Below are 60948 nucleotides of genomic sequence, written 5' to 3'. Positions count from 1 at the left end.
CAGTGCAGCTTTTGAGACTATTGATCATAGTATTCTCCTTCACAGATTAGAAAATGTAGTAGGAATTAAGGAAACGGCCCTCTTAAGGCTCCTATTTGACTGATCGTTATCAGTTTGTAGATTTAGATGGTGACCATTCCTCATGTTCTCAAGTTGAGTTTGGTGTTCCACAGGGTTCTGTTTTAGGCCCACTGCTTTTTTCCCTTTACATGCTTCCTCTGGGCAACATAATTTGTAAACATGGTATTAGTTTTGACACACAAGTATACGTTTCAGCAAAACCAGATGAGAAAAAACAGTTTACTAAAGTTGAGCAATGTGTGCAGGACATAAGAGATTGGATGTTAATTAATTTTTTTTTTGCTTAATCCTGATAAGACAGAAGTTCTAGTCACAGGACCACAAGCAGCTAAAAGTAAGCTAACTGATCACACTGTGATTTCAAATGGCCTTTCTGTTTCATCAAGTGCAACAGTAAAAGACCTCGGTGTGATTATAGATTCCAGCCTTTAATTTGAAGCTCATGTAGATAATATTACCAGGATAGCATTTTTTCACTTTAGAAATATTGCCAAGATAAGAAATATATTGTCACCAAATGATGCAGAAAAACTAGTCATGCGTTTATCACGTCTAGGTTGGATTATTGTAACGCCTTACTGTCTGGTTGTTCAACAAGGTGCTTAAACAAGCTTTAATTAGTCCAGAATGCAGCAGCAAAAGTCCTCACTCGAACTAGAAGATACGAGCACATTACTCCTATCTTATCCACATTGCATTGGCTTCCTGAGAAATTTCGCATCGATTTTAAAATACTACTATGGACGTATAAAGCATTAAATGGTCTCGTACCGCAGTATCTGAGTGAACTGCTAGTGTCTTATAATCTGCCACGCCTACTTCGATCAAAGGAGGCAGGCTGCTTTTCAGTACCGTGTATTATGAAAACTACAGCTGGGGGCAGAGCTTTTTCTTACAAAACCCCAAAGTTATGGAATAGTCTTCCAAATAGTGTTCGGGACTCAGACTCAGTCTTAGTGTTTAAGTCTAGGCTAAAAACCTATTTATTTAGCCAAGCATTTTTGTAAATAGATTAGCTTTAGGTAAAGGAGCAGGGGAGAGCTGGGTTACTCATGGACGTAGAGTATTATGGTGAACAGGTATGTTTAGATGCTGTCCTCCCCACTCTCATTAATCACTCAGGTTTGTTGACGGTGAGGTGATTGGTTGCTTTACATCTCAGGGAGCCCTCATGTCTGTGTTTCCTTCTGGCTCTTCCTTTTTAGTTATGCTGTCATAGTTAGTCTTGCCAGAGTCCCTGCTTGCACTCTGCACTAAATATACATTCACCTTATACATTGTTCGATTGTGACCATACCTAATTGCCATCTCTCCATCTCTTTTGCTCTCTCCTTTTCTGCTCTCTCCTCTCCCCCTCCCTCTCTCCTTGTTCCTCTACCTATCTCTTTGTCAAGCTATACATGTCACTCCTGAGCTGCCAGTGATCCAGACCTCCTCTGCCCTCTGGACCTGTCTAACTCGTCCTGGAGTCCTGCTTCTGGTTGGAGATCTCATCACATGGATGCCCCGTGTGGTCTGCCTGGGATGCGTGTGGTGACTGGGGATGGCTGCACTTTTCCATGAAGGTGGTCCTGTCCTCGACTGATGCAGACATTTGTTCTCTGAGGGCCTGTGACTTTAGTTGCTCAATTGTTCAGGACTGTAATTTCTTACAGTCTACCTGAACCTCCAGGAACAAACTGTACTTTAATCTTACACATCTCCTATTATACTGAACTTCCAGTCTCGCATAATATTATGCACATTAATCCCTGCTATCTGTTTTCACCCAGATGAGGATGGGTTCCCTGTTGAGTCTGGTTCCCCTCAAGGTTTCTTCCTATTACCATCTCAGGGAGCTTTTCCTTGCCTATGTCGCCGTCTTCCTCAGCTTGCTCATCAGGGACAATCATATCATTTTGATTCATACACATTTATATTTCATACAAACTTAATTTTTTTGATTGTATAAAGCTGCTTTGTGACAATGTAAATAGTTAAAAGCGCTATACAAATAAAATTGAATTAAACTAAACTCTGCAGGAAAATGCATCTCGCCAGCCAGAGTTAAGAACCTCTGGCATAATGTTACACTCTCAGAGAAAGGTACAAAACTGTAATTTGGGTAGTAGCCTAAGGCACAAATGCTAAAAGGTACCAATATGTACACTTAACATAATAACAGAGAAATGCATTTTTTTTCTAGAGAGTGACTGATTAAAAGCAAAATGTTTAATGCCTTGAGCATTGTCTCGCAGTAGAGTATAAGTTATGCGAAAATGTACATATATTTTTTGTCTACATAATAAAAAACAATTGTAATAATAACAATAAGCTTAAATGCAATAATACAGACGCAATGTCAAGTGAAATTGAATCAACAGATTTTCACAGTACTTAATGCAAAACTTACCTCTGAATTTATTTGCTTTGTCTTCAGTGACATTTATTCCAGCTTCTTTTAATTTTTGAAGATCCTCCGTCGACAGCATCAGCAGTGAGTCAGCCATGATGTCGAATAATCGTCGTGCACAATCTCGACTTCTTCGCGCGCATAAAATCCCATTGGACGACAAAAATTTAAAGAAGAGTGGCTGCGAAAAATGCGTAGTTGAACTTTGAGGCAAAGTACTTTACCATGTAATGTTAAATAAACGTTACATACATTGATTTTGCTAAGAAAGATTAGTACATGTATTTGTTTAACTCTAAAAGCAAAACTTAAAATCGCTTTTATATCAGTTTAAAATTACAATTAAAAATGCAGCCACCCTTTAATGCATGTGCTTTATGTTTAAAAGTTATTCTTGATGATCTGCATAATCAAAATGTCATGTGCTTGTGTACTGTTCAGAACTACTCAGTGAAGATGTGGGCTCTTAAATATATTTGGTTATTTTACGCATCTCTTCCAAATAACCAACAACTCATGAAAATGATTATCTTCTCTGTTTAATCTATTTGGGGTGACCGTTTTATACACTTATAAGGCCTACTCCTTTTGTCACACAAGTGATTGTACCTTTGTTTGGGGATTAAATGATCCAATAATGGACCCTCTGACAGTTGGAAATATATTTGTACCCTTTTCACCCCTAAATGGTACATATGAGTATCCTAAGGTGCGACTATGACCCATTGAGGGTACAACTTCACAATTTCTACCCGAAGTGTCACAAACGCACCCCAACCGTACCCTTTTTTCTGACAGTGTATTGTTCCTATCACAACGGTTTAATTGATGTTTTATGTATATCATACATATTGCCAAACACTATAGCACCGGCTATTAGAAGCTGAAATTATTCATTTTTAATACAGCCAATTAATTATTTAATTTTAGGATCTGAAAAGCAATGCTTCCTAAAAATAAAAGTACAAGTATGAAAGAGCAGCTACAGGCATCATTTTAATATGGTTCCTTCTTTATCCTTAAAACTCACCAATGTTAAAAGGTATTTAACTTAACAGCAGTAAAGTCTGTTGGCTAAAAACTTAGGCAGCGCTCATTCCTCTTTGTCCAGCCATGTCTAAACCAACCGGTCAAATAATTAATACAACTTGAATTTTTTTAAAGCCTTAAACAATTTGATTCTTAAAAGAAGAGATGCCTAATGCATCTGGTTCATGGCCTTTTAAAGCATCCAAAAACCCATGGAATTGAACATTTATTTATTCATTATTAAATTATAACTTTAAAATGATGGACATTTTAGATTTCCACAGAAAACGAATAAAATAAATCTTCATTAGACTTGCACATTCATGTTATCAATAGAATCAACTTCATTTGGTTTTAACATACTTAAAAATATTATTTGGTCAGGCAGATATCCAGAAGAATCAGCATATTTGTGGAGTATGAGTACTTTTGTACTTAAACTACATTTTAGAACATGCCCTTATTACTTCTACTTTAGTAAAAAAACAAAGTTGGCCTCCACTTGTAGTGGAGTACATTAAAGATTTTTTTTCCCTTGTTCTTCATCATTCGAAAAACGATACCCTAAGTAACTGTTAAGGTTAGTTATCCTTTCTTATGGAGTCATGTAAATCCTCATAAACTGCATCTCTGTGCCTTGATTTAATGTCTACATTGGCTGATATTTTATTTGTACATGACTTGACATTAATCAATATACAGTATAATTGAAAATTTTTACTTATGTTACATGTCAAAATTGCCCAATATACAATAAATAACAAAAAATGTGTGGGCGTCTGACAACCATCCCTAGGCTGCAGCAGTCAGTGTTATTTCAAAGGCTTTCAGAGGGGTTGAGGACAAGGTTCTGTTCCACCAAACTAGTCAATGTCTTCTACAATAAAATTGGCAACCGATGACTCTGCTTTGTGCACAGGTATATTGTCATGCTGAAACAGGTTAATTACTCTTAATTCTATTTAAGGAATTAAAAATTGAAGGGAAAAATATGTATATACACAAATATTTTAATTGCTATACACTTTATTTAAATAAATGAACAATACCTATACAGTGGTATATATACATAAAATATCTTCACTTTAAGAACAAAATTTTTTTTAAAAGCCATTCAAAATTTTATTTATATTGCATCAGTGGAAAGCAAGGTAAGTTTACTTGTTTTTTACTTGTGTAAGAATGTTATGATGCCTGGCAGCAAGAATAAAAGAGGGCCATGATCAGTTTTTTTAAAGCAGCCGGTTTCAAGAAGAATCATAAATTAAGGTTAAGTGAGGTTTAATGTCTATTTATTTCATACTTTACTTCATTGACATTTTAATGACATTTTAATGTATATTTTGTGTATATACAGTGAAACCTCGGATTGTGAGTAAAGCAGTTTGCGAGTGTTTCACAAGACAAGCAAAGATTTTAAATAAATTTTGAGTTGGAAAACGAACAAATCTTGGTTTACGAGTACCGAGTACCATGTATCACGCATGTGCTTCGTTGTATGTGCCACTTAATCACAACTGAGCGTTTTTTCTTTCTTGTGCACCGTGGAATTGTGGGTAATCGTCTCCCCTGCTGGGTCTTAGTGCTCCCACTGGCATAATCAACATCTGTGCACACATGTACTGTTTACTATAACACTGTGACCACGTTGTGTAAATCATTTTATTTTGTCTGAATGCGTGTGTGTACAGTGCATGTAAAGCACTTATTGGCTTAAAGTCTTATTAGATATGTTAAAGATCCATTTTCTTTCTCTGCTTAAGGCTCAGCCTGCTCTTTCTGTCTGATTCTTTTCAAAGGTAAAGTGCAGGTTAATTTGTTTTATTTTTACTTTACAGCAGTGATTCCATTAGTGTGCTGCTCAGTCGAGTGTCATTAGAGAGATTTCTTATTTATGTTTTCGATAAAACAGTGTTTCTGTTGTGTGCGCCCGCAAGTGTGAAAAGAGCGGAGGAAGGGTAACTGTGTAAGACAAGAAGTCGGAGAGGGTAATGGGCCCCGTACTTTAGCCTCACACACACACACACACACACACACACACACACACACACACACACACACACACACAGACACACACACACACAGCGCCTGCGCACACAAAAGGAAACACTTATCTGTCGGGATTTATTTTTAATAATTAAGGTAAAGTGCAGGTTGATTTTTTTTTTTTTACTTTATATTTTGTGTTAATTATTTTTATGTTTTAATTTTTTTGGACTGTGGAACAAATAATTTGAGTTTCCATCATTTCTTATGGAAAAATAAAATGTTGGTTATATGTATATGAATTTCCCACACTATTTAAATATCAACTGAAAATTCATCCACATTTGCGGTCTGTGGAGACACTGAATCTGCGATCTGAGTCATGTAGCGCCTTATACTCTGCACTTTTTTAAATGGTGTCTGAAGAAGGAGCCCGGCGAGGGGCTTCCTGAACTTTTCACCCACAAAAACATAAAGGAAAGGGTTGAGGCAGCTGTGCAAGTATGCCACAGCTTCAGTGACTTGCAGCATTAGCTGGATACTTTTGCTAAGCTCACACTTTGAAGGCAAAATTTCTTGCAATTCCAGCACTTTGAGGAGTGCTGCGATGTTGTATGGTATCCAGCAGCAGAAGAAGACCACCATGACCACAACTACAAGATGAATAGATAGTTTTTTGGAATTACGTATTGTCTTCAGCTTCCGGATGACCATCGTGTAGCAAAATCCCACAATGCCTAGTGGAATCAGCATGCCCAAAACATTCATTTTAATAAAAGCTGCACTTTTCACATCATTGTGATTTTCATCTTTTGGATATGCGTTGCAAATTTTTTTTCCATCATATAATTCAACTCCAATATAGCGTAGCTCAGGAAATGATGCTGCAACAGCTATAATCCAGATCACCACACTAGCTAAAATCCCATATGTTTTTGTTCGGATTCTCAAGGCGAACACAGCATGGACGATAGCCAAGTATCTGTCGATGCTCATCAGCACAATAAAGAAAATACCAGCATAAAATCCAATGTAGTACACACTGAGGACCAGAGTGCACATGGCGTTACCGAATATCCAGGTATCTCTGGCATAGTGAGCCAGGAAGGGGAGAGTGAAGATCAGTAGAAGGTCAGCAATGGCCAGGTTCAGGAGACATACATCAGTCATGCTTTTCAGCTGAACGCCTCTCAGTATCACCCACAACACCAGCATGTTGCCAGGGAAACCCACCACGAAGAACAGAGAGTAGAGCACTGGGAGGAACCGGCTTGCATGGGCTTCGTAATTACATGGTCCAATATAATCTGCTGTGGTACTGAAAACAGTAAAAAAAAGTTATGAAAAGAGAGAACTTTGTACTTTAGAATTACGATATACTGTACATTAATAACTACAAACTAAAGCATTGTTTGACGTGTGAGAGTTACACAATGAGTTTGGAGTTTGAGTCAAACATGTTGTGTTTTCTATATCAGTCTCAAATTCATGTTAGGGCTGAAAGTCTACCTAAAACCAACATCATTCTTTCAAGGATATTATTAAATATATAAACATTGCAGTATTTATTAATTAAGAGTACCATCCTCTCTTTAACAAAGAGATAATTGAGGCTGTCGTCTGTTATCTGTTAAAAAAATCAATCTTAGCTGTAAACCACACAAAGATAATCTGACTTTAAATACTAAGAAATTGTCTGACATAATTATTCACTACCTTTTGGAATTAAGCCAGGAACACTAAATACAACTGATGAAATTTATTTTTTGAATAACTGCTTCAGCAAACTGTAATTTATGTTTACATTATATTGTAATTTTACATGTTATCTGGAGAGATAACAAGCAGATAACAATAGCTGACATTTAATTATGCCAAAATGACATTTTCATGAAATAAAGGTCAATTTGTTCATTTAAAGCCAATAAATAACAAAAGAATGTCAGAGTAATAAGAACTGCATTTTTAGACAGAAGCAAATTTAATCTTTCTACCACATCTCTTTTAACACTTTCATCATCATCATCTTACAACAGGAAGTATGTATACTTTTTAAAACGTTTTATTTTAATGGGGATCTGCTGTACATAACAGTGGTTATTCATAGTTAATTTAGCTGTGTATAAACTTTTTAAAGAGATTTTATAGAATTTACAATAAGGCTTAAGGTAAAATGAAAGGAGTTAATATGGCTTTTCCTAAAGAAAACAAAGCAATAAACAATAAAGTTATTTTTTATATATATAATAAAATGATTCACGGAAAGATCCCGCTGTAAAGTTAACTCTGTTGGTTAAGCTTGTTTACTTCATTAAAACTCTTGTGATATTAGATAAAAATATATGCAACTACACATTTATATCCATACTTACATTATTTTATACCTGATTATTTGCCTTGTGTTAAAAGTATATGACCTTGTTTTGGCCATTTTTGACTGCCTTTTAAAATTTTAGTGTAATATCTACTCACTTGAAAGTTGTTTTATCCAAGGAATCACTGATGGTGTTCAGCGTTGTTGTCATTTCGCATCAAACACTAAACAGTCCACTTTGGGGTAAAAACACAGAAAAAGGTGAAGAATGTAATACATCTTGTAGGCTGGGTACAACTGTTACAACATTGATCACATCTGCTTGTTAAATGTCGGCTCAAAAAGAAAGAGGTGAGGAACAAGTAAAAAAAAAAAACTACTTAAATAGAGTATGTGCTTTAAATACACAGCTGTACTCAACAGTGTGTACACGCCTACTTATTCAACTGATCTTTTCTTTATTCTTACTATTTTTACATCATATGACCAAACTAAAAACTTTAAAACTATATAATAAGACATGGAATTATGTAATAAGCAAGATGTTTTCTAAATGTTTAAGATTCTTTAAAGTATCCATCTTTGATTATGAGGTCACCTGGCATAATTTTCCAATAGAGTTCCTATATTTTTAGATTAGATTAGATTAAACTTTATTGTCACTGGCAAAGTACATGTACAGAGCCGATGTGCAGTTAATATTTAACCAGGAGTGCACAAGTGGCCTATTTACAAAAATAACAATGTATTATAAAAACTGAAGATGCATCAAGTAATAGAGTTATGGTATATATAGCGATATATATATATGTACCGTATAACTGTGCAAAATTGTGCAGTGAATGTGCTTTAGTAAACAGAAGGTGCATTAGGTAATAAAGATGTGATATATATGTTTATAATGGTGAACAGTATAATACAGAATAATACTGTACACCAGTACGACTGTATGTTGCTCACTTGTTGGCTATAAATAGTGTGCTAAGCCAACATTAAGCTTTAACATTGTGTTAAATGGTGGCTACTTTGAAGAATGTGTTGTATTGTTAATTTCTATATTTCATTGTGTCCAAAATTTCACTGGTGCTGCGCTATGAGTGTGAGCTGTGGAGAAGAATCAAATAATACATAGGCATCATCATTCATGCATACAGCATTTAACAAAAATCTATAACACACAGTAATTAACACTCACATTGCAGAAAATAAATTATTCAAACAATAAGCATAGTTATCTAAGCCAACACCGCCACCCTACTGTATACTTACAAAATTCAATAAAAAACTTGTCCCTTGTGGTTTGAAGTCAAAACTGAAATGAAAAGCTGCTGTTCAACATTTCGTGTTTTCACACTTTAGTTTCTCTTCCCTGTGTGACGTTTGTGACTTGGTTAATTTGCCAAGCTAGTTGGCTAACACTTGCATGCAAGTACTGTGGGTGTGATTATGTTTAAATGTAATGACCTCACTGCCTTCTGAGAAAAGGGAAAAACGCTTTCAAAAAAAGAACATTTGGGTTTTTCAGATGAGGGGAAGAAATGATCAATGAAAAAAAAAAGCAACATGGCTTAGTGTAACTGGGACAAAAGTCAGATTCTTTAATATGTGATTTAATACACATTATCCCTCAAATTTTATTTAATACTTAAGTTAATACTACTACTATTACTTATAATAATAATAATAATAATAATAATAATAATACAATGTGCGATGTGGTTTCTTTGTTGCTTGGTAACAACCACATTTTCTTTTTGTTTTACAACACTTTTTGAGTTATTTCAAAATAGAACATAAACAAAAAGAGAAGCTAGTAGATGAGGGACTGTTTAAAGCTTTTACAGTGTATTGGCATGGGGACTGATATTTCACAACATTAACTGTTAAATAGTACAGTACAAGCCATAAAAACCGAAGTACTTAAGTATATCACTGTATTACGTAGAAACAGCAAATTACTATATGTAGAAGGCATGATTTTACTGTAAAATATAAAATGATGTAAGATAAATGGAAGTATACCATAAGGCAGAGCAGGGCCTAACCTTCCTGTGGCTCTAAGGGAAAATTCTGTTAATGGAATCTGCTAATAATAATAATAATAATACGTATTTGCTTATAATCTCTTACTTGTTCTGTAAGTCAATTTCTACTTACACCCCAGTGCTCCCAGTTACATTAACAGGATTTCTTTTAATTGTTTCTGCACACTCTCATGAGCTTTGCTTTTGATTGTTTTTGTTCTATTGTAATACTGTGCAGCACAATGCTGTGATATTCCACAGCATATTCAAGCAGTAAACTTTCAAAATAAACCTTAAGCAAGTATTTAAGGTCTAACAATAACAATAATAATTATTAATATAGATAATGTGTATTAAATCAAAGTAGAGAATCTGAAATTCTCCTAGTGACACTAATTCATTTTTTAGCATTATATTTTATTCACAGATATTACCCTTTATCTAAAAGTTTCAGGGTTTTTCTTTCTTTCTTTCTCTCTTTTTTTCAGAAGGCACTGAGGTCAGTAGATGGAAAGATTAGTGCCATCTGTGTTTCTGCATATGAGTATATTAGACAACTAACTGGCCAAATTGCAAACGTACAGATCTCCACAGAACCCTGCATTTGTTATTAAAATGCAGAAGTGGAAAAACAAGAGCGTCAACACAAGAGAGTTGTTGTTTTTGTTGTTGTGAACTAAAGGAATAAAGTCAGTACCCAAAAACTTTAATTTACTAATTCCATTTTGAATATTTCATTTGAACATTGTATTAAATTATTAAACATTTTGAATGTTAATTTATTTAAAACATGCCTCATTTAAAACAAGTTTTAGAAAGAGAAGGAATAAATGAAAAAGCAATTATATTTGACTTCCTTTTTTGCTGGTCTGAAAAAAAAAATGCTGTGGCATCTCTCTTTCTCTCTCTCTCTCTCTCTCTCTCTCTCTCTCTCTCTGTATCTCTATGTCTAAGCTTTTTTGGTATTTTAGTTGACTTATTTTTAAGCATTCAAATCAAAACTGTTAAAAACATAACATAATTAAACATAATTTAGTTTAATAAATGCAGGATGTTTCCAAAGTCAATTGATAATAATACTAAATAATGGTGATCTTTATACTGACCAATTTATAAGTGATTATAAGTTTTACCAAAATCGAGGAGCCCTCAATAGTATAACTTTAATCTTATACTAAAAACAGTTGTGTTCATGTCTGAGTAAAATCGTGTTATAAAAAGGTTTTGTTATTTAGACCAGAAAAGTGAATTCAAGCGTTAATGTAGAGCCCTGCTTTATAAGAATAGGTACAGACAATATGAATGTGAGAGCACTTCACATAGCCATTCATAACTTTAAAATAAGACAATAATTAGCTTACCTAGCCTGTCTCTCATTTAAGGTTTAGTCATGTAGCATAGTAGACATAAAAAAAAAGATGACTAACAGCATCAAAGTATCTTACTGCATATTTGTAAGTATTACAATTAAATATCATCTTCTTTGTCTTTCAGCTGTTCCCTGTCAGTGAATCATCTGCCTCCATCTAACCCCATCCTCTGCATCCTCTTCTCTCACACCAACTAACTTCATGTCCTCTCTCACTGCATCCATAAATCTCGTCTTTGGTCTTCCTCTAAACCTCCTGTGTGGCAGTTTCAACCTCAGCATCCTTCTAACAATATATTCACAAGCTCTTCTCTAAATTACAAATAAATAGACGAATTATATATAATTAATTTATACTAGACTCAGCTATAACATTTACACATATTTACACATATCTGTTTGCATTTGAGGTGGTAGAATGTTGCAGTTTATTAAATCCTACAGGTGGTGTGCTCTAAACTATTCACAAATTGATATAAACAAATTTTGCAAATAATTTGCCTAACTCTAAAAAAATTAATACAAAAAAATATTGTATTGGGATATGTAATTGATTAAATCATGATACTTACAGAATCACAATGGAAATCGAATCAGCACCTATGCTTTGTGTTATATATACAGTACTTCCACTTTTAAAGTGGATTTTGATCTTGAACGTCTTGGATACTGTATGTAGCAGATTAGTAACTTTAGTTAAAGACAAGTATAATCCAGATAATCCTAATTACAGTCCAGTTATGTACTATAAACTTTTTTTAATGGTACTCTATATATGCATTTTCTAGTGAAGGATAATATGCAGTACATATACATCATATATGCATTTTTAAGTGAAAGCTTACTAAAGGTGAAGCCTCCACTACAAAACAACAACAAAAAAAAAACAACAGCAATTGTTAACTAAAAGCAGATGAAATAGATATATCACATGTGCAGATACAGGCTCCTACATGCAACTCCTCAAAGGTACATGAGGTGTAATACAGTATAATAAAAATTAATGAGAAATATATAATTTATGCACATTACATGTTTCTCAATTATTTAGATAGCAACTGAGAGTTTGTCGACATTTCCAGTGTGTGGTTCCACTGAGCCTGCAACCGGGGTCATGTAGCTCTTTAGACACTGTGCATGGACAGATGGTGTCTGGAGGAGGAGCCTGGCGAGGAGCCTCCTGAACTTTTCACCCACAAACACGTAGAGGAACGGATTGAGGCAGCTATGTGAGTACGCCACAGCTTCAGTGACTTGTAGCATGAGCTGGATCCTTTTGCTGAGCTCACACTTTGGAGGCAGGATGCGCTTTATTTCCAGTGCTTTGAGAAGTGCTGCAATGTTGTACGGTATCCAGCAGCAGAAAAAGACCAACATGACCACAATAACAAGACGAATGGCCAGTTTCTTCAAATTACGCAGCGTTTGAAGCTTTCTGAGCACCATCATGTAGCAAAATCCTACAATACTCAGTGGAAATAGCATGCCCAAAACATTCATTTTAATGAAAGCTGCACTTCTCACATCATTGTGATTTCCATTTTTTGGATAAGCGCTACAGACAACTTCAGTCCCATAAGTTTCAATTCCAAGATCCAGTAGCTCAGGAAATGATGCTGCAACAGCTAACATCCAGACTACCACGCTAGCTAAAATCCCAAAAGCCTTCGTTCGGATTCTCAAGGCAAACACAGAATGGACAATAGCCAAGTATCTGTCGATGCTCATGAGCACAATAAAGAAAATACCAGCATAAAATCCAATGTAGTACACACCGAGAACCAGAGTGCACATGGCGTTACCGAATACCCAGGTATCTCTGGCATAGTGAGCCAGGAAGGGGAGAGTGAAGATTAGTAGGAGGTCAGCGATGGCCAGGTTCAGTAGAGACACATCAGTCATGCTTTTCAGCTGAGCACCTCCCAGGATCACCCACAACACCAGCATGTTGCCAGGGAAACCCACCACAAAGAACAGAGAGTAGAGCACTGGGAGGAACTGGCTTGCATGGTCTCCGTATTCACATGGTTCAACTAAATTTAAATAATCATATTCAGGCGTGCTGAAAACAGTAAAGAGAGAGTTATTGAACAAGATTATGTAACGCTGCTTTGTAACAAATGCTATACAAATAAAAATTAGTCTCTTAGATGATATTTGCATCGGTGAATCCCAAATGTCTTATATAAAGACATGATATTCTTTACTAAGTACATTGTCTGTTTTTAAAACGTGCAAGCATAGTGATGGAAACTGTCAGGAAATTACACAAGGGAATGTACACAACAGTTGAGTCCTTGTGACCTTGATTATCTGGTGGCTGTATGAGGTGTAACTGGTTGTATATTTGCGGAAAAAAAAAAAAAGGCTTGGGAGCCTTATTGTAGTACCAGTGATTAATGTGATCGTTATAACAAGGCCGGTGTATGCAGCAATATATTGTCAATATATAAGATTGCTATAAGGTATGTGATTTTCTAATCCTGATTTCTGGCTTTTGTTATAAAGGTCAGCATTTGTGTTTAAATGTTTCCTGTTGAAAACTTCAATCTTAGCTGCTTGTATTAAAAAACAACTGGCAGCTTTTCACAACGCAATGAGCAGAGAGCATTTTGTATTGTTATTACTAAATATGAGATTGTTGGATTGACTTGTAAGTTTGGTTAATGCAGCTTTGTAACTATTATTTTGCTTAACTGTTATTTAAGTGATTCATTGTGAAAGCTGTACAATTTATACATAGTGCTTCATGACAGTGTTTTTAGATTTATTACTGATTTGAACTACTGAACTATAACGAACTATTACAAAGGTGTTAACAATATGATAACAACCTCATATTGTTTGGCTAATAGATAGACACCAACCTATAGACATTGGAAGAGTGGAGCATATGTCCCATAGTTCCGCCTGCACTACTGTATCTCTCACATGCAAAGGTATTCTGCATCAGCACAAGGCTCAGTCTGTTTGTGCTCTTCAAGTGAAAAAAAAATTTTTCCCCCCAAAGTCTGGTTGATATTAACAGCAGGAAGGCATCAATTACACGCAGAAGCTGCGTATATGCATAGTGAGGGCAATAACAGTATTATCCAAATAGGGAAATACATGTCAGTATTTACACCGACATTAAAATATTTAGATCGAGTTTAATTATCTATCAATTTTAATATTCATAAGAACACTCTAAGGGTAATAAACATGATTAAGAAAAATTTACACAAGCAAGAGGGAGAGATTCAAAATCATACATACTGTATAGCACAAGCCCACTTTATATTTGGGATCTTTAATTTTCCCTTTCTTTTCTTCTCCCATACTTTTGTATCGATTATGATTTTTCTTAGGCTGTACTTCCTCCATTCATAAGGGCCCAAGCATGATGACATCAGCATTATGATGACATGACTATAAAATCATTGCCATCGCTCTGATAATGCTGTTTTAATAGTGCCGTCATAAAAGTGCGAGGGCTGTCTTATTTTTCTAAGGAATTTTTTTCTTTTCTTATCATCCGGGCCCTTTTAGGGGTCTTAATATGCTTAAAAATAAGAAATTGGAATCTGTATGGAAGTATATTAGTGCCAAAATTCCTCAAAGCAAAATAGCAGGTTTAATTACATGAACGAAAAAAAAATTGCTGCAATAAAAAAATAAAATTTTTCTGCATTGCAATTTGGTCTGAATTGAAAAAAAAACCTTAGAGCATTTACACTGTTTGAAATTTTTGCCACTGAAATTTATTGTTGTATATTTCAAGTGAAAATGTAATTCAAGCATTTAAAATTCAATGCAAAAATATATGTTACTAAATTGCAGTTTAAAAATATTTTCAAGTGGTAAAAATACAATCTTTATTATTTTTCAATCTTACAAATTAAGTTTGTCAAAATTCGGGTAACAAAATTCAGGTCGCTAAAATTCAGGTTTTTACATCCGGGATATCACAGGAGGAGCAGTGGAGAGCCGATTGCTGCTGTCCGTGCTGCAGTGTACTTTAAAGTGTGCTTCTCGCTCCCTGTGCAGTCTACTTCTCAGAAACTACTTACCCACCGGAACGCAGCACTCTTAACTAACAGGCTGGGTTGCCAGTTGCACAATAAAACGGTTATATTGACCGTAATAAAGTGAGTAATTGCGTTCTTCGCAATCTGAGGTTTTACTGTATAGTAACTACTGTGTGGTAATTGGTTGCTTTAACACATTTTCAACGTTTAGCTAATTTAATTAACTTTAAGATATTTAGCATATACGTAACAGAAACAGTAGCCTGCGTTCATGATTATACAATCTGAGAGAATTCTAAGAAGCTTTGTGAATACAGGCCCTGATGCTTAAGAATCAAGACCAAGGTGTTACTGAGGTGTTGAGATTGGGAGGTGACAAATTTTTTTTACACATGCTCCAATATTCCTTACGACACTAAAAACGCGAACGAACAGGGCAGAATTCACAATTAGCCCAAAAGAAGCTGTAAGGAGCCATTACCATTAGCTCTCCAGAGGTGGTAAGGAATTTGCATCGGTGTAGCAAATTTATCTTAGTGGAATGTAGTCATAAGGCTTATGCATTGCTTAAAAATATGCGGTGATGATCTGATGTAGATACTGTTCAAATAAACTGTTTATTTATTTTTCTTTTTTCATAAAAAAAGTTATGCATGCTTGCAAATGAATGCTGTAAATTCAACATTATGTGTAGAAGTCAACGCAAGCTTATTTACTTTATTAATGTCTTGTGACTTTATATAATGGAATGCAACTAGACATTCATATCCTACATGTATATTATTCAATAATTAATATTTATTTGCCTTGTGATAACAGTTATTGTGGAGGGAAACTATTTTTCCCAAGTACATTTGACTCATTTAATATTTAGATTCTAATAAGTTCTCACCTGAGTGTTGTTCCTTTCCAGAGACCACTGGTAGCGTTCATGGTTGCCATTCAATGTCAAAAATATTAACCTGGGTTTAAAGAGAAAATGTAAAAAAAAAAAAATCTTAAATGCTGATTAAAACACATGACGTGACTCTGAACAAAAAAAATTAGGTTATCTATCTGTACCTATCTGGACCAGTCAGATGTTTAAAACATTATGCCCAATATTGTGTAGGTTCCCCTTGTGCCAACAAAATGGATTTGTCTCTGAGGCGTGACTTCACAAGACCTCTGAAGGTGTGGTGTTATATTAGGGCACCAGGAAATTAGAAGCTGATGCTTTAAGTGTTGTAATGTGGGATCTCCATAATCAAATTGATATCTGGAAAATTTGGAGGCCAGATCAACAACCTTAAACAACCTTCAACAAGATGTAAGTTCTGAGTGTTCTAATACTTTTCTATCAAAGCCATCATTAATTTTTTTCAGCAATTTTTACTACATTGGATTTTCTGTGGGATTAGAAGAGAGTCCAGCCTTTGTGCGGTGAGCCTTGGGTGTCCATGATCGTGTCACCAGTTTATTGTTATATAATTAAAAATCAATGAAAGTAGCCACTATTTAGAGGGAAAACAATTACCCCTGCTGTACTCTGCCAGCTTGCCTTCTTTCCTTAGTTTATTCTGGTGACACCTTTTCCTCAGGTAAGCTCTACACATGCACCTTGCCATTTACATTATGTACAAGAAAATGTGAATTATTACACCAGGCTACCTTCTTCCATTGCTCTGTGGTCAAATTCTAATGCTCATGTGCATACTGTAGGCGCTTTTGGCGATGGACATGGGTCAACATGGGCACCCACTCAGCCCCTTACACAACAAACTGTGATACATTGTGTGTTCTAATATGTTTCCATCAGAACGAGCTTTAACTTTTTCAGCAACATAAGCAAGAGAACTGCAAGGGTCAGCCTCGCGTGCAATCAATAATAAGTTTACTACAGATGCATCAATGAGCATTGGTCACCCATGACCTTGTTGCAGGTTTACTAGTTCCCTTTCAAAGGCTACACTCGATGCTGCGTGAAAACGCTATAGAAAAATCTTTCTGTGTTGCTGGTTGTAAAGCATGTGTGTATCAAACACGCCAAATTTTGGCATATATATAACCTCGGTCAGGTGATGTCATCTGATGAAGCGCACCTGCAGGTTATAAATAGGAGTGAACCGGAAACATTCCTCAGATCTATTTATCTTCAGGACCACATTGTAATTGCGTGTAATGTATGCAAGCGAATAAAAAAATATTAACTTACCGATATGGAGTTTGTTATGAGATCCGTACCTCCGCTCTTTCGGAGTGCAATTTACACACCATGTAAACCAGCTAAATAAAGAAGTGTTTAACTCACCGATATGGCTGAGCTTCAAGCAAGATGTGTCTCCTCGTTTGATAAATCCATCCCGGAAGGGCGATCTCCACACTTAAGACCAATCCCAATTCTACCCCTTACCCCTACACTTAGCCCTACCCCTCCGTTTGACGCGTCCACGTGTAGGGGTAGGGGTGTTTCATTTTTCTTTTGGGTGGAGGGGTAGGGGGAAGGGGAAGGGCCAAATAGCCCTCCAAACGAAGATTTTTCAGGACCTCGATGGGCATCAAGGATAAGGATCGTGCATTTTTCCTTGATGCCCTCATCTCGCCGTCCGGCCTGTTTGGCAATGCCGTTAACTCGGTCGCCACAACCTAACCTAACATGAGGCGAAGTTATATGAACAAGGAAATTCCTTCCCCACCGTGCTCAACCGCATCTGACTCTCGCGAGGCGTGAAGCACACAAGGAGAGTGTTTTGAGCCGGGCACCCCCTCGTAAAGATTGGGGTGTGGCGCAATCCGCCTCAAAGAAGTCAGATCGGCATACTGTCTTCTTCACAAAGAAGTCCTGAGATCCATGTGCCCAGGACCATGGGGGTGGCCCCCCAATGGGAAGAGGCACCTAGAGTTCCTTTCGAGAATGAAGTGTTCTCCCTGGCACCCCCAGGAGGTCGGTGTTCATGCTCTGCCACCACGGGTGTTTCGGGCAACACAAGTCTCCAATAAAGTGTTAGCTCTTCAGTTTTTCCCTGCCATGTTTCAGGATGCCGAACATCTAACAGGGTTAGAGTTCCTGACGTTCGCTTTCGGGGGCGAAGCTTACCAGTATCGGGTCCTTTCATTTGGTCTAGCTCTCTCACCTGCACGACTGGCTGGCCCAGTCTCAGTAGCTAGCGCTTCGACATCAGGATGTCATCCTAGCTCATCTTTGTTTCTTAGGATCGAGACCCAACGCCACAAAAAGTATGCTCTTTCCTGTTCAGAAGACAACTTATTTAGGTGTCACATGGAATTCGATCATAAGGCGGGGACAGCTGTCTCCCGCTCGTGTCAAATCCATTCTCAACACCTTCAAGGAAATCAAGCTAGACGAGAAAGTGACTGTTCATCATTTTCAGAGATCTTTAGCTCTCACGGCAGCTGCCTCCACGGTAATACCTTTAGGCCTTCTGCACGAGAGCATCTCAGTTTTGTCTAATAACCAGGGGATTTCATTTGAGGGCCAATCCCCAATAAGGGTTACGCGCCAGGGGCTTCGTACCCTTTCTATGTGGCCTTTATGCGTTTCCTCCGATAGCTCTGCTCTGCTCCCGCGAGTCCTGGCGAGCGTCCGTCAACAGCATTTGCGCCTTTTATTGTGTGATTGAGTGTGGTTCTCGGACCTAATATCTCTCCTCGACGGCTCACCATGGGTGATTCCAGTGAGGAGGGATCTTCTGTCTCAGGCGCAGGGGACAATATTTCATCCCTGGCCCGAGCTTTGGAACCTTCACATTTGACCCCTGAACGGGACCAACTAAGTCAAGCTGGTCTTTCAGCCAACATAATTGACCCTATTCTAAGTGCTAGGGCTCCCCCCCACTAGGGGAGCGTATACTCTCAAATGGAATTATTTAAAAGTTGGTGCATGACGAGGCAGGTAGACCCAGTCCACTGCCGAATTGTTTCAGTGCTGGAGTTTCTGCAGGAAAAGTTGCCCTCGGGCTTGTGCCCTAGTACTCTCAGGATGTACGTAGCTGCTATTCCAGCCTGCCACGTTCTGATTGATGGGGTTACTGTGGGAAAACACCCTTTAGTTGCCGGTTCATTCGTGGAGCTAAATGGTTGAGGCCACCCACTAGAGCCACGGTCCCTTTGTGGGATTTATCTATCGTGCTCAAAGATCTAATAGGTTCTAATCTTTCGAACCACTAGAGTCAGCGCCTGTCAGGTTTGTGACTCTTAAGAAGTTTTTTTTTTTTGATGGCCATTACCTTTCATCCACACCCGAACTATCTTCCGAAAGTTCCATTCTCAACCATACACCCTGTTGTTCTTGAAGCCTTCTGTCCTCCACCTGTTACAGCTTCGGAGCAGGAAAAACTACACTTACTGTGTTCAGTACGTGCTCTTCAGGTTTACGTCCACCGCCACTACACAGACCTTGTCACACTGGGTGAGAAATGCTATTGCCCTTTCCTATGAGGCGCGTGGGCTCACTTCGCCTCTAGGAATTAGGGCTCATTCAACCAGGGGGATCACCTCATCTATCGTGCTGGCAAGAGGTATTTCCCTGCAGCAAGTGTGACTGGATGTCCTTCAGACAAAATTGTTCTGAAGAATGTTTCCAGTTCACTCCTCCTTATAACCTGCAGGTGCGCTTCATCAGATGATGTCACCTGACCGAGGTTATATATGCCAAAATTTGGTGTGTTTGATACAGACATGCTTCACAACTTGCAACACAGAAAGATGTTCCCATAGCGTTTTCATGTAGCATCTCGTTCCCGCCTTTTCAGGGAACAGGGTTACAACAAACCTGAGACATTTTTCTCTTTGGACCCCTTTTGTGAGTTCCAGACCACTGCAGACCGGGAACATCCCACAAGAGATGCAGGTTGGCATTGACCTAGGCATTTAGCCATCACAATTTAGCCCTTTAAAGAGTTGCTTAAATCCTTATGCTTGCCCATTTTTCTGCTTCTAATTCAACTTCAGGTACAAAATGTTTACCTGCTGGATAATATTTTTTATTTACCACATTTTTGCTCATGGCACAATTCCATGCATGCTATTTAAAAATTTGCGTTCAATTTCCGTTGAAGTTCAGTCGCCACTCATTGTTAAAATAAAGAAATGGCTAAGAAACAGATCGGAAGAGCAAAAATAAGGAAAACATTATTAAGAGATGGTTCCGTTTTAAAATTTTTTTTTTTAAAAAAGTCTTTTTTATTGACATTTTTCTTTCCACAGAAATAGCCTTACCATTGATTACTGAATCTTTACTGGCTTTTGCCACAAACTAGTTTGCTAGCTCGGCTTGCAAAAAAAAAAAAAAAAAACAGAAAACAATTTTGAGGCGCTTACATTGTCTCTTTTTATGATCAGTTTATAAAACGTGAACATATTTAGAGGAAAACCTCAACTTGCCAACAAATATGGCCTGGCATGGGAAAAGCCCATATGTAGTAAAGTCAGGTGAGAACCATGTATAGGCATCTGGTTACCTTAAAACTGTTTCTTATAAAATATAAAGTAAAGTCTAACTTGGTTATTTACACCTCTTGTTTTTTGCCATGGAATGTCTGCTGTTTTTGGGAGTACAGCTGGGGCATTCAGTGTTTCCAATTATCTTAAATGGAAAGTACAGTAAATAACACTGGAAAAGTTACTAGATTACACTAAATACAAAATCGAATTTTTTTTTCGAAAACAAAAATAAAAAAATTGGCATATATAACCTCGGTCAGGTGATGTCATCTGATGAAGCGCACCTGCAGGTTATAAATAGGAGTGAAGCCGAAACATTCCTCAGATCAGTTTTGTCTGAAAGGACGTCCAGTTACGCAAGCAGTGCGGCATTGGAGCGCAGCATCCTGTGAACAGGGTTACAACAAAGTAACCCGAGATGTTCCCTTTCAAAAGCTACACTCGATGCTGTGTGAAAAGGCTATGGGAACGAGAATACCAATGCCGCCGCACTGCAAGCGTCTGGACCCCCAATATTGTGTAGCGTGTGCGCACAAAGGCCAAGGAGCTAGCTCTGGGAGGCTGACTCGAGGACCTGTGAGCCCGGAGTAGCATAAACATCCAGAATATAAAATCTGACAAATGTGTGCGGAGAGGATCAACCTGCCGGATCACACACTGGCTGCAGGGGGACACCTCTTGCTAGCGCAATAGATGAGGCAATCCTCCTGGTCGAATGAGCCCTGATTCCTAAAGGCGAAGGGAGACCACCCGCCTCATAGGCTAGGGCAATAGCATCTCTCACCCAATGTGACAATATTTGTGTAGTGGCGGCTGCCCCCCGGTTGCGGTCCCCGTAACATAACCGAGACTGGGTTGCCGACAGTCCCGACTCATGAGCATTTCCCGAAGGCTTGTTCATATAACTTCGCCTCACGAACCTAGTGGCGACTGAGTTAACGGCGATGCCAAACAGGCTGAAAGGTGAGATGGAGGCATCAAGGAGGATGCACGATCCTTATCCTTAATGCCCTTGAGATTCAGCCACATGTGCCTCTTTGTCGAGTCGATGGCACAAAAACACGGGATAAATACAGCTTACTTTATGAAAGGGTTAACTCATCATGGAGGTTTCTAAGAAAAGGGAGAGAACATCATTGAGGCTCCGCCCGTGGCCACCCGACAGAAACCTGTCGTTTAATGTTGAGTGCTTGGAGGCTATTTACATCTCCACGGAAGCAAGAGAGGAATGCACAGCGGCTCGAAGCTTCTCTTAAGGAATGCGAGCCGTTGCGAAGCACTTAATCGAAATAGTAAGTGTGGAGATCGCCCTCCGATATGGATTTATCACACACGGAGGGACATCTCATTTTTAACCCTGCCATATCGGTGAGTTAAACACTTTCTTATTTTTGCAGGTTTACAGTGGTTAATCAATCGGACTGTAGGTCCTACCGTCGCCGCGCTCGGCGGTACCGTTTGGCTTTGTGCGTTTGCTGGCTTTTACCGTTGAGTGGCGCTATATAACTACAGACTGACGCCTCATGCCTTAGTTCATTCTCTGCTGGATTAATGAGACACGGAGTTTTAGAACTGCACGTAGTAGCGGATAAAATCAAGTAAAACATTGTAGTTAAACAAATTTATAATCACAGAACTAAAATGACGATACAAATGTAGAATTTAAATTAAATTAAATCTTATTAGGATCAAATTTAAACAAAATAAATGTTAACACAGTGAGCCTTTAAATTTTATCACGTGTAATTAGAAAAGACGCGTGTAGGGTTTTGTGTCGTCTTATATCTTGTGTTCTTTAAATTTATAGTAGATTTATTAACTAAAATAAATGACCATAAAAATTATAACATTGTCAGGACGTTCTACTGCATCAGCTGATGTTGGTCATTCAGCCCCGCTTGTGTTTGTGCGTTATTATAAGAATGAAATGCAGTAGACTGTTATGATCTGTAACGGATTCGACCCATGTTGCACGGGCGGCACCATAAAGCACGGACACAAGGCGAGGTCTTACGGGAAAAGGGTAATTTATTTAGGTAAAATGGGGAAGGAAAGTGTTGAAGGAGGGAGAATGGAAAGAATGGGATAAAGGTTGTGCATGTGCAGTTCCGGGGGCTGTGCCACACTGGCATGCGGGCACACAGCTGACGATAAGTGTTGGTGCGAGTGGCAGAACTGAGCACGCGGAGGCAGCGCTCCTGCACGCTCCCTCGTGACGGCGCTTCTCCCGCTGTCGATGGCCGGCGCGAGTTCTCGCTGACGCAAAAACCTAACCACACTTTTCCTCTTCGGCAGCGGGGCTGCGAGGGCGGGCACGGTGCGGGAGTGAAGATGCCGCGGGAGCTCGCGCAGCTCTTTCTCGCGCTGTCCTCAGCGCGGAGATCAAAGGGCGGAATTCTAATGTCCTTGTTTAAAGTCCCCGGGGCGCGTCACATCTCCCCACTGACATGCTTCTTTCATATTCTCCATTACATCACGTACTTCCCAGACCTCAGACAAACCTCCGCGCCTTGCTTTTATAATGCGGAGCAAGCCCGAGATCATATTAACGTTAATTATCGCCAGCCGGCACAAATAGGCGGCTCACGTCCCTTTGCTGCCTATTCAGGGAGCCTACGGAGTGAGGGAGTAGTTATAGTAGATTTGGGCGTACACCCATCACACGCGCACGCCGTGGCAGATCATCATAATTGTCCTAAACTTGTATTTCATAAGGTTTTCCGAGCGGTGGTACAGCGCAACGGGGGTCATTATTTACTATTAAACATTAAACGAATTTACAAAACTTAATGCGTGCGATTAAGCGCTGATTCTACGTAGGAAAGTAAAGAAGAGGATCCTGATGCTCAACATTCCGGAGACCAAACCCCATTTAAATTAAATTAACAAATATTGCATGTAAATAACACTAGCCCACGTTTAAAACAGCATTTTATTTAGATTATAAAAAAAATAATCCTGCATCTGTTTTAGGTGTTCCAGCTGCCACTGTTCTAGAATTTAAATCAAATCTTATTAGGATCAAATTTAAGCACAATAAATGTTAACACAGTGAGCCTTTTGATTCTATCACTTGTAATTAGAAAAAAAGCGTGTATGGATTTGTGTCACCTTATTTCTTGTGTTCTTTAAATTTATAGTAGATTTATTAACTGAAATAAATTACCATAAAATTAAAACAGTGTTAGGACGTTCTACTGCGTCAGCTGATGTCGGTCTTTCAGCCCCGCTTGTGTTTTTGCGTTATTATAAAAATTAAATGCAGTAGACTGTTATGATTTGTAACGGGTTCGACCCATGTTACTCAAACAACTCAGTTCAGGTGTAAGTAAATGTCTGTGCTGTTTGGGGGAGGGACGTGCTAATGATTTGGTCGGCTCTGTGTGTGTGTGTGTGTGAGAGAGAGGGGTGTCGCGGTCGTTTTCAGTGAAACAAAGGCTCAGCTGAAAAATGTTAGGCACATCAGTCACTTAACCCCCAATAAAAGGTATTTGAGTGTTATGATAGTTGTAATATAACAGATGCGCACTGAATACTAAACCAGGCACGGAGATTAATGAACCAAGATAGCCCCCATACCCGTTTAAAAAATAAATAAATAAATAAATACCAAATAATATTATTGTGTATAGACTGATTAAAAACAATGCAATTTATGCTATCATAAGGAAAATAACAAGTTCTTCCATTCCAATGATTAAAAAAGGTAACAATGTCAACTTTAGAATCTAGAATCCAGGAGATTAAAATTACACAAATTGAAATCACTGAAAGTCTCCAGAAGAGCCTCAGATTCAAGTGGTTTTTAAAGTGTGGAGAGGTCCATTACAGTTTCTCTGAATGTATAGGTGAGAACAGCCGATTCACACCTGGGGAGGGTGAATCATTTGTATTTGAATGTTGTCTGGCATTGTAAAGCACTATAGTGACACTAAAAGAACAACCCAGGATTAATAGGAATTCTTATACTGCATAAACATTATTTAGCACAAAAAAAATTCCTCGCGCTCTGGAAAACTATGCGTGCGGTTGAGCGCTGGTTAGACTATAGGAAATTAAATCGGAGGGTTTTTATTTAGACTATTAAAAAAATAACCTGCGTCTATTTTTAGGCGTGCCAGCTGCCACTTTTTAGTTAGAAGTTTTCAATACAAAGCTTATAATGCCCACATGACATGACGGAATAAGGCACGGCTGGTGATGATTGGGGTTTGTTGGGTTACAGTGGATTTTACTACGCGGTGTGAGTGCAATGGCCATCCGTCTGCTCGCGCTGACTCTGCTCTCCGCGGATGGCCCCCTCCCACCTCTCGCTCCTTTGAAGTCCCCGGGCGCGTTCCATTTGCCCTGCTTGCATGCCGCACTTCCGCGTTGTTGCACGCGCGCTGCATACACAGCGCGTAGTAAAATCCACTGTAGCCCAACAAACCCCGAGTATTTTATAGCGCGGGGTGCAAGCCCGGGCAACCATAGTAACGATAGCTCACCAGTCATGTGTAATTCTGCGGTCCCGCTGCTTCGCATGTCTGAAGGGGAGGCCGCCTAACTAGTGAGCGAGGAGCGATATTGATTTGGGCGCACGCCGTGACAGGCTGAAAAAACTGCTGTCAGATTAATGTGCAAAAACTATATAATAAAACTATATAAGACTACATGCCTTTATAAGACTTAACTTTTATTTAAGCGCACTCACAATAACGAAAAAACGTTGTGATTTTGTAAGTGTTGTGATTTTGTAAGTGTTGTAAGCTGTGCTGCTCTGTATTGTTTTTGGTGAACTTGAGCGCGTCAGAAAATGAACGCAAACGTTTTTTTTAAAGTCTGCTTGCTGTTTTCCCGACGCGTTCATAATCATTAGTCTACTTCTGCCGGTGCGCTCTGGAAAACTTAATGCATGCGGCTGAGCGCTGATTAAAACTATGGAGTAAATTAAAGAGGAGAATCACGATTCTGAAGTCCTAAGCCCAAACCTCATTTAAATTAAATCAACAAATACTATAAGTAAAAAAAAAAAACAATAGCCCACGTTTAGAAACCGTTTATAAATTCTTTCCGACATGAGTTGGCCCGGTGTTATGCGCAGAGCGCCGGGAGATTTCCTGAAGCTCAGAAATCACTGGGCATTTTTTCTAAATAGCCGCTATCTTTAACAACTGATGGAGGTTTTGAGCTGTATACACACGCATTCCTGCCTAAACAACTCTTAAAACTACACCTGTGACACAATAACAGTAATATTTCAAACATTCTGCAGGCTGATATTTGGAGAAAGGAAAGAATAATGAATAAACCAGTTGTTGGGTCAAAATAACCCAACCAGGTGTTCATTTGTAAACTACATCTCATATGAGCCAACATGAGCAACCCAACAATGTGTTTAAAGTACCTGAAATAATCCAGAACTTAAATAACAATAAACAGATACAGAGATACGCTGTATAACGGTCACTGTTGTATTTACGGCAACGAGCGAAAATGTCACTTTGCGCCACCTGGCGGCCATTTTACGAATGACTTTGAAATGCAACTAATTTATTTTGGCCGCTGACGTTTTCACGCGGCGGTGAGCGCGACGGTAATAACCATTCCAATTGATCAACTACTGTACAAACACAAGCGCAATCACAACTAAGCTGTCATGAAGACAAAAAGGTCTGAGGAATGTTTCCGGTTCACTCCTATTTATAACCTGCAGGTGTGCTTTATCAGATGACGTCACCTGACTGAGGTTATATACTCAGCAAAAAAAGAAACGCCCCTTTGTCAGGACTGTGTATTTCAACAATAATGTTTAAAAAATCCAAATAACTTTACAGATCTTCATTGTAAAGGAATGGGTTAGGGTTAGAAAGGTGTGAAATGGTCGTTAAGACCTTAACAGCTTACAGAAAGTAGGCAAAACGGCAGGACACTACCGTCTACCGACTGTGAAAAACACCCAAAGAAAGATGCCCAGGGTCCCTGCTCATCTGCGTGAACGTGCATTAGGCATGCTGCAGGGAGGCATGAGGACTGCTTATGTGGCTAGGGCGATAAATCGCCATGTCCGCACTGTGAGACGCCTAAGACAGCGCTACAGGGAGACAGGAAGGACAGCTGATCATCCTCGCAGTGGAAGTCCACGTATAACAATACCTGCACAGGATCGGTACATCTGAATTTTGCACCTGCGTGACAGGTACAGGATGGCCACAACAACTGCCTGAGTCACACCAGGAACACACAATCCCTCCATCAGTGCTCAGACTGTCCGCAATAGGCAGTCCATGAGGAGGAGATGCACTGCAGTACTTCAAGCAGCTGGTGGCCACACCAGATACTGACTGGTACTTTTGATTTTGAGCCTCCCTTCATTCAGGGACACATTGTGAAACATTTTTAGTTTATGTCTTATGGTGTTGACTCTTTTAGTGTTCATACAAATATTTACACATTAAGTTTACTGAAAGTAAAAACAGTTGAAAGTCAGAGGACGTTCCTTTTTTTGCTGAGTATATATGCCAAAATGTGGTGTGTTTGATACACACATGCTTTACACCCAGCAACACAGAAAGATGTTCCCATAGCATTTTCACGCAGCATTGAGTGTAGCTTTTGAAAGGGAACTACAAAATTCAAACACAAGGTTGAATCACTTAAATAGGTAATTAATTAAGATTCTCCGATCAAGGGCACTGCTTGGTGTGTTGAACAAGTGATCGTACACCCTAGTATATTAGCTTTATATTTAATTTGAATTTAATTCTGAAACCCTACTCTGGAAGTTACCATAGTGGATATTTTAAAGAAAAAATAAGTGGAAACATAAAGAGAAACCTATGATATTTACAGGACTGTCCACCACCAGCATGTTTTATTCTACTCACACTTTGACTACATAATACCAATAAAATTTTTTAAACTACTTTCACCCCTGCAAATTACACAGACCAACTTTCAGACCAACAGTTAGCAAACAGTCAGTTGCTAACTGTAGGTCATGGTTATGGTTAGTTAGTTCCGCCATTTGTGGTTAGTTCTTTTAGGAAAGATATGTTTTGGAGGAGCAAAATAACTTGTTAAATTAAAAAAACTACTTATAATCTGTTGATAAAAAATAGAGTTTTTGGAACAGTTGCATGAAAGCATGATCGCACTCAAGATCATGCTGTTGTGCTTAATATCAGCATGGCAGTGATATCTTTGGGTTTAACTACGAGCTCATGCCTATGACCACATGACAGCTATGCTGATAACAAGCACAAGAGCACGACCTCAAATATGATATTGCTTAAGTAAATATGATAATCCATACTTCTAACCTTGAATTAAAAACCAGATGTAGACCAAAATTTAAAAATATTTCAATTTATGTAATTAATCTAGAAGATGAGTTTCCCTTTTTGAATTAAATTACAAAAAATATTTTCATAAGGTACCACTTTCAGGGTCAGTTTACTACTACTACTACAACAACAACAACAACTACTACTACTACTACTAATAAAAACCTTAAACAAGTAGCTCTGTCCAAATTTGTCATTGACTACTCTAAGAGTTAGATGTAGAGACGAACCACAGAGTACATGGACATCAAGATGAATTTATGAAGCAGTTAACAAAATCAATAAAATACAGCAATCACAATTTACAGTGCAAATATAAATTTGTCAAATTATAGGTACAGTTATCTGAACTAATCCTGCCACCATACTTTATACTCACAACTTTCAGCAACAGACCTGTCCTCTGTGGTTCAAAGTGAAAACCAAAATTAAATCTTGATGTTGAAAGCCTTTTGTTTTGACACTTCTCTATTTTTTGTGCCGAATATGGGCTTTAGGGAGGCGTGAATAACTTTTGGATTTGCTTGGTTAGTTTGCCCTATTATTAGCCAAGTCGGTAACATGATTTTTATTATTATTATTATATTTTTAAAATAATAATAATATTAGTAATAATAGTAATAATAATAAAAATAATATATGTAATCTTTGCGTTTTTTTAACATCCAAGCTGCATTTTTGTCTTATATTAAGAAAAAGAGAAAAGAGAAGCTAGTGAGTGAAGAACTGTTTATGGTTGCATCAATGTACAGGAACAGAAACTGACATTGCACCATATTTAGTGTAATTATAAATAGAATTACCATTTAAGATTTTATTTTTATTTTTTTTACATTATTAAATCTTTTATCATTTATTTCATGGTGTGAATGCCTAATCATAAGAAAAATAAGATGATGAAGAAAATGTCTTATCTTCAGAACTCATAGCATTTCTGCACTTCTGCAGGTCTTGCTGGTTTTTCTGTAGTATTTTTGCATTGGTTCTACATGGAAATTTGTTTGTAAGTTTGTGTTTGTTATAAGCTTGCAAGCTAAAGTTAATGCATCATATTTTATATAATATGCAATGCAGTATCTGAGAGTTCCAGGACACCACAAATCGAAAGCTGCTATAAGAAAATTAATGTAGACCTGGATTGCCGTACACTTCTTCTGGTGTCCGTGTTCACACCAAGGTGAGACATATTGCACATGCAGTTTATATGCAGTGTAAAATTGTTTGCATTAAGTATATAGCAGCATTAAAATACTATACAATACAAGATAATCCAGTATATCACAGTATTGTATACATTAAATTACCCTAAATCAAGAGTCATTACATAAATCAAAGTTTTAGAGTCTAAATATGTAAAAAAAAAAAAAAAAACTAACCAGTATTTGTCAAGTATTTATCCTGAATAAATGTGTACATTCCAGATTTTATTGTTGTGTACATTTACAGTATTAAACCTATATAAAACTATATAACTATTTAAAAAAGAAAAACATAAAAAATATAGTATAAATTTATTAAATTATCCAGGCTTTTGATTGGTACTAAGGATACACTGCACATGGCAGACAAGATGCCACCACTGAGCCACCAGTGCATGTTATGGACCTTGTAAATATGAGTTAAATGTGACATAACTGTGCTATATGCAATAAAAAAATAGCTTGGAAGGGGAAAACAATCCTTCACTTTCATAGATCACAGAATATGTCAAATCAGCGAAAAAAGAAAGAGATTAAATCTGATCTGCATTAAACCAGTTTACTAGTCTTAAAGAAAAGGTCACAGACCTGTTATATAACAGTTTTTTTCAGGTCTGTAGATGCTAACTCTATTTTGTTTGCTTGTACCATACATGTGCAGTGACATCTAATCTAATCTAATCTAATCTAATCTAATCTAAACGACTTGAAAACAAATAAATAAAAAACTGAATATTTTTTGGTACTATTTTTTTGACCCAACTTATCAACATCACATCATCAAAAAAGCTAAGATTTTTTAAAACTGTATTTTAATGTTTACAGTGAGCCTATTAACCTCACAAAAGGTCATTATTTTTTATTGAAGCACATTTAGAAGCATTTAATGCAATTTTGCTTTTCAGTTTTGTATAGGAGTCTTATATTCCACCTGATTATCTTTTTTCCTAGAGTGTTTGTTCTCAGCCAGATGTATGTATTTGCCAGACAATTGATCTTTATTTGTGAAAGTTGCTGGCAATGAATTAATTTGTAATTATAATTATCATTAATAATAACAATACAATGTCTCCAATGAAAAGGTTTATTGCCATGCACTTTACTTAATCAATTGAACAATAGCAATAACCTATATATTTGACAAGTGATTTATGTTAGTGCTCAATAACTCTCAGGATGTTTTTTATATTAGTATGTGCAGTTACAGTAAATGCAAGTATAATCCAGGCTTCATTACAGCCTAGCTATGAATCTTTGAAAGCTGTAAAGGGTACACTATATACACACAATTCCTGGTCAAAAATACATATTAAAGGTAAAAAAGTTAAAGTAAAAAAACAACTATCAAAAAAGGTCAGATTATAATAATTGTAGATATAATCCCCAATATATTTTAGTAGATGCAGAATAACATAATGTAAAATAATGAAAACTATGTATTCATGCACATTTCAGTTTTTTTTTTTATCATTTAGATGGCAACTGAGAGTTCATCAACATTTTCAATGTGTGGATCCACTGAGCCCTCAACCTGGGTCAGGTAGTTCTTTATACACTGCGCACGGACACATGGTGTCTGAAGGAGGAGCCTGGCGAGATGCTGCTTATAGTTCTCACCCAAAAACACGTAGAGAAATGGATTGAGGCAGCTGTGTGAGTACGCCACAGCTTGAGTGACTTGCAGCATTAGATGGATCCCTTTGCTGATCTCACACTCTTGAGGTAGGGTGCCCTTCAGTTCCAGTGCTTTGAGGAATGCTGCAATGTTGTACGGTATCCAGCAGCAGAAAAAGACACACGTGACCACAACAACTAGACGAACAGCTAGTTTTGTAGATGTCTTAAGATTCCTGAGCACCATCGAGTAACAAAATCCCACAATACCCAGTGGAATCATCATGCCAAAAACATTCATTTTAAATAAAGCTGTACTTCTCCCATAACTGTGATACATGATTGCTTGGTAAGCAGTGCAAACTACTCCAGTATCATAAGCTTTACCTTCAAAATGCAGTAGCTCAGGAAATGATGCTGCAACAGCTATCATCCAGACTACCATGCAAGCTAAAATACCAAAAGCCTTTGTGCGGATATTCAAGACAAACAAGGAATGAACGATAGCCAAGTATCTGTCGATGCTTATCAGCACAATAAAGAAAATGGCAGCATAAAATCCGATGTAGAACACACCGAGAACCAGAGTGCACATGACGTTACCAAATACCCAGGTATCTCTGGCATAGTGAGCCTGGAAGGGGAGAGTGAAGATTAGTAGAAGGTCAGCGATGACCAGGTTCAGGAGAGACACATCAGTCATGGTTTTCATTTGAGCACCTCTTAACATCATCCACAGCACCAGCATGTTGCCAGGTAAGCCCACCACGAAGAACAAAGAGTAGAGCACTGGGAGGAACTGGCTTGCATCACTTCCGTAATGACATGGCTCAGAAACATCAAAGTAATCATATGTTGTGCTAAAAACAATAAAGAAAAAGTTATTACAAGATAATTTTCTGCACATGAAAATCAAAGTTAGTGTGATTTTTTTCGCATGACTTAATATATAATTACAAACTTTAAAACAGTTCAAATGTTGTGTGAGAGTTCTGGACTAGATGGACAGACTAGAGTAAAACATGCTGTTGTACAGTATATAAAGAATTTCATGGGCATTAATTTCATGCTTGTAAATGCACTAAAACATTTCTGAATGCCATTTGATGACATTCCTAAAAATGTATATATTGTGAGGAAACAAAAATATCCCATGCAGATTTTGTGGGTTTGCCCACTTACAAAGTAACAAAGGCTTTAAAACTTTTGTCATAGGTTTATTATAAGGATAGAGGTAGTTAATATCAATCAAAAATCCAGAATAACACACATTATATAAATGTTACAAATGGAGTTGCATTTCAGTAAGTAAAATAAATATTTGATACCCTACCAACAAACAATCGACTCCTACAGATTGGTTATGTGCTTTTGTAGTGAACAGATTAAATGTAAGAAGGTGCTTCTAACAACAACTCGTTATATGTGTATAAAAGACACCTGTGCACATAATCTCTACCTTCTATTCAAACTTGGGCAAGACCAAAGAGCTGTCAAAGGACGTCATGACCAAGATTGTAGACCTACAAGACCTGGAATAGGCTACAAAACCATCAAAAAGAAGCTTGGTGAGAAGGAGACAACTGCTGAAGTAATTATTTGCAAGTGGAGCAAATACAAAATAATCACCTGTGGTCTGGAGCTTCATGCAAGCTTTGCATGGTAATGATTAACAGAAAATTGTGGTGGTAGTCCAGAACTAGGAGGAGTTTGTGAATGACCTCAAGGCAGGTGAGACCACAGTCACCAAATAAACCATTGGTAACACAATATACCACCATGGATTGAGATCCTTCTGGTCCCCTTTTCAGTTCGCTCATTGGAAGAAACTGCTGTGGTCAGATGAGATGATAATTGAGCATTTTGGCATCAACTCAACTTGCCGTGTTTGGAGGAGGACAAATGCAGACTATGATCCTAAGAGCACCATTCCTACAGTCAAGCATGGAGGTGAAAACATTGTGCTTTGAAAATGTTTCTCTGCTAAAGGCTTAATTTGCCGCATTGAGGGGCCACTGGATGGGGCCATCTGTTGTAATGTTTTAGATGAAAAGCTCCTGAGGACGGGTTGTGGATGGGTTTTCTAGCATGACAATAACCCAAAACATTCCACCAAGACAACAAAGAAGTGGTTCAAGCAGAAGCACAAGGTCATGAAGTAGCCTAGTCTATCTCCAGACCTTAATCTGATAAAAAAAAAATCATAGAGGGAGTGGAAACTTTGAGTTGCTAAGAGACAGGCAAGAAACCTTAAGGATTTAGAGAAGATCTGTAAAGAATAGTGGATCAAAATCCCTTTTGAGAGTAAACCTGGTAACCAACTAAGTAAGGTCCCTTAGCCTAGCCTCTAAGTGTCCCTTAGCCTAGCCTCTGAGTGTCCCTGTGTCCTGAGTCCCTAGTGTTGTGGTAGCTATTTGGTAAGTGTAGCTAGTTGTATGTTATGCGAGGACAATGATCGTCCGCGAGCCTCAGTAAGAGGCGTCACCTTCGTCCGCGAGCCTCAGTGAGAGGCGTCACCTTCGTCCGCAAGCCTCAGTGAGAGGCGTCACCTTCGTCCACGAGCCTCAGTGAGAGGCGTCACCTTCGTCCACGAGCCTCAGTGAGAGGCGTCACCTTCGTCCGCGAGCCTCAGTGAGAGGCGTCATCATTGTCTACACCTCTCCCGAGACCCTCAGTGGGGATTCCATCCCCCCCCTTCCAACACACATCGACCGGGAGCCTTGAATGAAGGCTTCATCCCTTCGGAGCGCTTACAGGGAGGTTCAATAACCTTGACTTCGCAGTGCTGCATCCGCCGCCCGGTTTTGAGGATCATCTATTACCACATCGGCCGCCCCAATTGAAGGACAACCTAGCGCTATCTCCGAGGCTCTACTTCCGAGAGCAACACAGTCCAGCCTACAGTAGGAGCCAGCTTGTCGGTGTTGGGTGAAAGGACACTGGACAAAGGAAGTGTCCAGGGACCGCCGATAGCGCTCGGGAGGAGCGGTTTATGGGCTACTGTAAGGAATCACCACTAGAGGGCACTGTTTTGCCCTTTGTAGTTTTTGTTTTGCAGGCTCAGTTTCCCAGAAGGCACCTCGGTCAGGTGATGCGGGAGCACACCTGGACCGAGGTAGGTTGTTAAATCTTTAATAACGAGCTGATTAGTCTGGGTTGAGCATTGAACGTTTGTACGTACTGTCAAGTGGGCATTTTGTTTTGTGTATTGTTTATTGTTTTTGTATTCTTTATTTATACGTTGGTTTATTTTATATTGTTATTTTGTAGTTTATGTTAACCCATAACTACTGAGCATGTCCCCAGGCTAAATATGTTTGCATGTACGTCTTTGGTGTTCAAGTGTGTGTGGAGCTGATTAGGTGTTGAGTCATTTTGTGTTGTTTGTTAGAGAATAGATAAGTAGTTAGCCTCTGTGTATCTCTTAGCCTAGCCTCTGTATGTCCCTTAGCCTAGCCTCTGAGTGTCCCTTAGGCTAGCCTCTGAGTGTCCCTTAGCCTAGCCTCTGAGTGTCCCTGTGTCATGAGTCCCTAGTGTTGTGGTAGCTATTTGGTAAGTGGCATAGTTGTATGTTTAGCTATAAGGTAAGTGTAGCTATGTGCATGTTAGGCTAAAGACATGCTTAGCTAGATGTATGTGTAGCTGACTGCCATGGTAAGCTAATGACCATGTTTAGCTGATAGCCATGTTTAGCTGATTGCCATGTCTTTAGCCTTAGTCCTGTCTCGTGTCTCTAGTCCTGTCTCGTGTCTCTCTAAGTCTCTCGTCTTGTCCCCGTTTTCAGCTCCATGCTTAGCTTGAGTCTGTGTTGTGTCTTTAAGCATGTATCTCTACATAATGCTTATAGTTATGTTTAGTTGGTGTATTAGAGTCCGTGTCTTGTCAGTTAACCAAGTATATGAGCATAATGCTTTTGTTTTGTGTATTGTCCTATAGCCTGGGTATTGGTCAGTTATGGGTTGTATAATTTGAGTGTTTGTTTCTTTGTCTGTTTTGTTTCTTTGTGATTCTGGTTTTGTGTTATATCCTGATTAAGGACTCTTTTGTTCAAAAACACCGCTTTGCGCCAATGCCTGCCCTTTTCTGCCCACGGCATTAACAGCCAATACCTACCCATCATGACACTTTATCAAGGATTTATATTAAGTTCATTCTATGAATTCAACACTGTGGCTAGAAGACTAAACATGCTTAAATGATTACTTTTTTAATATCATGTCACATTATATAAAATGAATGTAATTACATATTCATGTCCATACCTACTGTACATTATTTCATAATTTTTAGATGTGGTAAAAGTCATTATAGAGAAAAACTAAAAAACATTTTTAAAAAGTGCATTTAATTGCCTTTAATATTTAGAATATAATATGTACTTACGTGTCCTCACTTGTTGTATTTTTCCAGAGACCACTGGTAGTGTTCATTGTTGCTGTTCAGGTTCAGGCACAAAAATGTAAACCTAAGTTTAAAAATATAGAAAAAGAAAGAAAAATTCTTAAGTGCTGTGTAAAGCCCGAAAGCTTTTCCTTGATTTTAGTTCAGCATTTACCACTGTCATTCCCTCCGAAGATCTCTCCTGGACCACCAATAGCTCTAGTCTGGTCAAGAAGGCTCATCAGTGCCTCGTCTTCCTGAGGGTTTTATAGAAGAACTATCTCTGTTCAGACATCCTGATGAATTTCTATTGTTGCATTGTCGAGGGCATGATGACCAGCTGTATTACAATCTGAGATGGGAACTGCACAGTGTCCAAACAAAAAGCACTGCAGAGGGTGGTGAAAAATGCCCAACGCCTTGTAGGAGTTTCACTTCCAAAGATTAAGGACATTTACAGAATGCGGTGTCTCAGCAACCAATATCACAAAGAACTTCTCTCATCCTGCCCATAGGTTCTTTGCTCTTCTGCCTTCTGGGAGGCGCTACAGGAGCCTCCGGACAAAGACAAGCATGTTCAGGAATAGCTTTTTCCCCCCAGCTGTTTCCTTCCTGAACTCAGGGGCATACCCAGGCACATACACACTGACTGCATACATTACCTTGCACTACCCAAATTGCTGCTCTCACTACTGAACATAAACTGAACACTTAGGACTGCACTATTCCTAACTGTTGCACATATTCCACTCTCAATAACAAGTTACACACATGTATATAACCTTCTCTACTGCTGGTATACAATATGTTTCTTTATCTATAACCATTGCACTCATTGTACATAACCCTTCTCTGTTTATTTTTATATATGCATATTATTTTATCATGCCATATATTTTTTTATTGCACTTACTGTATATAACCGTTCCTGTATATAACCCTTTTGTATATAACCCTTTCTGTGAACAGTTACATATGCATACGGTATATATATATATATATATATATATATATATATATATATATATATGCAAACTGTTTATCACAGTATACAATATTTTTCTCATTGCATACATATAAATCATTGCACTCATTGTTTATAAATCTTTCTCTTTATACTGTAACCTGTTCGGCACCACAAACACCTGGACTTGAGGCGAGGTCTTACAGGATAATGTGTAATTTTATTTAAGGAAATGGGGAAGGAAAGTATCAAAGAGAATGAAAAGAAAGGGGAGGAAAAGAGTGGAGGTGTGCACATGTAGGTCCAGAAGCAGTGCCCAGCTCACACACAGCACACACGGCACACGGCTGATGAAAGGCGAGCAGAGTGGCAGGATAAAGCATGCGTAGGTAGCACTTCTGTGTGCTCCCATGACGGCAACCTCACCCACTGGCATGAGCCAAGACTGCTCCCTCCCAGCTCACTCAGGGCATGGCCACAGAAGGGAGTCTCTTCTTGGACGTCCATCGGCTGGCCAGCTTTCCCAGCTGGGATCAGGGGCCTTAACGCAGTCCTCTCTGTGGACTTTTCTTTTCTGGGGGCAGGGATGCAAAGGCGTGCTCTATGTGGAAGTAGAAAGGGAAGGCATTCCGGTTCTTGCCTTTAAAGTCTCTGGGGTGCGTAACATCATCCCGCTCGCTTGCCACTCTCTAATAAAATCCACCATGCGATGCTTTTGCTTTGCTTCCGGGCTAGTGGTAAGGCGTGAATGTGATGTACAGAAAACAGAAATGAGTAGTTACCTTTGAGTCTTTTGGTCTGAATCATTCGTTCTTTTGTCCTGTGACTCCCATAGATGCTATGCAGTGCAGTACACAGGAAACAGAATTGAACAGTTCTTCTCAATGAGTCTTATAGCCGAAGTCGTTTGTTCTTCTGTTATGTGACTTCCCTAGACACTATGCAGTGCAATAGATTAAAAAAAAAATATATGATTTGGACCAGAAGATATGAAAGGTGAACTGCTCATTCTGTTTTATCATAATATGTCCTTAGCTACAGTGTAATATTTTCATTACTGGAACTATTGCCAAAATTTATGCATGTAGATGTGTTGGGGATCTGTTTATTGGAAATGTAACAATTTATTCTATTTCTGATTAAAAGAACGAAAAAAACTAAATAATAAAAAAAAAAGATTCCCCGCCTTGCTTGCATGCCACTCTCTAATAAAATCCACCACTCGACGCCCCCCTCGACTTAACTTCGCACTTTGCTTTTATAATGGTGAGAAAGCCTGGGGTCCATTAATTTTAATTAATGCCAGTCGGCCCTGCCTTCGTAGGGAGCCTATGGAGTGAGCGAGTAGTGCACGCCATGACAATAATGTTTACATGCAAATTCTTTATCATAGTATAAAATACCTTCCTTATTGCACCCACTTATTATTTATTTGCATATTTGCACTAATTGTATTTACCTCCCTCACTGTATACTGTTTACATATGCAAATTCTTTATCATGGTGTGCAATACCTTCACTATTGCACCAACTAAAATCATTTGCTCATTTGCATCCATTGTAATTTATCTACTACTAGTTAGAAGGTGAATATTTCTCTATATGATATAAACATTTTAACTTCATGGGGTTTAGTTTTAACTTCTGAAAGTTACTATGTTACTATAAGAAAAAAAGTTTATTTAACTCTGCTTTTGGGTGTATGTAATGGTCATTCATGTACACTGAAATATAGTAGGAACAAACTCAGGAAGTTTAATCCAAATCCAAAATTTGCTGTAAGATATACATGTATACGCTACCAGTCAAAAGTCTGGATACACCTTCTAATTGGTCTTTCCTGGTTTTATTTCTTTCTACATTGCAAAACAATGCTAAAGTATTGTATTATTTCATAGTTTTAAAATCTTCACTATTGTTTTAGAACATGGAAAATAAATCACAAAACCAAAAACATTAATTAAGTAGGTGTGTCGAAACTTTTGACTGGTACAAATTGAGAGAGAGAGAAAGAGAAAGAGAGAGAGAGAGAGAGAGAGAGAGAGAGAGATTTAAAACAATAATTGAATTTTGGCAGCAATGTTTATGTTACCTCTAAAGACATCAGTAGTCTTTATTAAAAAATATGTATATATGCATATTACATCTTTCTCTAATCTAAACAATTAAATCTATCAATAAATAAAACCTTTTAAAAAGTATTAAGTTAGGGTAAAAAAACTGAATGGGTAGGCATGTTTATCTTTTTGACTGGTAGTGCAAGTGTTATCTGTGATGTACAGAAAGTAAATTATTCAAACAGTTTCCTGAAGCACAACGCCCATTATACTGTATATAAACACAATTGTGTAACACATTTTTTTAAGGTTTAAAAATAAATTAAATAAAATGCTGGTGTATAGGATTACCGGCTTTCACACTTCTGTTTTTGTGACGCCTATCAAGGCTACACTGTTTTTATATACTGTATAAAACATACACAAAAATGTTTGTGGGCAACGCGCAAAACCTCGCGTGGTTGGTTGGCACTGGAAATGCTCATATGCAGCGACGTCATCTGAGAACGAATAATAGAATAATGTATAGGCTTCTTTAAAACTATTCCTTATAAAACAGAAAGTAAAAGTCTACCTTGGATGTTCACGCAGCTGGAGCTCGTGCCGTTCTGCGCTGTCGGAGAGTATGGGTGGAGGAGTCAGGGGCGTACTGTAGGAAAGGGAGGGATGAGACGGACTCGTCCCTTTATATTGAGGGGTAAATTGCTTTTAATATTTTTGCGTAATATTTAAACTGAATATAATGTACAAAAATGAATTCGGAATTATAAGAAAAGTCTGTCTTGCACTCAGTTTTCTGATTGTTTCTATAGAGGGGTGTTTATCATCGTGGGACGGGAAAACTGGGACAGAACAAAGTCATTTGTACTGTCAAAGAATAGTTAGTTGTCATGGCGACGTGGACAGCTGCGGAGACTGCTGAGTAAGGCTGCACCCAGGTTTATGCATTACACCAGAGGATTTCTTCTTTTTGATTTCTCAAAAAACATATGTTGGCGCTACATAAAAAAATAAATAAAATCGAAAAAAATTTTCATGCATCTTTTTAAGTTACCACAACTCTTGCATTACTAAATTACGTTTACGTGTAATCTTAAGTCAGACTAATATAACTGGTTTAGTGCGACCAACATGATTTGCTTTGACCTCTAAAAACAATTAATTTAAACCAATTCCATATTAATTCACATGTCCTGCAATGTTGTAAATATTGTCCGGCCATGAAATCTACTTTGACAAGATTTAAATTTTAAATTAAAACCACCTTCCAATATAAACGTTTAGTAGCACATTTTTGACTACAATGACAATAACATCAACCTAATCTACAGAGCAGCACTGTAATTCCATCTTAACATAAAAAAATGCAGCCTGATTCACATTTAATTCACTTTTCACAGTTTATAATTTTAGATACCTTTGAGCTGGCTTTCAGTATTTCTAGTTCCTGGAATATCTTCTGGAATACTTCTCAAATGTACTTCAGTTCTGTTGGGTAGCTGAGGTTAAGTGTGTATCAGCCCCATTAGCAAGGCACATTCATGTCTTCCAGGACATCTGTTCCTTCAATCACAATGTTTACTGCACCTTTGATGACGGCAATTTTCATGTTTTTTTTTTTTTCAGGAAACTGCACTTCAACATCCTGAAAAAGTGGTCAGAATTCAACATGTCATTATTTTATGTTCTTTTTATAAAACAGTTCTGACCAAGCAATCTAATTGGACAAGAGACATTCCGATGCTGATATAGAGTATAACAGCACTGAGATGTTTAACTGTATGTATCCCTTTGATTTGTATGTGTTTAAATAATCATTAATTGTCTTGAAGTCATCCAATGAGTGAGCAGTGTGTTTTTTGGCTCCTATGAGAAGCATGTTTCCCAATTGTTTAGAAATGGCACTTTTCAAAAACACAAAAGAAAAGGGTTTTATGTGCTTAAATTTTTTTTAAAGAGCAACCCGGACTTTTGAAAGTTAAGACTTCTGAAGATGTCACTGTTTCACAGGACGGATGGATTCTTTACAGATGGGTTGGCAGTTCGCCCTATGTTTTAAATGAACAGTAACAATTCCAGTATATACAGTACAGGGCATATTTTACCATGGCCATGGCTTTTTAGAGACTTTTGACTTAAATCACTTTAAGTCAAACTTTAAGCTTTGACTTAGCTTGATCTTAGGTTGGTTTAAAACCGGTTATGGTGCACTAGTGACCGACTACCAACTAAACTAGAACTAAAAATTAAACACTATCCTCTAAATTTGCATTGTTACAACTAGCGCTACACAAATTAAGTGTCAGCTCACTTTATTCGGTTGCCTCTATGAAACAAAATAAACACAAATAAATATTGTAAGGACAGTGTTAGCTAGCTAGCTGTGTGAAAACAATATTTTGCACAGTGAGCTGATATAACTAGTAGCTGTCATGTAAGAAAAATGTAAATGTAATAACTTACCAGGCAACTTACCTAAAGTTAGACAGAAACTCCTCTCCTGTTTCTTTGCTACCTTGTGGTAGGCATGGTCAAGTCCATGCAATTCAAACATTGCTTTTAGAGGAAGTACAGTTGAAATTCACTTGCACATGGTGCACACACTTTATATTTTTTGTTGTTGAGTGGTGACAAAATGATTTATTTAAAATACTCTATTAATTAAGTTAAATAAGTGTTTTTATTTTTTTGTCTTCAACTTGGTCAAACATGTATATGTAATAAACATTTTTTATGCTAAAAACCTTTTCTTTTTTAGGTTTTACCTATTAACACTATAAATAATATTTAGAGTCTAAATTAACAGATACAGAATATGTGTCCTTTTCTTGAGCATGATTTTATGAGCACAGCTTTGAGAACTTCCTCATTACGTAATTTGCAATCCCTACCTCTGACAATAAATAAATGTTAGATGTGGATCTTTAAGGTAAACACTTTAAAAACCCCTTATAAGAGAACACAATAACATTTTGAATAATGTAAAGAATTTTGCATTCTACTGGTGTTTTCGTAATTAGGTTAGTAGCTAAGACTTATGCAGAAACACTGAGGCTGTCAGTTCCCAAAATGCCTGTACTGTGTAAATGACTATGTTACTATAAGAAAAAAAGTTTATTTAACTCTGCTTTTGGGTGTATGTAATGGTCATTCATGTACACTGAAATATAGTAGGAACAAACTCAGGAAGTTTAATCCAAATCCAAAATTTGCTGTAAGATATACATGTATACGCTACCAGTCAAAAGTCTGGATACACCTTCTAATTGGTCTTTCCTGGTTTTATTTCTTTCTACATTGCAAAACAATGCTAAAGTATTGTATTATTTCATAGTTTTAAAATCTTCACTATTGTTTTAGAACATGGAAAATAAATCACAAAACCAAAAACATTAATTAAGTAGGTGTGTCGAAACTTTTGACTGGTACAAATTGAGAGAGAGAGAAAGAGAAAGAGAGAGAGAGAGAGAGAGAGAGAGAGAGAGAGAGATTTAAAACAATAATTGAATTTTGGCAGCAATGTTTATGTTACCTCTAAAGACATCAGTAGTCTTTATTAAAAAATATGTATATATGCATATTACATCTTTCTCTAATCTAAACAATTAAATCTATCAATAAATAAAACCTTTTAAAAAGTATTAAGTTAGGGTAAAAAAACTGAATGGGTAGGCATGTTTATCTTTTTGACTGGTAGTGCAAGTGTTATCTGTGATGTACAGAAAGTAAATTATTCAAACAGTTTCCTGAAGCACAACGCCCATTATACTGTATATAAACACAATTGTGTAACACATTTTTTTAAGGTTTAAAAATAAATTAAATAAAATGCTGGTGTATAGGATTACCGGCTTTCACACTTCTGTTTTTGTGACGCCTATCAAGGCTACACTGTTTTTATATACTGTATAAAACATACACAAAAATGTTTGTGGGCAACGCGCAAAACCTCGCGTGGTTGGTTGGCACTGGAAATGCTCATATGCAGCGACGTCATCTGAGAACGAATAATAGAATAATGTATAGGCTTCTTTAAAACTATTCCTTATAAAACAGAAAGTAAAAGTCTACCTTGGATGTTCACGCAGCTGGAGCTCGTGCCGTTCTGCGCTGTCGGAGAGTATGGGTGGAGGAGTCAGGGGCGTACTGTAGGAAAGGGAGGGATGAGACGGACTCGTCCCTTTATATTGAGGGGTAAATTGCTTTTAATATTTTTGCGTAATATTTAAACTGAATATAATGTACAAAAATGAATTCGGAATTATAAGAAAAGTCTGTCTTGCACTCAGTTTTCTGATTGTTTCTATAGAGGGGTGTTTATCATCGTGGGACGGGAAAACTGGGACAGAACAAAGTCATTTGTACTGTCAAAGAATAGTTAGTTGTCATGGCGACGTGGACAGCTGCGGAGACTGCTGAGTAAGGCTGCACCCAGGTTTATGCATTACACCAGAGGATTTCTTCTTTTTGATTTCTCAAAAAACATATGTTGGCGCTACATAAAAAAATAAATAAAATCGAAAAAAATTTTCATGCATCTTTTTAAGTTACCACAACTCTTGCATTACTAAATTACGTTTACGTGTAATCTTAAGTCAGACTAATATAACTGGTTTAGTGCGACCAACATGATTTGCTTTGACCTCTAAAAACAATTAATTTAAACCAATTCCATATTAATTCACATGTCCTGCAATGTTGTAAATATTGTCCGGCCATGAAATCTACTTTGACAAGATTTAAATTTTAAATTAAAACCACCTTCCAATATAAACGTTTAGTAGCACATTTTTGACTACAATGACAATAACATCAACTTAATCTACAGAGCAGCACTGTAATTCCATCTTAACATAAAAAAATGCAGCCTGATTCACATTTAATTCACTTTTCACAGTTTATAATTTTAGATACCTTTGAGCTGGCTTTCAGTATTTCTAGTTCCTGGAATATCTTCTGGAATACTTCTCAAATGTACTTCAGTTCTGTTGGGTAGCTGAGGTTAAGTGTGTATCAGCCCCATTAGCAAGGCACATTCATGTCTTCCAGGACATCTGTTCCTTCAATCACAATGTTTACTGCACCTTTGATGACGGCAATTTTCATGTTTTTTTTTTTTTCAGGAAACTGCACTTCAACATCCTGAAAAAGTGGTCAGAATTCAACATGTCATTATTTTATGTTCTTTTTATAAAACAGTTCTGACCAAGCAATCTAATTGGACAAGAGACATTCCGATGCTGATATAGAGTATAACAGCACTGAGATGTTTAACTGTATGTATCCCTTTGATTTGTATGTGTTTAAATAATCATTAATTGTCTTGAAGTCATCCAATGAGTGAGCAGTGTGTTTTTTGGCTCCTATGAGAAGCATGTTTCCCAATTGTTTAGAAATGGCACTTTTCAAAAACACAAAAGAAAAGGGTTTTATGTGCTTAAATTTTTTTTAAAGAGCAACCCGGACTTTTGAAAGTTAAGACTTCTGAAGATGTCACTGTTTCACAGGACGGATGGATTCTTTACAGATGGGTTGGCAGTTCGCCCTATGTTTTAAATGAACAGTAACAATTCCAGTATATACAGTACAGGGCATATTTTACCATGGCCATGGCTTTTTAGAGACTTTTGACTTAAATCACTTTAAGTCAAACTTTAAGCTTTGACTTAGCTTGATCTTAGGTTGGTTTAAAACCGGTTATGGTGCACTAGTGACCGACTACCAACTAAACTAGAACTAAAAATTAAACACTATCCTCTAAATTTGCATTGTTACAACTAGCGCTACACAAATTAAGTGTCAGCTCACTTTATTCGGTTGCCTCTATGAAACAAAATAAACACAAATAAATATTGTAAGGACAGTGTTAGCTAGCTAGCTGTGTGAAAACAATATTTTGCACAGTGAGCTGATATAACTAGTAGCTGTCATGTAAGAAAAATGTAAATGTAATAACTTACCAGGCAACTTACCTAAAGTTAGACAGAAACTCCTCTCCTGTTTCTTTGCTACCTTGTGGTAGGCATGGTCAAGTCCATGCAATTCAAACATTGCTTTTAGAGGAAGTACAGTTGAAATTCACTTGCACATGGTGCACACACTTTATATTTTTTGTTGTTGAGTGGTGACAAAATGATTTATTTAAAATACTCTATTAATTAAGTTAAATAAGTGTTTTTATTTTTTTGTCTTCAACTTGGTCAAACATGTATATGTAATAAACATTTTTTATGCTAAAAACCTTTTCTTTTTTAGGTTTTACCTATTAACACTATAAATAATATTTAGAGTCTAAATTAACAGATACAGAATATGTGTCCTTTTCTTGAGCATGATTTTATGAGCACAGCTTTGAGAACTTCCTCATTACGTAATTTGCAATCCCTACCTCTGACAATAAATAAATGTTAGATGTGGATCTTTAAGGTAAACACTTTAAAAACCCCTTATAAGAGAACACAATAACATTTTGAATAATGTAAAGAATTTTGCATTCTACTGGTGTTTTCGTAATTAGGTTAGTAGCTAAGACTTATGCAGAAACACTGAGGCTGTCAGTTCCCAAAATGCCTGTACTGTGTAAATGACTATGTGGGTGTGTGCATGAGTGCTCTGTCTGACGAGTCAGCGATAAATGGTTTTTATTTTCATATCAAATCATCGTTTAAGGCTCTGCTGCTTTTTTTTTTTTTTTAATTAACACATTTACAACTGCGTGAGGCATCAATCATATGCAAAACAAGCACATCAGTTACACACAACTTGGAGCATTAAAAAGTGTGTGACGGCAGTGACACACTTTTTATCCTTTTTTTCTTCTCCCCTTCTTTTATATCAATAATAATTCACTTATTATCATTAATAGAATGGAAAACAACGATTTTTATCCTTGGAATCACAAGTCTGCATCAAATGTCACAAGAGTCTTTTTTAAAGCTTTTTGATTCTTATACAACTGGTCACAAATCAGTTATATCATTGTATTTGCAGGTCAGTTTTTATGTTATATGACTAAATCTCTTTGAAACTATCTTAAATAATTTACTGTACCATTCAATTTGACCCAACTTACCAACTGCATGTCCAACAAAGCTGAGTTTTTTTTTTGTATTTTATTGTCTATAGTGTATGGAAACAAATTAGCATCCTAATTATTTGAATTATATCAAAAACATATAATTTGAAAAACATATTTTGAAATTTAATCACTGTTGAATTGTTAGTTTTGAAGGGTAAACACTACTGAATTTATTAAACTGTAATATTTAACTTTAAAAAGTAATATCTTTAAATTATGTGCTCTGAATGTCACATGAAATTCCCATTAGCTCATTTCAAGCTGTAAAATTTCACAAAGTCTTGATTTTAATTCACATTTAATTCAATATTCTAAAATTCAAGCTTGGAAATTCAAGGAGTAAAATTCAATACAAGAAAAACAATCGAGCCAGAATGGACTCTATCTGTCAGTCACATGACCCAGGGAAGTGGAAGTGGACGTCTTTGATACCAGCTTCCAACTAGCTAGAAGACAGAACACAGGTGCAGGACAAAATGCTTTACCGTGATATAGGAGGGCAGCGGCCCGGTCGGTGCACCTGCTGTGTGTTACACTAGCTAGATACTGTCATATAGTCTAGACATTTTGTAAATAAAGATTTACTTAAAGTTTAGTTAAAGTTGGCCTAGCTAGCAGGAGACCCAGACTGATATTTGTTACACACACACGAGAGAGAGAGAGAGAGAGAGAGGTGGACAAAAGTATTAGGACAACATTATGTGCCACATATTAGTTCTTTCTCTGTGCACAGAACAGGTGACATCACTGATTAATTTGGTTTAGAGTGAAGAGTTGTCAATAAAAATTAGCTGCTTTAATTAATTGGTGGAACAAATAAGTGTCAGGACTTTTACTTACTGAAGCCATCGTGTCCACCACTGCACACAATTTTCAGGTTTAGAAGAAATTAACTTTATACTAAATACTAACAGTACAGAAAATAAGGATAACTTGTATTTTTATGCAATTTAATGGCCATACAATTGCCATACAACATACAAACCATAAAATTTAGTATCCAAGTAAAAGTGCTGTTACTTCAGTAAAATTTTACTGAAGTACAAGTAAAGTCACCATAATAAAAATCTACTCAAGTATAAGTAAAAAGTAGCTCATTAAAAATTTACTCAGAGTAAAAGTTACCGAGTTACTTTTTTTTTTAACAGCGGGTGTGGGATGGGGGATTCTAATGTAGTTCAATAAAAGACTTATGCTTGCTTCATAAGAGTTCCGCTTTCAGCTGCGTCTGCATCATTGGCATCTGTTTTGTTCGTCTCTATCGTTCTTGTGAGTTTAGCGTGTTTGTTCTCCCCGCACATCAATCAATCAGTGCAGTGGTTTCCGTGTGCAATTTTTTTCCTTCCCTGTTGCATTATGTTATTATTATTTTTTATTCATTTATTTTTTACTCAGGAACGAATATGATTTAAACTGTAGCAAAATACAAAACTTCTAACAAAACATACTTAGGTAAAAGTAAAATTACAGATTTTAAAAACTACTTAAAAAAGTAGAAGTACACAAAAAACCTACTCAGTTAGAGGAACGTGAGTAAATGCAATTCTTTACTTTCCACCTCTGGCTTTCAATATACTGTAGGTTGTTCTCCAGCGCATCACCTGGCCTCTCAATGGAGCTGAGGATGATTGTTCACTTGCTGCAAAATGCCATATGGCAGGCTATCATTGTCAGTTCATCAAAAAATCGTGTCATTTTTGGATTATGCTATACTTCATGTAAATGTGTTATTTTTAAACATATATTAAAAATATTACCTAATTATATTAAAGACATGTCCAGGAATCAGTTCTGGGGTTGTTACTCATAAAAATTAACAGTCTTAGATGGCTTTCAACGTAAGGCTGCATTAACAGACCAAAAGCACAATCGACTTGCTTAGTCACCAGACCATGTATGTATACTAGATTAGTCTAGGTTATTTAATAAGCAGTGGGTATACCTCATGAGAAGGAGCTTCCCTAATCATTTGTCAGGCAAACTGTTCCTTCTTAAAATCAGCTCTTCACTGCCCAGGCAAGCATTTTCATAAAGATAAACAATCTAACTGCTGATTTCCATTAATATAAACTTACTGTAGGGAAATCTCCATATGACTTTTAATATTCAGTCACCTCTAAGTGTCTATATGTGCTATATTCTCATCTAAAGCAAGTCATTCTCACTGCTGAAGTGCTGCATCCTACAGCCCATTGTGGAGAGGGAAACCAGTTCACCCAGTAGTCAGCAGAGACCATTATGCAGATAACTGAAGCTATGTAAAGCAAGTTCCTTGATTATTAACTGTAATGTAAATAAAAAAAAAAATAGGAAAAATTATGCATTACATTAATTACAGTAATGTACTACTTTGTAATATATTACCCCAACACTGCTTTCAGTTGTACAAATTATATCCTCTTGAAACGAGATGGAAAGGTAGTCTAGTAAATATACAGTACAGTACATGATTATAAATGTGAAGAATGTGGGCCTATAGTGGTTAGTTATGGTTAAAATACTGCATACCCATACAGTATTAAGGAGCAATAGGTAATTCTAGAACTGAGCAGGGGTGCTAGAGCATTAAGCATTATCTGACTACAAAGCCTTTTTTAACTCTGTATTTTAGACACACGTCCATTTTTATTTAATTTCAAATGAATCAAGAATATTATGATAAAACAGCAGCAGCATTATTTGTACAGTACTCCATTTTGCATTTAAACAGGTTCAAACAGTCAAAAATATTACTCCTTGTTCAAATGACACACCCAAAGGACTGGGACGCAGCACTTGGATGTAGAGTCTCTTATTGTTGTAAAATCGTCCATTGATGAGTAGGATTCCCAGACTTGGGACAAACCACTGGAGTGATCAGAAAAAGGTACAGTATTCCACCGTCTTCGCAGTCAATCAGCAGATTGTTTAGAGCCTTAAAAACAGAAAAGTCATTCTGAATAAGTTGAATGAACACCACCTGCAATGATAATCTTCAATTATATCTTCAGTGAAATGATACTGGTATATCACAGCCTAGACTAATAATTTCCTCAGCGCTGAAGTTTTTTTAAAAAAACACAATAGGACAGTACAGAAACATAATACAATTATTTTTAAGTATGTTTAAAGTTCAATTCCGAAAATTAGTGAAAGAGTGATGTTAGTATACTTTTTACATATTAAGTACTGGTAAATTTTCTGTCAATATATTTTTAATGTACTATAGAAGATTTAATATATTTGTAATACTCTAAAGTGTACTTAAAGTCTGCTTCAGCAATTTGATAACTCTGCAAGGGTTTTCTGCCTTATATTTCCTTCAGCCATTAGGTTTCCTGGTCACAGGTGTGCCAGGTTGGTGAGCTGGGATAGCTCACCAACCAGAGGGAACTGGCGTCGTTACTGTACCTCTCCTCGGGTGCCAGAATCCCCAGGCTCACCTGGTAAAACTGGGACTGTCGGAGGATCCCTCAGTGTGAGGGGTGTTGGTGGAACCTTACAAATTCAAGCTACAGTACAGTTAGATAAATAATACCATGCAATGTTGATATTCATAAGCAATATTACAGACAATTTTAATGGTAATAGATGTATTATTAGTTGCGCTTGGCTTAGCGGGTGTAGTATTGCTTTAATGTGGTTACAAGTATGAGTTATTTTGCTTGTTTTTTAGATTGTTATGTGGCATCTAATATAAACTTGATTGTTGCTAGGGTAGATTGTGATACAGCTGTGCAACCATGATTTAATCAATAAAAGATTTAAAACTAAAATTTAAACTGTTGTTTAAACAAAGACAGACATTAGTATTAGAATATACAGGTACACCCCAGTAAAGAAACAAATAAACACTTTAGTTAATTACAAATATATTAACATCCTCGATGTTATATACACTGCAAATATACTAACAAAAAGTTGTACCATCAGTTAATATATAAAATGTATACTGATATCATGCTTTTACCAAATTTTGGAATTAAACTTTAAATATACTTCAAAATAATTGTATTATAGTACACTTTCCAAAAAGGCCTGAGGGACAGTCGGACTACCGCTGCAACGTTCTCAGGTCTGAGGGACAGCGTACACCAGCAGCCGCTAAACTAGCGCCGGGTGGACGTTTGGGGAGCCCTTGCGGGGCTTTACATCGACTGTGTGCTGGACGGCGTCTTACTGCGGGTGCTCGTGGACACCGGCTCCACTGTTTCCCACTGGTTGTGGAACTTTAAACCGCTCATCGCCAGGCAGAAGGGCCCCACCCAGCGCTAGGGGGCACCTATGGGGCGAATGGGCGTGGACACTCACAGCCAGCTCGGCTCTCCGATGTCATCTACCGGATGCGGTTGGCAGGGCGGGCAAGAATTTTGCTCCACCAGGACCGTCTTGCGCCTTGCCAGCCGCACGCCGGGGAATCATCGAACTTTGTGGAGGCCGGACCGCCTCAGGACTACATTCGCGTTCATCCCTCACCTGCCGGGGGACGTCGGCGTTCCCACCGCCAGCGCCGACCGCCTCCACGCCTCCAAGGCAAAGTTCGTCGTGGTGACCAGGTACGATCACAGCTCGGGTGGGGGCAGTGTGGCGTGGGCGGGGCGGCGGCTGACGGCCAGCATGCCTTGCGGGAATGTCGGTGTGTTCACCGTGATGGGGAAAGGTGTTTGGGTAAGTGGCTTCGGCCCTGTTGTGTTTGAGGGGGTGTGACGTGTGAAATGTGCTCCAGTTCAGGCTGACGCTGAAGTGGATGTAGGCTCCTGAGTGAAGGTGCTGCTCATGCCTTACATGCTGGGTGCTAAATAAAGTACTCCCAGCCATTTGCATTGGGCGGCAAATAAGCTCACTCGTCTCTCCAGTATTCCTTCCGGCGTAAAAACGCTACAATATTATTGAAAAATATACTTTAAGTAAAAGGTTGGTCTAATTTCAGAAATGTCAAGTAACGAAGTACAAATACTTTGTTACCTTACTTAAGTAGAAATTTTGGGTATCTATACTCTACTGGATTTTTCAGCCGACTTTTTACTTCTACTCCTTACATTTTCATGCAATTATCTGTACTTTCTACTCTTTACATTTTAAAATAGCCTCATTACTCCTATTTTATTTTAGCTTATCATTCAAAAAACAAACAAAAAAAACCTCCGGATAAGTCTTTTTTTTTTATGAGGTGTTAGTGCAGTATATACGCCCGTGGCACAGCCCCTATCTCACCGATGCGGTTTGACTCAAGGTGAGATGTGGAGTTAGGCACTGCAAGTTGCCGCGATTGCCTGCCGACGTTCCACAAAGTTCTGTAAGGACCGCAAGCTTCCACGAGGACCTGCAAATTTTTTTTACATGTTTAATAGTTCTAAAGAAGTCTTTTTAAACATGTTTAATTTTTCGCGCCGAAAAGATGGAAACGTACTCACAGCGCCAAATACTTGCGGTGAATCATGACTAACCGCGCGAAACCGCGTAGGTGAGATAGGGGTATAAAGCTTTTATCCTTAATAAAATCAGTTTCTGATTGACTGGTGTTGCGCCGATTTTAGTCTCTGGTTGGCCGGAATAGTTTCAGGGGTATAACACTGCTGCAATTTGTGCAAGTGTAGCTTTATGATTGTGAGCAAAATGATTTTCAGCGCACAAACATTGAGAGAGTAGGGCACCAAATATAAGCATAAATAGGTACATATAAATAAGTACATTTAAATTTAACTGAAAATATACCGAGAATACCGTAGATTAAAATTTGTATTCTAATGTATACTTTCTGTACATTTGTAAAATGATTATTTTGAGCATATTTTTTAAAGAATATATGAAAAAAATTAAAAACAAAGTTTAAATATGTGTGCTTTGAAAATTAGACCAACTTTTCACTTATATTTTCCAATTATATATCTTTGGAAAGTGTACTATAAGACAATTATTTTTAAGTAAGTTTAAAGTTTAATTCCAAAATTTGGTAAAAGCATAATGTGAGTATACTTCTTATATATTAACTAATGGTAAAACTTTTTGTTAGCATATTTGCAGTGTACTATCTAGGATTTCAATATATTTGTAATACACTGAAGTGTTTTTTTTTTCCACTGGGAATGGTTTGTTCTTATTTGCATACTGCTCATTTACATATAAAATTAGAACTAACTTGCACTTGCACAAGTAACATGGATAATTGCACTGCTACTAATTTATGTTTCAATTTTACTGCTGCTGTCATATCTTGTAAATTTGTAAATTTCCAGCACAAATGTATTTAGTGCAATGTTGTCAAAATCTCTCTGTTTTAGCTCACAGACAGTTATATAAGTTTGACTGCATTTCATAATGTATATGCTTTTGTATGGGACAATTAATTGTAAAATAATGCAAAACACAAGTTCAAAATTGGAAATTGGTCTCACTCTCTAGCATTATTTCCTATTTATTTTAATAGGTTTGATGCTGAACTGAAATGGTTAAACCTTTTTTACTGAATCTGGTTTTGTTGAGATTTGTTGAGATTTGTAAGCTGATTGCTGTGGAACAAGTGTACTTTTTTTTTTTCTTGGCAAAATTTCATCTAGATAAACTTAATAAAGGCAGGGATATGGTATACTGCATTTAATTTCATAAGTACATACAAAATATAGAACAAATACATATAGTACAAGATACATAATAAGTACTGTACAGTGAAACCTTGGATTGTGATAAACTTGCGAATGTTCAAAAGGCTGTAGCAGTGCGAGACTCTCGTCTTACACCAGCCACGATTCTTTTAAAAAATGGAGTGTAATTTGTTTTATTTTTGCTTCTTGATAGGAATTGTTGTTATATAGATATTTTTAAGCAGGTCAAGAAGCGCTGATTTAAAACGACTGCTGCACAGTGGCAGCGACGAGCGTCTTGAGCTGAAACAATGCTAAAAGTAAATTAAGATTGGTCTAGACCAACCTTACGAGCACGTGACTTACCCAAGATATACTTTGAGTATGAACAAGAATAGTGCGATGGAACCTGGCAAAACGTGATTCCCACCATACTGTTAAGAAAACGCTTAAGGTACAACTTAAGAACTACTTAGCGATAAGAAGCTTTTGGGATACGGGGCCATGTACACCATGGCTGTACATCAAAATAATATCACTCAAGTAGAAGTAAAAAGTAGTTATCCAGAATATTATACAAGTGAAGTAAAAAAAAAAAAAAAAAAAAAAATATATATATATATATATATATATATATATATATATATATATGAATACTTTTTTTACTCTTACTTGCATAATATTCTGAATGACTACTTTCTACTTGAGTGATATTATTTTGATGTACAGCTCCTCTTACTTGAGGAGATGTTTTGGCTACTCCACCCACCTCTGACTATGGGGAATTTAGAAATGCCGATCAGATGTGGGAGTTATAACCAGAGTACCTGGGGGAAACCCACCAAACTCAGGGAGAATGTGTACTCCACGTGCACAGACCGAAGGCGAGTTTCAAACCCCTAACCCTGGAGGTGTGAGGTGTTGGTGTTAACCACAGTGTCACTGTATTGCCTAAATTGGAAATTATTTTTGATGATCTACCCACCACCAATTCTTATTTAATGTATACATTATGTAGGTTTGTGTACATATGTGGTGTATCATTTTAATTAAATCCCTTTTAACTCTTTAACTTTGAATTGAGTCCCAATAAACCATCACATGCTTGCTTCTTTCTCTGTATTCCCTTGAATAATTCATCCAGACGTCTGTAAAACTTTCCCCTCTTTGGTTTCCCGACATTTCTATAGAGCGTGCGAATGGCTTGTGCTCTTTGGTATACATGATACTTGTTTACACAGGATGTTTGGCTCAGGACTTATATACCTCTTCGAGAAGTAAATAAACCTGAGAACATTCTGTCACTCTCCTAATTGACAAGAGGCAGCAGGTGGGTTAAAGAAATCTAACAATTTTTAGTGTTGAGTTTAATTATTAGTATAATTTTTTTCTATTTTCAATTCTTTTCATGTTTTGTGTTTTTTTGTGAAATCACAAATGATTTTAAGAAAAAATACACAAAATTTATAGTATCAATTTCAGCCTGCTTTTAAGGCATATCCATAAGCCATAATTGTTGAAATAAATTAAAAGAGAATTTTAAATAGGGTGTTGTGATGGTATACAAAGTTTAATTATTTGCTAAATCATCCTTTTTACCAGAAAAAAAATGCCTTCAGCAAGAAAACTAAAAGGGTAATAAAAAGGTTAAGGCTTTTTAATTGATCATATCTGGCACTCAGTAAAAACATTGTATGCACCCAGTAGAGCATTAGGGAACCTTAGAAACATGCAAACATTTAAACTCACAAATGCAGCCGTGTATCTGAGCTAATATTACCACCAAATGCCCTGTCGTGACCTTGATCAATGTCTGAGCGTCAGGGAAACATCCTTTGTGCACGTGTCTACATTTGATAGTCTGATCTGATAATGCATCAATGGTGTCAATCTTACACCTGAGAGCTTTTAGTCAGTTACACTACACTCGGGTTTCATGTGAGAAGCATACTGATGTGTAAGGAAAGCATGGCATCGGGGTGGTTGTTTGTTTCCACTCTTCCTGTTTTAGTAATATCAGTTCACAACCTGGAACAGTCTGGAACTTATTTTAGCAGCCACGCTAACTTTCCTGGAGATTTGATGAGCAAAGTCGATGAGCTTCTGGCTCATGCATGGATGTTGCTGGGGCACTGGATGCAGCTTCTTCTGTATGAGGTCTTCCATAGTGGCTGAGTTTTGGTGGAGCAGCTGAGCATGAGAACCTGTTCTGTACATTTGGTTGCAAAGGTAGATGGTGTAAAATTGACAAGACTTTGGGGAGGGTCCCCTTCTATTAGTGAGATGGTTAAAGATGTAAACGGATGTGGGGCGTAGAGTCAAAAACTTCAAGGGTAAAATCTTTTAGACAGTGGTAAAATACAGCAAGGTGTTTCACATTTTCCGGCTCAATTTGCCAGTTTTGTGGTTTCTGTCTGTGGTAAAGAAAATGATAGACATTTTTTCTCCCCTATATATTTTGGCTTGCTAAAGTTCATGGTTAGATTAGATTTTCAATAAATAACAATGTGGTGATCACTATTCAGACTGAATAAGCGACATTACATTTTGGAGATTAGTACAAATTACATAGAGAATAATGAAGAGAATCAGAGCATAAACATCTGATAATGTCTTGCAACTAATGCTAAGAGTGTTGAAGCTTGAAGGGCTTTATTCTCTTTTATGTCCTCTTTGCATTAAAGTTAAGTAAACATCTTCCCAAGGAACATATCACCATATTATTACAATGTGCAGCATCTTTCATACAAATCACCATTTACAGTTGGTGAAGTCTTTGATCCAAAATGTATGTACAAACATGAGGAAATTGGCCTGGCTGTCCAAACTACGGACGCATTAATAATCATTGTCATCGTGCAATGACATAATTAATATTGAAGTACATATTTGATTAATTGATTGGATGTTTTGCAGGCCACACTGTTTTCAATTCACTACTAAAATTCAGCCTACCTCTCCTGACAAAAAACACCTTGTATCTCATTACCACAAGCCTTCCTGAGTATCAGTAAGCTTAGCATACAACCACAAGCTCAGTGCTTCTTGCAAAAGAGAACATTAGAACTTATAGAAGGGCAATCTAATAGGCTAACTTCACGCGCATCTCCATTGAGCCCCCGGTCTCGTCACAAAAACAGAAGTGGGAAAACCAGAACCCTCAGACATCAGTATCTCATTTTAGTTTTGAGTTTCAGTCACAAAGGACAAGTCTCTTATTTAATTTTGTAAGTATGTAGCAAAAGAGTTTTATCTGAATTATTGTTATATGTGGCGTAAATCATATGCATATTGTGTGTTGTGTTATTTGGTTCACTGCTTAATGCATTAGTCTTTTACCCCTGTGTTTTTGGTTTATCTTTAAAGTTTAAACTACTACACTTATTTTAAGTACAGATTTTTTAGTTCAGTGGTTTACTGACTCATTTTTTGAGCTGACATTTAACATTACAGGTGGTTTTCAGTCAAGTTTATGTTTTATATTCCTTAATTTTCTATCTATCTATCTATCTATCTATCTATCTATCTATCTATCTATCTATCTATCTATCTATCTATCCATCTATCTATCTATCTATTTTTTTTTTCTATAGCATCTAATAGACTCGAATGGCAACAGTGGAAAACAGCACTGATAATCTTTTGGTGGGAAACACAACATTGAGGTAAGCACATATTACATTCCAATCAGTAGTCAAATCCATTATTAAAGCAAATCAACTGTTTTGTGATTCTTTGAAATGGGGTGTATGGTCATGTATTTTGTGCCCTACAACATTAGAGCCTCTGATATGTACAGTAGGTGAGATATCTGGAACTGAAGCACATCCTGCCTTCAGAGTGTGAGCTCAGCAAAAGGATTCAGCTGATGTTGCAAGCCACTAAAGCCGTGGCGTACTCACACAGCTCCCTCAACCCGTTCCTCTACGTGTTTGTCGGTGAAAAGTTCAGAAGACACCTTGCCAGGCTCCTCCTCCAGACACCATGCGTCCATGTGCAGTGTTTGAAGCGTTACATCAGTCAGGTTCTGGGCTCTGTGTATTCACAGACCACTAGTGTGGATGAACGCTCAGTTGCTGTCTGATTAGTGAAAGAACATGGCCCCGTATCCCAAAAGCTTCTTATCGCTAAGTAGTTCTTAAGTTGTACCTTAAGCTTTTTCTTAACAGTATGGTGGGAATCGCGTTTTGCCAGGTTCCATCGCACTATTCTTGTTCATACTCTAAGTATATCTTGGGTAAGTCACGTGCTCGTAAGGTTGGTCTAGACCAATCTTAATTTACTTTTAGCATTGTTTCAGCTCAAGACGCTCGTCGCTGCCACTGTGCAGCAGTCGTTTTAAATCAGCGCTTCTTGACCTGCTTAAAAATATCTATATAACAACAATTCCTATCAAGAAGCAAAAATAAAACAAATTACACTTTATTTTTTAAAACTAATACTGTACCTGTATACTCTAATACTGATGTCTGTCTGTGTCCACACACCAGGTTTAAACTAATACTGTACTGTACCTGTATACTCTAATACTGATGTCTGTCTGTCTTCACACACCAGGTTTAAACTAATACTGTACCTGTATACTCTAACACTAATGTCTGTCTGTGTCCACACACCAGGTTTAAACTAATACTGTACCTGTATACTCTAACACTAATGTCTGTCTGTGTTCACACACCAGGTTTAAACTAATACTGTACTGTACCTGTATACTCTAATACTGATGTCTGTCTGTGTCCACACACCAGGTTTAAACTAATACTGTAACTGTATACTCTAATACTGATGTCTGTCTGTGTCCACACACCAGGTTTAAACTAATACTGTACCTGTATACTCTAATACTGATGTCTGTCTGTGTCCACACACCAGGTTTAAACTAACACTGTACCTGTATACTCTAATACTGATGTCTGTCTGTGTCCACACACCGGGTTTAAACTAACACTGTACCTGTATACTCTAATACTGATGTCTGTCTGTGTCCACACACCGGGTTTAAACTAACACTGTACCTGTATACTCTAATACTGATGTCTGTCTGTGTCCACACACCGGGTTTAAACTAACACTGTACCTGTATACTCTAATACTGATGTGTGTCTGTGTCCACACACCAGGTTTAAACTAACACTGTACCTGTATACTCTAATACTGATGTCTGTCTGTGTTCACACACCAGGTTTAAACTAATACTGTACCTGTATACTCTAATACTGATGTCTGTCTGTGTTCACACACCAGGTTTAAACTAATACTGTACCTGTATACTCTAATACTGATGTCTGTCTGTGTTCACACACCAGGTTTAAACTTATATTGTACCTGTATACTCTAATACTGATGTCTGTCTGTGTCCACACACCGGGTTTAAACTTATATTGTACCTGTATACTCTAATACTGATGTCTGTCTGTGTCCACACACCGGGTTTAAACTAATACTGTACCTGTATACTCTAATACTGATGTCTGTCTGTGTCCACACACCGGGTTTAAACTAACACTGTACCTGTATACTCTAATACTGATGTCTGTCTGTGTCCACACACCAGGTTTAAACTAATACTGTACCTGTATACTCTAATACTGATGTCTGTCTGTGTTCACACACCAGGTTTAAACTAATACTGTACCTGTATACTCTAATACTGATGTCTGTCTGTGTTCACACACCAGGTTTAAACTTATATTGTACCTGTATACTCTAATACTGATGTCTGTCTGTGTTCAGACTACAGTTAAAATTTTAGTTTGTGTGTTTGTTAAATACAAATAAACTATAGGACAGTTTTTTGTAACCTTGTGCAAATGAAATCTGTTGAACTCATGAATAAAATCTCCCTCATAATTACTGTACTAATGTAATGTGTTTCAAAAACATGTTATAGTGTAGAAAATACATTTAGCATTTGTAAATTATCCCAAACACCTTTAGTGTACTGGTAATACATTTGCAATACTGTAATATAGAAGGTTTTATGTACTGTATGAAACAATAAAGTATATTTGTATTAACCGCAAAGTTTACTTAGTTGTTAAAGATGTAAACGGATGTGGGGCGTAGAGTCAAAAACTTCAAGGGTAAAATCTTTCAGACAGTGGTAAAATACAGCAAGGTGTTTCACATTTTCCGGCTCAATTTGCCAGTTTTGTGGTTTCTGTCTGTGGTAAAGAAAATGATAGACATTTTTTCTCCCCTATATATTTTGGCTTGCTAAAGTTCATGGTTAGATTAGATTTTCAATAAATAACAATCTGGTGATCACTATTCAGACTGATTAAGCGACATTACATTTTGGAGATTAGTACAAATTACATAGAGAATAATGAAGAGAATCAGAGCATAAACATCTGATAATGTCTTGCAACTAATGCTTAGAGTGTTGAAGCTTGAAGGGCTTTATTCTCTTTTATGTCCTCTTTGCATTAAAGTTAAGTAAACATCTTCCCAAGGAACATATCACCATATTATTACAATGTGCAGCATCTTTCATACAAATCACCATTTACAGTTGTACAGTGAAGTCTTTGATGGGAAAACCAGAACCCTCAGACATCAGTATCTCATTTTAAGTTGTGAGTTTCAGTCACAAAGGACAAGTCTCTTATTTAATTTTGTAAGTATGTAGCAAAAGAGTTTTATCTGAATTATTGTTATATGTGGCGTAAATCATATGCATATTGTGTGTTGTGTTATTTGGTTCACTGCTTAATGCATTAGTCTTTTACCCCTGTGTTTTTGGTTTATCTTTAAAGTTTAAACTACTACACTTATTTTAAGTACAGACTCTTTAGTTCAGTGGTTTACTGACTCATGTTTTGAGCTGACATTTAACATTACAGGTGGTTTTCAGTCAAGTTTATGTTTTATATTCCTTAATTATCTATCTATCTATCTATCTATCTATCTATCTATCTATCTATCTATCTATCTATCTATCTATCTATCTATCTATCTATCTATCTATCCATCTATCTATCTATCTATCCATCTATCTATCTATTTTTTTTTTTCTATAGCATCTAATAGACTCGAATGGCAACAGTGGAAAACAGCACTGATAATCTTTTGGTGGGAGACACAACATTGAGGTAAGCACATATTACATTCCAATCAGTAGTCAAATCCATTATTAAAGCAAATCAACTGTTTTGTGAATCTTTGAAATGGGGTGTATGGTCATGTATTTTGTGCCCTACAACATTAGAGCCTCTGATATGTACAGTAGGTGAGATATCTGGAACTGAAGCACATCCTGCCTTCAGAGTGTGAGCTCAGCAAAAGGATTTAGCTGATGTTGCAAGCCACTAAAGCCGTGGCGTACTCACACAGCTGCCTCAACCCGTTCCTCTACGTGTTTGTGGGTGAAAAGTTCAGAAGACACCTTGCCAGGCTCCTCCTCCAGACACCATGCGTCCATGTGCAGTGTTTGAAGCGTTACATCAGTCAGGTTCCGGGCTCTGTGTATTCACAGACCACTAGTGTGGATGAACGCTCAGTTGCTGTCTGATTAGTGAAAGAACATGGCCCCGTATCCCAAAAGCTTCTTATCGCTAAGTAGTTCTTAAGTTGTACCTTAAGCTTTTTCTTAACAGTATGGTGGGAATCGCGTTTTGCCAGGTTCCATCGCACTATTCTTGTTCATACTCTAAGTATATCTTGGGTAAGTCACGTGCTCGTAAGGTTGGTCTAGACCAATCTTAATTTACTTTTAGCATTGTTTCAGCTCAAGACGCTCGTCGCTGCCACTGTGCAGCAGTCGTTTTAAATCAGCGCTTCTTGACCTGCTCAAAAATATCTATATAACAACAATTCCTACAGTATCAAGAAGCAAAAATAAAACAAATTACACTTCATTTTTTAAAACTAATACTGTACCTGTATACTCTAATACTGATGTCTGTCTGTGTCCACACACCAGGTTTAAACTAATACTATACCTGTATACTCTAATACTGATGTCTGTCTGTGTCCACACACCAGGTTTAAACTAATACTGTACCTGTATACTCTAATACTGATGTCTGTCTGTGTCCACACACCAGGTTTAAACTAATACTGTACCTGTATACTCTAATACTGATGTCTGTCTGTGTTCACACACCAGGTTTAAACTTATATTGTACCTGTATACTCTAATACTGATGTCTGTCTGTGTTCAAAAACAATAAAGTATATTTGTATTAACCGCAAAGTGTACTTTTTTAGTATTTGTAATTGACAAGAAGTATAACAGCTACTGCTGTGATAAAAATATATACTCATAGTATATTAATTATGTCCTTGTAACACAGTAAAAATAGCTGTAATGTACTTATAATATACAGTATTAAATATATACTTAAATTGTATTAATTACTAGTATTTACTACTATTGTATTAATTAATTAAAATTTCTACTTAAGTAAGGTAACAAAGTATTTGTACTTCGTTACTTGACATTTCTGAAATTAGACCAACCTTTTACTTAAAGTATATTTTTCAATAATATATTTTTGGAAAGTGTACTATAATACAATTATTTTGAAGTATATTTAAAGTTTAATTCCAAAATTTGGTAAAAGCATGATATCAGTATACATTTTATATATTAACTGATGGTACAACATTTTGTTAGTATATTTGCAGTGTATATAACATCGAGAATGTTAATATATTTGTAATTAACTAAAGTGTTTTTTTGTTTTTTTACTGGGGTGTACCTGTATATTCTAATACTAATGTCTGTCTTTTTTTAAACAACAGTTTTAAATCTTTTATTAATTAAATCATGGTTGCACAGCTGTATCACAATCTACCCTAGCAACAATTAAGTTTATGTTAGATGCCACATAACAATCTTAAAAATAACCATGGTAGCAAAATGACTCATACTTGTAACCACATTAAGGCAATACTACACCCGCTAAGCCAAGCGCAACTAATAATACATCTATTAGCATTAAAATTGCCTGTAACATTGCTTATGAATATCAACATTGCATGGTATCATTTATTTAACTGTAGCTTGAATTTGTAAGGTTCCACCGACACCCCTCACACTGAGGGATCCTCCGACAGTCCCAGTTTTACCAGATGAGCCTGGGGATTCTGGCACCCGAGGAGAGGTACAGTAACGACGCCA

At 37.2% G+C, this 60948-nt stretch overlaps 3 protein-coding genes across 10 annotated transcripts; all 3 read right to left on the bottom strand.

Annotated features, from left to right (window-relative positions):
• Positions 1 to 5167: 5167 nt before the first annotated feature.
• On the bottom strand, positions 5168 to 9410 carry LOC128519777 (C-C chemokine receptor type 4-like). Its single transcript, XM_053493634.1, has 3 exons — positions 9072 to 9410; positions 7961 to 8038; positions 5168 to 6806 (listed from the first exon to the last, which is right to left on the bottom strand). The coding sequence occupies exons 2-3, from the start codon at positions 8011 to 8013 to the stop codon at positions 5804 to 5806; spliced, it is 1056 nt and encodes a 351-aa protein (XP_053349609.1). The 5' UTR covers positions 8014 to 8038; positions 9072 to 9410; the 3' UTR covers positions 5168 to 5803.
• Positions 9411 to 10342: 932 nt separating this feature from the next.
• LOC128519776 (C-C chemokine receptor type 5-like) lies at positions 10343 to 28423 on the bottom strand. Of its 2 annotated transcripts, none has more exons than XM_053493631.1 (3): positions 28349 to 28423; positions 16095 to 16164; positions 10343 to 13257 (listed from the first exon to the last, which is right to left on the bottom strand). In XM_053493631.1, exons 2-3 carry the CDS (start codon positions 16142 to 16144, stop codon positions 12243 to 12245), a joined length of 1065 nt encoding a protein of 354 aa, XP_053349606.1. In that variant the 5' UTR covers positions 16145 to 16164; positions 28349 to 28423; the 3' UTR covers positions 10343 to 12242. The 2 variants fall into 2 exon arrangements, with proteins under 2 accessions (XP_053349606.1, XP_053349608.1); XM_053493633.1 differs by having other exon boundaries at positions 28366 to 28384.
• Positions 28424 to 30238: 1815 nt separating this feature from the next.
• Positions 30239 to 38869, bottom strand: LOC128519778 (C-C chemokine receptor type 8-like). Of its 7 annotated transcripts, none has more exons than XM_053493641.1 (5): positions 38758 to 38869; positions 36909 to 37064; positions 35166 to 35247; positions 32242 to 32324; positions 30239 to 31642 (listed from the first exon to the last, which is right to left on the bottom strand). In XM_053493641.1, the coding sequence occupies exon 5, from the start codon at positions 31528 to 31530 to the stop codon at positions 30640 to 30642; it is 891 nt and encodes a 296-aa protein (XP_053349616.1). In that variant the 5' UTR covers positions 31531 to 31642; positions 32242 to 32324; positions 35166 to 35247; positions 36909 to 37064; positions 38758 to 38869; the 3' UTR covers positions 30239 to 30639. The 7 variants fall into 7 exon arrangements, with proteins under 7 accessions (XP_053349616.1, XP_053349615.1, XP_053349610.1 ...); XM_053493640.1 differs by lacking the exon at positions 36909 to 37064 and adding an exon at positions 32412 to 32614 and having other exon boundaries at positions 38758 to 38772; XM_053493635.1 differs by lacking the exon at positions 32242 to 32324.
• Positions 38870 to 60948: the final 22079 nt, after the last annotated feature.

The sequence above is a fragment of the Clarias gariepinus genome, chromosome 4 (genome assembly GCF_024256425.1).
Source record: "Clarias gariepinus isolate MV-2021 ecotype Netherlands chromosome 4, CGAR_prim_01v2, whole genome shotgun sequence".
NCBI classification, from domain to species: Eukaryota; Metazoa; Chordata; class Actinopteri; order Siluriformes; family Clariidae; genus Clarias; species Clarias gariepinus.
This window is presented reverse-complemented; position numbering and strand designations above follow the sequence as displayed.

Bases quoted from the DNA above. Each gene is read 5' to 3' on its own strand.
- LOC128519777 (XM_053493634.1), bottom strand. From the start codon at position 8,013: ATGACAACAACGCTGAACACCATCAGTGATTCCTTGGATAAAACAACT. The intron at 6,807-7,960 runs GTGAGTAGATAT...TACTGTTTTCAG, and splicing joins TTGGATAAAACAACTTTCAA to TACCACAGCAGATTATATTG.
- LOC128519776 (XM_053493631.1), bottom strand. From the start codon at position 16,144: ATGGCAACCATGAACGCTACCAGTGGTCTCTGGAAAGGAACAACACTC. The intron at 13,258-16,094 runs GTGAGAACTTAT...TACTGTTTTCAG, and splicing joins TGGAAAGGAACAACACTCAG to CACGCCTGAATATGATTATT.
- LOC128519778 (XM_053493635.1), bottom strand. From the start codon at position 35,212: ATGAACACTACCAGTGGTCTCTGGAAAAATACAACAAGTGAGGACAC. The intron at 31,643-35,165 runs GTAAGTACATAT...TATTGTTTTTAG, and splicing joins AATACAACAAGTGAGGACAC to CACAACATATGATTACTTTG.